The 72,089-nt window shown below is 35.9% G+C and overlaps 3 protein-coding genes across 4 annotated transcripts; all 3 read left to right on the top strand.

Annotated features, from left to right (window-relative positions):
• The first annotated feature begins 28,436 nt into the window (after positions 1-28,436).
• LOC117339766 (variant surface antigen D-like) lies at positions 28,437-28,832 on the top strand. Its single transcript, XM_033901480.1, has one exon. It carries the CDS (start codon positions 28,437-28,439, stop codon positions 28,830-28,832), a length of 396 nt encoding a protein of 131 aa, XP_033757371.1.
• Positions 28,833-38,058: 9,226 nt separating this feature from the next.
• LOC117338787 lies at positions 38,059-51,504 on the top strand. Of its 2 annotated transcripts, none has more exons than XM_033900132.1 (8): positions 38,059-38,168; positions 39,601-39,780; positions 40,961-41,289; positions 41,567-41,789; positions 45,539-45,795; positions 47,464-47,704; positions 49,368-49,586; positions 50,230-51,504. In XM_033900132.1, exons 2-8 carry the CDS (start codon positions 39,687-39,689, stop codon positions 50,385-50,387), a joined length of 1,521 nt encoding a protein of 506 aa, XP_033756023.1. In that variant the 5' UTR covers positions 38,059-38,168; positions 39,601-39,686; the 3' UTR covers positions 50,388-51,504. The 2 variants fall into 2 exon arrangements, with proteins under 2 accessions (XP_033756023.1, XP_033756024.1); XM_033900133.1 differs by having other exon boundaries at positions 38,086-38,178.
• Positions 51,505-62,530: 11,026 nt separating this feature from the next.
• On the top strand, positions 62,531-71,808 carry LOC117338788 (glutaredoxin-3-like). Its single transcript, XM_033900134.1, has 10 exons — positions 62,531-62,616; positions 63,943-64,057; positions 64,424-64,498; positions 65,358-65,477; positions 67,231-67,315; positions 68,269-68,358; positions 69,035-69,179; positions 70,028-70,138; positions 70,611-70,743; positions 71,673-71,808. Exons 1-10 carry the CDS (start codon positions 62,552-62,554, stop codon positions 71,721-71,723), a joined length of 990 nt encoding a protein of 329 aa, XP_033756025.1. The 5' UTR covers positions 62,531-62,551; the 3' UTR covers positions 71,724-71,808.
• Positions 71,809-72,089: the final 281 nt, after the last annotated feature.

Below are 72,089 nucleotides of genomic sequence, written 5' to 3'. Positions count from 1 at the left end.
TCCAATGTTACCCTGTCTATAGTCCAATGTCCTTACCCTGTCTATAGTCCAATGTTACCCTGTCTATAGTCCAATGTCCTTACCCTGTCTATAGTCCAATGTCCTTACCCTGTCTATAGTCCAATGTTACCCTATCTATAGTCCAATGTTACCCTGTCTATAGTCCAATGTTACCCTGTCTATAGTCCAATGTTACCCTGTCTATAGTCCAATGTCCTTACCCTGTCTATAGTCCAATGTTACCCTGTCTATAGTCCAATGATACCCTGTCTATAGTCCAATGTTACCCTATCTATAGTCCAATGTTACCCTGTCTATAGTCCAATGTTACCCTGTCTATAGTCCAATGTTACCCTGTCTATAGTCCAATGTTACCCTGTCTATAGTCCAATGTTACCCTGTCTATAGTCCAATGTTACCCTGTCTATAGTTCAATGTTACCCTGTCTATAGTCCAATGTTACCCCGTCTATAGTCCAATGTTACCCTGTCTATAGTCCAATGTTACCCTGTCTATTGTCCAATGTCCTTACCCTGTCTATAGTCCAATGTTACCCTGTCTATAGTCCAATGTTACCCTGTCTATAGTCCAATGTTACCCTGTCTATAGTCCAATGTTACCCTATCTATAGTCCAATGTTACCCTGTCTATAGTCCAATGTTACCCTGTCTATAGTCCAATGTTACCCTGTCTATAGTCCAATGTCCTTACCCTGTCTATAGTCCAATGTTACCCTGTCTATAGTCAAATGTTACCCTGTCTATAGTCCAATGTCCTTACCCTGTCTATAGTCCAATGTCCTTACCCTGTCTATAGTCCAATTTCCTTACCCCGTCTATAGTCCAATGTTACCTGTCTATAGTCCAACGTTACCCTGTCTATAGTCCAATGTTACCCTGTCTATAGTCCAATGTTACCCTATCTATAGTCCAATGTTACCCTGTCTATAGTCCAATGTTACCCTGTCTATAGTCCAATGTTACCCTGTCTATAGTCCAATGTTACCCTGTCTATAGTCCAATGTTACCCCGTCTATATTCCAATGTTACCCCGTCTATACTCCAATGTTACCCTGTCTATAGTCCAATGTTACCCTATCTATAGTCCAATGTTACCCTGTCTATAGTCCAATGTTACCCTGTCTATAGTCCAATGTCCTTACCCTGTCTATAGTCCAATGTCCTTACCCTGTCTATAGTCCAATGTTACCCTGTCTATAGTCCAATGTTACCCTGTCTATAGTCCAATGTTACCCTGTCTATAGTCCAATGTTACCCTGTCTATAGTCCAATGTTACCCTGTCTATAGTCCAATGTCCTTACCCTGTCTATAGTCCAATGTCCTTACCCTGTCTATAGTCCAATGATACCCTGTCTATAGTCCAATGTTACCCTGTCTATAGTCCAATGTTACCCCGTCTATAGTCCAATTTCCTTACCCTGTCTATAGTCCAATGTCCTTACCCTGTCTATAGTCCAATGTTACCCTGTCTATAGTCCAATGTTACCCTGTCTATAGTCCAATGTTACCCTTTCTACAGTCCAATGTCCTTACCCTGTCTATAGTCCAATGTTACCCTGTCTATAGTCCAATGTTACCCTGTCTATAGTCCAATGTTACCCTGTCTATAGTCCAATGTTACCCTATCTATAGTCCAATGTTACCCTGTCTATAGCCCAATGTTACCCTGTCTATAGTCCAATGTTACCCTGTCTATAGTCCAATGTCCTTACCCTGTCTATAGTCCAATGTCATTACCCTGTCTAAAGTCCAATGTTACCCTGTCTATAGTCCAATGTTACCCTGTCTATAGTCCAACGTTACCCTGTCTATAGTCCAATGTTACCCTGTCTATAGTCCAATGTTACCCTGTCTATAGTCCAATGTTACCCTGTCTATAGTCCAATGTTACCCTGTCTATAGTCCAATGTTACCCCGTCTATAGTCCAATGTCCTTACCCTGTCTATAGTCCAATGTTACCCTGTCTATAGTCCAATGTTACCCCGTCTATACTCCAATGTTACCCTGTCTATAGTCCAATGTCATTACCCTGTCTATAGTCCAATGTCCTTACCCTGTCTATAGTCCAATGTTACCCTGTCTATAGTCCAATGTTACCCTGTCTATAGTCCAATGTCCTTACCCTGTCCACATTAAGCAAAACGTTCCCCAAAAGGTTCATACGGTTTTAATTGTAGGTCTATAATCTACCTGTGACTATTTATATATATCTTTATTGATCAGAGAGAAAATAAAAACTTCAATCAGTTAACATGAAATCGGTTGTTAAACGAACCCTTAAGAACCTTCCACTACTGGGTAGACCTGTTGTCTTACGATCACGCCTCTGTTTAACGTTTAATGACGTCAGAGTTTTCTAAGTTGATGTTACAGTATTTATTTACGTTGGACGTACTTTGATCGCGGCGACGCGTTGTACGATTGTAAAGCACAGTTTGTTTTATAGAAAGACCCTCAAAATTTAATGTTCGGGTAATCTAGAGATATCTGATGTAGACACGCTGTTAGGTTCATTGTAACCCAATACATCGTACATAGCTATTTCAACTCTTCCAGTGAGGCTAGCATTATACATTTCCGGGTTCAAAAATAGAAATACTTTACTCTCAATCACAATTGATCTGATAAATAACAAGTTCATTAGGTTGATAAGTGCCGCCATGTCCTTGGTATTATCCCGCGGACTGATTGTATAACAATGAAAAGCAATAAGACCAAAATGACCAATCAAAATCATGGTTTAATTCAACACATCAAATGTAAATGCTATTTATAGTATTTATAGAAATCATATCAACACTGTGTAACAATTCGACTGTGGAACGGAAGTAGCCTATCTATATCAGAGCTGTTTTAAAACGGACAGTTTGATAAGTCGACATTTACAGGTAGTATTACAGAGCTGTCGACCAATCAGATTGCACGTTGCAAACCATAGCCTACTTCCGTTTCACAGTCGATGTATCGTCGGCTATCACGATCGCTTTAGGTCTATTTTCGCATATTTAAATCATTGTCACACGACAAAAGAATAACATGCATTGATATTGAAATAGTTTGTGTGTATTTGATATCATAGTCGGATTGAAAGTGAATCGAAGCTCGCCCCATTTCCGACTTTTCAAGTTCTACACCTTGTTGATATAGTAAGGGGCTAATATGTTTTCTATGAATACTGACTAGATGCAGATGCCTGTTGTACATGTAACAATTTAATTCATTACTGTTTTATGTTATCCTGCATTGTATATGGTAATTAAGTTTTTCAATCACAACAAACTATAATTACACGTACATTCGCATCATATCCAATGTAAGATATTTTATTCGTTATATAGGAACACGTCCTCGGTCGATATTTTTACTAAGTTAATAAAACCATCATGTATTAACCTTATCAAAAGGTTATTATTGTATATTATATAAGATCACGTGTCCTCGGTCGATATTTTTTCTAAGGTTAATAAAACCATGTATATAGACCACATCAAAAGGCTATTATTGTATATTATATAAGATCACGTGTCCTCGGTCGATATTTCTGCACATGTTGATACAACCATATATCGACCTTATCAGAAGGCTATAACTGTATATTATATAGGATGCCATCATCAGGAAGATAAGGTTTATACTTTAAGATACGATAGTATCAATGCCAATGGAACAACTACAAAAATATAAATATATCAACAAATGCATAATTCTAAATCAAAAATCGCTTAAAGAACATAAAGGCACAAATCAACAGAGAATCTCGCCATGAAAACAAAACTGCAATTCTAAAAAAATGTAACTAAATATAGATAAAGGTTGGGCAAAATACGAACAGATCTCTATGGACCGTTGGTAAAGCACAACGAGAATTAGGACGAGGCGTTAACGATCCTGAAAATTTCCAAAAGACGATTTAGCGATGGTTACCAAACGTTCATGTCGGCTTTTCTAACCTTGTATCTCCCGAAATCCTATATGTTAAGTTATTTTCTGTCATCAGTCGACATTTGTCATGGAAATGAGACATTTAAACATCGTAGTTGTGAGGAAGCAGAGAGGATAGAAATTTTGCAACATGGAAATTGAAATTATAGCGTTTATCCAATCGCTGAGTGGTATTGGTTACGTTACAAACTCAAATCAAAAGGTACAGATCTGAAGGCTGCAGTACTTGTTTTTATGGTTATACATATACAAATGGTCGAAACAGTCAATTAACGTTTGGTCCTAAAATACGTCATATCATTAATATGTTTGATGTGAAATTGAAGGACAAAAGGTAGAAAGATAGAATTGTGTATTTATCATATACTGTTCCTATTACAAAGTATTCAGTATAGTACTGTGCAATATATTGTCCCTCTTGCTGTGACTTAGCAATACATAAATAAACAAATAGACAGACAGATAAATACATTGATTAATCAATTAATACATAAATAAATATGTGAAAAATTAAAGCGAACGTGAAAATCAAAGACAATAACAATCGAAAGCAAACATGTGTTGCTACTTTCCCGTTATGGACAATACAGATCACTTGAGGCATAAGATGCTCGATTGTTTTCTACACGACAATAACCATCCAGGGTCCTTAAGTCCTTTGGTTATGACACCGAGACAAGGAATGGTGATAACTGGTCGATAGCCCTTTGTTTCCGGCCCGGAGAACGTAACCAGACGCACTTGTCCTATATCTCAGATTGAAGTGGACTCATTCAGTCGACTAAGTTCCTTATGGATGTTTTGAAGGGTAATAGGATTTGCTAGCTTAAATTGTACAGCGAAACATTGGTTTAACACTCTCTAATGGCGGCCTTTCATCTCCCAAGTATGTCTACCAACAACGCTAACATAAGGGCGCGTTCGACCTCGGTTGTGGTGATTTCAATCAATTCCTAATTGGACGGGGACTTCCTGAAGTAGTAGTTACTCCTGTGAAGGGATTTACCTCCTCATCAAAGCGTATGCTAGGTATGTCCACCGTCAATAACATAGGTAAACTACAGCAACATACACTTATATATAACACAACACGTGTTTCACTTATATATAACACAACACGTGTTACACTTATATATAACACAACACGTGTTACACTTATATATAACACAACACGTGTTACACTTATATATAACACAACACGTGTTACACTTACATATAACACAACACGTGTTACACTTATATATAACACAACACGTGTTACACTTACATATAACACAACACGTGTTATACTTATATATAACACAACACGTGTTACACTTATATATAACACAACACGTGTTACACTTATATATAACACAACACGTGTTACACTTATATATAACACAACACGTGTTTCACTTATATATAACACAACACGTGTTTCACTTATATATAACACAACACGTGTTTCACTTATATATAACACAACATGTGTAACACTTATATATAACACAACACGTGTTACACTTATATATAACACAACACGTGTTACACTTATATATAACACAACACGTGTTACACTTATATATAACAACCCGTGTTACACTTATATAACACAACACGTGATACACTTATATAACACAATACGTGTTACACTTATATAAAACACAACACGTGTTACAATCATATATAACACATGTGTTACACTCATATATAACACAACACGTGTTACACTTATATATAACACAACACGTGTTACACTTATATATAACACAACACGTGTTATACTTATATATAACACAACACATGTTACACTAATATATAACACAACACGTGTTACACTTATATATAACACAACACGTGTTTCACTTATATATAACACAACACGTGTTTCACTTATATATAACACAACACGTGTTACACTTATATATAACAACACGTGTTACACTTATATTAAACACAACACGTGTTACACTCATTATAACACAACACGTGTTACACTTATATATAACACAACATGTGTAATACTTATATATAACACAGCACGTGTTACACTTATATATAACACAACACATGTTACACTTATATATAACACAACACGTGTTACTACCCATCACTTTGTTCTATATATAGTTATATATATTACAAAACGTGTTACCACCCCTCACCGTTTGTTCTATATATAGTTATATATATTACAACACGTGTTACCACCCCTCACCGTTTGTTCTATATATAGTTATATATATTACAACACGTGTTACTACCCATCACCGTTTGTTCTATATATAGTTATATATATTACAAAACGTGTTACTACCCATCACCGTTTGTTCTATATATAGTGATATATATTACAACACGTGTTACTACCCATCACCGTTTGTTATATATATAGTTAGATATATTACAACACGTGTTACTACCCATCACCGTTTGTACTATATATAGTTATATATATTACAACACGTGTTACTACCCATCACCGTTTGTTCTATATATAGTTATATATATTACAACACGTGTTACTACCCATCACCGTTTGTTCTATATATAGTTATATATATTACAACACGTGTTACTACCCATCACCGTTTGTTCTATATATAGTTATATATATTTCAACACGTGTTACTACCCATCACCGTTTGTTCTATATATAGTTATATATATTACATCACGTGTTACTACCCATCACCGCTTGTAAAAGGTCCGATAGAGAGGCTGACGTTGTAACCTTTTCAGTTTCTTTGTCCACAGATTGTCCACTTTTCACTTATCTGTCCGACTTAATTTTTCGTCACCTATGTGATTAGACGAAAATTAAAACAGACATATCCTCGTCTTTATGATACAATGAACCCCAGTGGTGTCAGATGACGTTGCAGAGAACTCGCAACAATAGTCATAAACTTACATATCCTATTGATAATATCAATGATGCTTATTTACAAGAGATATTGACACCTCTGTGCTGCAAACGAAATCTGACGTTTGATCCTTGTTTTTTTTTTGTTTTTTTCCTTCTTAACTAGCAGGATTATAAAAATACTATGAATCCAAAACCACCTGTATAGGTCATAGGGGAACTTCCACTATCAAATAATAATGAAAGTCAATTCTTATAATTCAACATTTACATGATTCAAGATCGGGCTCTTTCTAAAAATCAAGGACATAGTTTTTTTTATTCATGGTATGTTAACGTAATTAGCCAATAAAAATGTTTGTTTCAAGTATGATAAATCAATTTTCAACCGCAGTATGAAACATCAGTTTATTTGATATATTTAAATATTCCAAACAACAGTTCTGCGATGTTCTGACGTCACATGTTAAATGGCAGATAAAGCTTTAATATAAATATGACATGATATAGAATAATCAGCCAATTAGAAAAGAGGACATACAACGAAAAGTCAATAATGATTTGTTGTAGACTTAATCGATTATCAGTATAGTCCGATCAGAATGACCTGTCGTGTTGAACTTTGATTAGCATATTGATAACAGACGAGTCTAAAGTCATTTAGGGAAAATAGGTGCTTTGTATATATACATGTATATCTATAAGTTGTTTATAATGTAACAAACCTTATCATCAGCTGCATCGTTTGTATTCATACTGGTCTACAGTTAGCGACAAAACTATTAACTTGTGAACAATTGATCACATAGTTACTTGAATATGTGTAAACCATGCATCAAAAATAAATGATACAATACCCGTGTTGTAAATATAAAATTGTAACAAAAACGAATGGTCAAAAACAGCACCCTGCTGGACACAGTAGTATTCCTAATCAATATGTTTTGTTAACAAACCTGTGCACGAATGGAACTACCCACTTTGAATATTACACGAAAAGGTCAACGCGACATGGCCTTCTAGTTTGACTTTATCGATAAGGAATACACAAACATACATTACGTCACAAACTCTGGACTGTCTATAAGAAATGAGAAAGGGTCGCCATTACGTCACAAACACTGAACTACCTATCAGAATTGAGAAAGGGGACGTCATTACGTCATAAACACTGAACTACATATCAGAATTGAGAAAGGGGACGTCATTTCGTCACAAACACTGAACTACCTATCAGAATTGAGAAAGGGGTCGTCATTACGTCACAAACACTGAACTACCTATCAGAATTGAGAAAGGGTTCGTCATTACGTCACAAACACTGAACTACCTATCAGAATGTAGAAAGGGGCCGTCACTTCGACGAAAACTCTGAACTGTCTATCTGAGTTGAGAAAATGGTAGAAATAGCATGAGATACAACGAGCAGTAAATTGGTTCTAAATTTCCACTTGTGTGTTATCTACGTGATGTTACGGGTTGTTACCTACTACAGAATTGTCTAAATCTTCTAACGGCGTCCCCTGTAAACGGTTTGGAATCCCTGAGTCATGGGTAGGAACTGAACTGAGCTGATAAAGATTTAACTTATAATCATATTAGTATTAAAACATACATGTATGGTGCCATATTAAAGCAATAAAACTATATTTTGTTCTAGATTTCTTCATGTTTACCGTGATATAGCAAACATAATGGCAATGAGCAGGAAAAAAATACCCACTTACAAGAACAGCTACTCCGCTGATTAAAACATTCAACAGAACACAGAAAGACACGAGCTCTCCAAGTGTTATCATCAGCAACCGAGCCGGTAAGGAATAATCTATATAACTAAAAGTCCTAAGGCACATGTATAATGGGGCAGACGCCATGGACCCAAGGACGCCTAAATAATCACGTGTGATATGACGTCACAATAAAGTACCACTAGAATGTACCGCAACAGTCATGTTTGGTATGACGTCAAAATAATGTAGCAACAGTCATGTTTTGGTATGACGTCACAATACAGAACTAACAATCATGTTTGGTATGACGTCACAATAAAGATGCAACAGTCATGTTTTGGTATGACGTCACAATAAAGTAGCAACAATCATGTTTGGTATGACGTCACAATAAAGTAGCAACAGTCACGTTTGACATGACGTCATGATAAATTATCACAAAAACGGACCGAATAATATCAAAACAATCATGTGTGGTATGACGTCACCATAAACCATCACCAAAAAATGGTCCGTGTGTCACCGGAACAGTCATGTTTGGTAATGACGTCATACAAGAAGAATCACACAAAAAATGACCCAATGGCATCGAAACAATCACGTGTGGTATGAAGTCAAGATAAAATACCACAGAATTGACACGTGGACAAGAAATAGACATCATCATAAAGGCACCAGATAATCCTGGGGTATGAGCGTCCATTTACCACCTCACAATAATTCAACAGTTTTATTTGACACAAAACACGAATCTTAAAAAACATCGTCCTCGCTAGGCATTTTAATGCATTCGACTTGATTACCAGTTAATCTCTATGTTACGTTTATGTGATTATTCATTTCGTGGTAAATATTGGAACATACGTGTCTGTTAAAGAAAGCATTGGCAAGAAGCTGATTTAAAACATTTTGTTAATTTATGTTAAATTTTTAGTTACTTTACAGTTAGATTTTACAAACAAAAAACAAAAACAAAAAAAACAAAAACAAAAATAAATAAATAAAAAAACAAAAGCAAAAACAAACAAAAAACAACGTGTAGCCTTGTGTGAGCACAAAAAAAAAAAAGAACAGCGTAAACAGGAATGTATAGAAAGTCGTTCATGCTTAAAACGGCACAGAACGATTATGAAAAATCACCTACTAGAAAACGAAATCACAATACGAGTCAAGTAGCCAGAGAACATTTGATTAGGTCTAAGTATAAACAGAAAGTCAGAGATGTTAAGTCGACTGAGAACTTGATAGATCCTACAACAAAAAACGAAGATTCGGGTAACTTGGAATACTTAGAGTCTTTAATTCTATGTTGCTAACAGAAACGCGGTGATTCAGACAATTTCGAATGTTTAAAATCTTAAGTGTTAAATTTCAGGGGTAAAAAATGTTGTAAAGAAAAGCTTTGATGCCTCTAGGTTGCTACAAAACAGAGAATTTAAGCCGACTGTACTTGCATAATTTCACATCACTGATGCCAATCATAAGATGAAATTACTTTTGATTTCGTCATAGTTTTTAAGAGAAATATACCTGTATATTGTCTTACTCAATGCCATATCACAGTCATATGTTATTAGTTCTGAGTCTGTCTGGTGGAGTTTACGTCAGCATGCATTAAGTATACAAATACACGTGTATATGGAATGTAGACCAGTCTTCAAGAATTCTAAAATAAACAACACCACTCGATGGAAACGTTCAACACCGTGGACTTATAAATTCCGTGTCATCGAATTTATGAATCAATCAAAATGAAGAGCTTTCGTTTTTACAAAATTCGTAATTAAATTTTGAAAACAAACCAAGTACAGTGATGTAGACTGGTAGCTGTTTTTAAGAGGGGCACTTCAGATGGTATCGCGGAAATTTACTTCAGACGAAATTTTCATTACCATATAATTGTTTTCCCGAATGTGTTCTTATGCAATCATGTTTTATCAGATAAAATTTACAATAGAAATTGAGACGTATAGTCTTAATTACATACCATCAGGAACATTTTAAAGAGGAACGAGATATTTTTAGACTTCACCAAAAAAACAAATTAAGATAATTTAACTGATTTACATATTAATTATACTCAATAGATAGGTATAAGAGTTGTTTGTAATAAAGTCAGATAGCTTATCTGCACACAGACACGCGCCATGTTTATGTGTCCTACAAATTTCTGCATTCTCAGTAAACCAGTTACTATACCACAACAAGTCATATCATACCAATACCATTGCGACATCTAAGAGGATGATGGGAAACCAAAGTTATATAGAACCTGAAACACCCTACAAAGCGATACAAACAACAGATATTATAAAAACAACCATACAAACAACAGATATCAAAAACAACCATACAAACAACAGGTATTATCAAAAACAATCATACAAACAACAGGTATAATAAAAACAACCATACAAACAATAGATATTATAAAAACAACCATACAAACAACAGATATCAAAAACAACCATACAAACAACAGGTATTATCAAAAACAACCATGCAAACAACAGGTATAATAAAAACAACCATACAAACAACAGGTATTATCAAAAACAATCATACAAACAAAAGGTATTATCAAAAACAACCATACAAACAACAGGTATAATAAAAACAACCATACAAACAACAGGTATTATCAAAAACAATCATACAAACAACAGGTATTATCAAAAACAATCATACAAACAACAGGTATAATAAAAACAACCATACAAACAACATGTATTATAAAAAACAACCATTCAAACAACATGTATTATCACAAACAACCTTTCAAACAACAGGTATTATCACAAAAACCATACAAACAACATATATTATCAAAAACAACCATTCAAACAACAGATATTATCAAAAACAACCATTCAAACAACAGGTATTATCAAAAACCACCATACAAACAACATGTATTATAAAAAACAACCATTAAAACAACAGGTATTATCACAAACAACCTTTCAAACAACAGGTATTATCACAAACAACCTTTCAAACAACAGGTATTATAAAAAACAACCATACAAACAACGGATATTATCAAAAACAACCATTCAAACAACAGGTTTATTACAAACAACCATACAAACAACAGGTATTATCAAAAATAACCACACAAACAACAGGAAGTATCAAAAACAACCATACAAACAACAGGTAGTATAGAAAACAACCATACAAACAACAGGTATTATCAAAAAGAAGGATAAACAACAGGTTTTATAAAGAACCATACAAACAACAGGTATTATCAAAAACAATCATACAAACAACAGGTATTATCAAAAACAAACATACAAACAACAGGTATTATCAAAAAAAAACATACAAACAACATGTATTATAAAAAAACAACCATACAAACAACAGGTATTATCAAAAATAACCATTCAAACAACAGGTATAATAAAAACAACCATACAAACAACATGTATTATAAAAAACAATCATACAAACAACAGGTATTATCAAAAACAATCATACAAACACCAGGTATAATAAAAACATACAAACAACAGATATTATAAAAACAACCATACAAACAACAGGTATTATCAAAAACAACCATACAAACAACAGGTATAATAAAAACAACCATACAAACAACAGGTAATATCAAAAACAATCATACAAACAACAGGTATTATCAAAAACAATCATACAAACAACAGGTATAATAAAAACAACCATACAAACAACATGTATTATAAAAAACAACCATTCAAACAACAGGTATTATCACAAACAACCTTTCAAACAACAGGTATTATCACAAAAACCATACAAACAACATATATTATCAAAAACAACCATTCAAACAACAGATATTATCAAAAACAACCATTCAAACAACAGGTATTATCAAAAACCACCATACAAACAACATGTATTATAAAAAACAACCATTAAAACAACAGGTATTATCACAAACAACCTTTCAAACAACAGGTATCATCACAAACAACCTTTCAAACAACAGGTATTATCAAAAACAACCATACAAACAACAGATATTATCGAAAACAACCATTCAAACAACAGGTTTATTACAAACAACCATACAAACAACAGGTATTATCAAAAATAACCACACAAACAACAGGAAGTATCAAAAACAACCATACAAACAACAGGTAGTATAGAAAACAACCATACAAACAACAGGTATTATCAAAAAGAAGGATAAACAACAGGTTTTATAAAGAACCATACAAACAACAGGTATTATCAAAAACAATTATACAAACAACAGGTATTATCAAAAACAATCATACAAACAACAGGTATTATCAAAAAAACATACAAACAACATGTATTATAAAAAAACAACCATACAAACAACAGGTATTATCAAAAATAACCATTCAAACAACAGGTATTATCAAAAACCACCATACAAACAACAGGTATTATAAAAAACAACCATTCAAACAACAGGTATTATCACAAACAACCTTTCAAACAACAGGTATTATCACAAACAACCTTTCAAACAACAGGTATTATCAAAAACAACCATACAAACAACAGATATTATCAAAAACAACCATTCAAACAACAGGTTTATTACAAACAACCATACAAACAACAGGTATTATCAAAAATAACCACACAAACAACAGGAAGTATCAAAAACAACCATACAAACAACAGGCATTATAAAAAATAACCATACAAACAACATGTATTATAAAAAAACAACCATACAAACAACAGTTATTATCAATAATAACCATACAAACAGCAGGTATTATCAAAAATCACCATACAAACAACAGGTAATAATAAAAACAACTATACAATATAACAGGTATTATAAAAAACAACAACATAGAAACAACAGGTATTATCAACAACAACCATACAAACAACAGGTATTATCGAAAATAACCATACAAACAACAGGTTATATAAAAACAATCATACAAACAACAGGTATTATTACAAACAACAATACAAACAACAGGTGTTATAAAAACAACCATACAAACAACAGGTATTATCAAAAACAACCATACAAACAACAGGTATTATCAAAAACAACCTTTCAAACAACAGGTATTATCACAAACAACCTTTCAAACAACAGGTTTATCAAAAACAACCATTCAAACAACAGATATTATCAAAAACAACCATTCAAACAACAGGTATTATTACAAACAACCATACAAACAACAGATATTATCAAAAATAACCACACAAACAACAGGAAGTATCAAAAACAACCATACAAACAACAGGTTTTATCAAAAAGAAGGATAAATAACAGGTTTGATAAAGAACCATACAAACAACAGATATTATCAAAAACAATCATACAAACAACAGATATTATCAAAAACATTCATACAAACAACAGGTATTATCAAAAATAACCATACAAACAACCGGTATTATAAAAAAACAACCATACAAACAACAGTTAGTATCAATAATAACCATACAAACAGCAGGTATTATCAAAAATAACCATACAAACAGCAGGTATTATCAAAAATCACCATACAAACAACAGGTAATAACAAAAACAACCATACAATATAACAGGTATTATAAAAACAATCATACAAACAACAGGTGTTATCAAAAACAACCATACAAACAACAGGTATTATAAAAAAAAACAACCATTCAAACAACAGGTATTATCAAAAACAACCATACAAACAACCGGTATTATCGAAAACAACCATACAAACAACAGGTTATATAAAAACAATCATACAAACAACAGGTATTATTACAAACAACCATACAAACAACAGATGTTATAAAAACAACCATACAAACAACAGGTATTATAAAAACAACCATACAAACAACAGGTATTGTCAAAAACAACCATACAAACAACAGGTATTATCGAAAACAACCTTACAAACAACAGGTTATATAAAAACAGCCATACAAACAACAGGTATTATTACAAACACCCATACAAACAACAGGTGTTATAAAAACAACCATACAAACAACAGGTATTATAAAAACCACCATACAAACAACAGGTGTTATCAAAAACAACCATACAAACAACAGGTATTATAAAAAAACAACCATACAAACAACAGGTATAATCAAAAACATCCATACATGATAATGTATAAACAACAGGTATTATCATAAAGAACCATTGTGTATCCTATTCTAACTTCGCTGTTCTTAAAATTTCACGAACTGATGTTAGGGAAGTGTAATAACTTAGTAAAGTGTGGACTGAAGAAATAAATATATATAGCCATTTAATGGACTACCAAATTGTGTTGTGGTCGTATATATCACGAATATGTACAGAAGGATCAACAAATGGTGCTATAGTCTTATAACACATACTGTTATAGTCCAATAACACATACTGTTATAGTCCAATAACACATACTGTTATAGTCCAATAACACATACTGTTATAGTCCAATAACACATACTGCTATAGTCCAATAACACATACTGTTATAGTCCAATAACACATACTGTTATAGTCCAATAACACATACTGTTATAGTCCAATAACACACACTGCTATAGTCCAATAACACACACTGTTATAGTCCAATAACACATACTATTATAGTCCAATAACACACACTGTTATAGTCCAATAACACACACTGTTATAGTCCAATAACACATACTGTTATAGTCCCATAACACATACTGTTATAATCCAATAACACATACTGTTATAGTCCAATAACACATACTGTTATAGTCCAATAACACATACTGTTATAGTCCAATAACACATACTGTTATAGTCCAATAACACATACTGTTATAGTCCAATAACACATACTGTTATAGTCCAATAACACATACTGTTATAGTCCAATAACACACACTGTTATAGCTGTTAAACGTCCATGTTTGTCAACTTTATATAGCAATGCGCGTCATAGGGTCATAACACCATTTGCTAATCTTCCCATAGCAAGGTAGGGACAACACCATTTGATCACGTGATTAATACTCCATTGTCAAAGGTCAAACCAGTCATTACATGAATATTGACTTTCCTGTCCAAAACTTAAAATGACGAAAAGTCAGTGTTATATCTAAATACAGTACTAAATTACTATATGATGCGATGGTCCTAAAACTCTCATTGCTGGGTCAGGGTTCCAAGTGTGTCTGGAGTACCAATTCATGTAACAACATCATCACAACGCTAAAACGTTCATTTTTTAATTAATCAATCCCGTATTCGTCAAGTAAAGAGAATAAAAAATATGTTACTAGATCAACACCATTTAGTCATGTGACCGTTATTATGACGTCATCGATCTCATTGTGATATTCCGTGAGCTTCACAAATACCACATGGAGAGCAAAATAGCTTGTCCTATATATAGTTATTACTATCGGATTAAAATGTTAATATGCGAAATGAATGTTTTAACCGATGACGTCATCGTCCTACACCACGCATTGGAGTTGCTGTCAACCCATCAACATTTATCATTTTTGTCAGCAACAGCAATGCGTGCTAAAGAACCATAATACCATTTGTTGACGGGTTCGTTACACTGAATCTTCCCTCCATAATTCATTGATACTCTATAACTAACCATATATACCTGTAATCTGCTACACACTATTAACAGATTAAATATCACAAGATAGTCCCCACTCCCCTTTATTTTACGATCGTGTTACATAAAAATATAGTTCACCATCAGATTATCTAATTTGAATCGGTCTAAAATAATTTCTTTGAAATAACCTTTTATCGTTAAACTTCTATATATCTGTAGTATCTAAGACGGTAAATATGTGAGCATGGCTTTCGATCGTCTTTCCTCTCCCGACTACATATAGAACGTGGCAACTCTCACCACGCCTTTCTTTTGAGTAAAATTAATTTTCAGATTTCATCAAAAATCTTCAACTGCACTGTAGATTTCATTTATGATAATTTTTCACGTGTGGAATGTGGACACCGATAGCACGCGACTGTGCCTTCCCTAGCGGTCCTGGCCAATCAGCCGAGAGGATGGGGTCTAATCTCTCAGCGGCTGAATCAATTAGATCTCCCTCACAATTTCACTGCAATGGCAGGATTATCAGATTAAACCAGGATAAATATTTAAAAAATGGAGACGTCGGTTGCAAATTCAATATGAAAGATATATACCGCGCGAGGATTGCGGTATTTGGTCCAAGATGGCGTCCTGGAGGCACGGCTTTTTGTTGCACAGAGTTAAATTGACGTCACATTGTCGGCGATAGCAATGCTTAGCCGATTGTACATGTGGTTATACCTATATATATATTAGTGTGAAAAATGTAGGTGAAGTGTTTTGTTTCTCCTTCAAACGTGATTTTTTTTTTTTTTTTACTGTGTCTTGTCGCAGAATTTCTTTATTCAGTTAACAGAAATGCTTCAAATTATAACCTGTTGACTATATTCCGGATCGTTTGTCGTATTCGTCCTGTTAATTAGTATCGATGGTAGCGACAATGCGTGTGCAGACAACAGTTAAGTAGCTTCATTTTAAAACAGTCAATTCTGTGTAAGAAATATTTTGGATATTTATTTCACAGACGGCGCTGATTACCATTCTAGACTGTTATTATATTGTCTTAATTATATCAACCCATTACGGATACGGTATATCTTTATATAATTACCCAACATTACTTCAAATTGTCATTTCTCTAAGAAAACAATCATGTGTTTTATAAACATAGCAGAACCATATGTCTCATATGAAAGTGCATGTTGTCAATCACGGCTAATTGTGTGTATCCTTAATTAATGTAGCTCCAGACAATGCCGGGAGATTTACATGGGCGCCCATATAGACCCTGAACGAACCACAACACACGCGAGCGGATGTTCATCTCGTCTTTAAAGAAATCCTTGATTACATCGCGAATATTTCTTGATTAAGACTTAAAATAATGACGATAACTAGAGCGTAGTGATTTGTCCTATTAGGCCAATTTGTCAGCGGAGATCCAAGGTTTATGGGGGATTACGTGCATATTCCCTTGCCAAGTCAAACCATCAAGCTAATTCAAAACAAGTCAACTTAATCATTTGAGCCCATAATAAACGCGATATGAATTATCATTATTTAGTTTTCATCAGATTACCGCTAACTATAGATAAAAGATTAAATGACGTAATGCTAAGTAAAGCTCCTGTTTAGACCCCCCACGTTACTCTTCCTCGCGGCACCTTGTTAGCACAAAGTACCTTCCCATAACAAAGGCGGACATCAAAGACCACGTAACATACGTATTTCCTTAATTTCCTCTCGGGTTGTGATACTCTGCCGTACTTGTAGGTGTCCTATATTTTTTTCGTTACGATGGACATGTACGCGCGTGATTGGTCTAATTTCAACATCGTAAAAAACCTAAAACGAACATTATGAGAAAAGATTGTAAATCAATGTTAATTGAAAAAATATGGTCTTCATGTCAATAACCTTATCTGATTCCCAAGTGCTGTAAATAATATGCCATAAAAATGTATCTTTTTTAACATAAGGCAATGGGTTGTGTTAAAACATTCGGTAACGTACTTTAGACTCTGGCGTGTATTGGCTTCCCGTGTGAGATATCGGTATGTCTCAAGGTTCTACAGAAACAAAGCTGATTCAATTTTTCAAATCAAAGATCGCCAGACTATAAGTGCGCATGCCCTATACAGGCGGGTGAGTGTCGGCTTCGGTGACAGAACTGTCCATCATCTGACCTTGTAGCTAAAGAAAGGTCACGACTTTTTATCCGACCTTCACACGTTATCCCCGTTTTGTTTGAACAAAATTAAATTTCTTTTACATCTGATATTACAAATAACACACTTCAAGGCCGTAATCTTCCCCGTGACCCGTTTTAAGACTACATATGTACCGTTAGTGGCGAGGCTCATTCACAAGTCGACGATATACGTATCTGTGTTGTGTTTTCTCTGTCTCGAGATTTGATAAGGAACGTTTAGTTAACCAATCAAATTACAGTTAAAGGGCGCCTTACCCGCGCTGCTATTTCCGCGAAACAACTCTTCTAGAGCCTGAACACTGCAATAAACATTAGCATTCACTTAGAATCATTTGTGGAAAAGAGAAAAATTACTTTCAAATACCACGCTCAAACCTTGGCACCATTTCACCCATTAAAACATACGATAGGCACAGACGCGCAATGACACTAGACATACAAGATGTCTGCGCCAAAAGGACACGGATCAAATTCCGCGTCGAAAAGTAGTCCATGTCATTTATCTCGGCAAAATTCGAAAGCTCGATGTTAAACTGCGATTAAGATATTTTATCAAGTTGCCTTAAAGACGTATGTTTCTAAATGTCGCGTGTATGATCTTAGTCAGTTGAAGGTTTACTTCTGGTTTAGATGGCGGAACTTGTCTGAAATGTTCTAGTGATATTTGCATTCCAAAAAGAAATGCTATCTTTGTGTATCCTGATCTTGTCTGTGATAAAATCACAGTAAATCCTGTTATGAAGTTGGCTGTACTTTGCCCCGAGCATAGACACACATGTCGGAGAAAACAACATTGAACACTTCACTTTAAATACTCAGTAAGGTTCCATTAAAAGTTTGGCTTCCAATTGGTGGTACTTGTGAATTAGTGTCAAGTCTAAATCAAATTTTTATCACGTGGTTATAAAGATAGTATCTTCACGAGATTGAGCGCAGGGATACCGTATCGATGCCCTTGAGTGTAGGTAGGGGGCGCTACTCCGCCTGATAATTTACTTTTTGAAGCGAAAAATGAAAACTGAGAGTTAAACATAAATTTTAAAAAATCTTTGATAAAACTTTCTCACTAAATAACTAAATTTAGACTGAGATATCAAAGATTTTTTTAAAGTTATGTTTAACTCTGCGTTTTAATTTTTCGCTTCAAAAGTAAATTACCAGGCGGAGTTTTGCTACTGATGTTTCTATGAACGCTGTCAGAAAATAATTCCGTTCTTGAACTCACTTTCATCAATTCAAACTCGTCCTACCAAGGACGGTTTGTAGTTTATAAGATATGATTTAAGATAGGAAAAAACTATACGTACAATTGTACTTTCGTCTTCATTCCCACTAATCCGTCTCCGGATGTCATATTCCCGTCTCCAACTCTCGTCTCTAAACCACCATCTCTTACGTTCGCATCCTATATACATGTATTTACAACTCTCGTCTCCAACTCTCGCCTCCAATTCTCGTCTCTAGCCATCATGTCAGTACTATCGTCTCCTATGTCTCCTACATAGATACATGTTCTCTCGTCTCTAAATCTCGTCTTAATCTCTCGTCTCTCAATCTCGTCCTAATCTCTGGTCTCTAACTCTCGTTTCTAAATCTCGTCTTAATCTCTGGTCTCTAACTCTCGTCTCTTCTCGTCTCTAACTCTCGTCTCTAAATCTCGTCTAAATCTCTGGTCTCTTACTCTCGTCTCTTCTTGTCTCTAACTCTCGTCTCTAAATCTCCTCTTTATCTCTCGTCTCTAACTCTCGTCTCTTCTCGTCTCTAACCGTCGTCTCTAAATCTCGTCATAATCTCTCGTCTCTAACTCTCGTCTCAATCTTTCGTCTCTTCTCGTCTCTAACTCTCGTCTCAAACTCTCGTCTCGAACTCTCGTCTCAAACTCTCGTCTCGAACTCTCGTCTCTTAATCTCGTCTCAAACTCTCGTCTCAAACTCTAGTCTCTTACTCTCGTCTCTTCTCGTCTCAAACCCTCGTCTCTAACCATCTACTACGTATACGTCTCTAACATATGATGACCATATTATCAAATGGACATGTACAGACATAATTATCCGCTCCGCAATCGTTACTGCTATCTACAGTAGCAGTTAATTCTTAACTGACCATATATTACTTACATGTATTTCGGTTTGATATAAAGGTCATGGTCAGAGGCTATATTTTAAATATTCCTTTATAATATGGTATGATAAGCATAATCAGAGACATATCTATATATGTCTCTGGCATAATGATACGCAATTATATAATTATCATAGCATAATGATAAAACAGATTAAATAGAATCGTGATGTATTATATTTAAAGTTTCCCTGTGTCCATGATAAAATAATCTTTATGTGGAGTTCAAACAAGATTTAGCTACGACATTTATTCAAGTTCGATTTGCAGTCTCCATTGAAGTGGGATAATGTGTAGTTTTGTTAATTGTGTAAAACACGGGTCGTCCTTTCCAGAAACAACCAGAACCCAGCAACCGAGACCATTGTTCTGCAGTGCCACCTTCAAGCTGAGTCATTCCAAACTAGGCCATTTATTTACACATGTAACATTTAATAGCGAGTTACGTAGGTAGGCAATGGAGGAACAGGTCTACCAAGGTGTAAACAAGTAAACAACGACACTAGCGCCACCATCACGCCACGTTTCCGTCACCCTGACGATCACGCCACGCTCGCGCCAGACGGATCAGTGTTTCCCGCCAAAATCTCCCTGTGATTCAGGTGTTTGTTAGATTAAAATCCTGGAAATAGCTATGGTTTCAAAACACTGCAGTTGTTGTCAGCAGACGTGCACTGAACGTGCTCACATCGCTACACTTCTCGTCGCATTTTAGACGACAACACGACATTTGTTATCGTAGATATATCAGAATACTTGTACACATTTTTATCACATGTTGTCTCTGAGAATATTAACTTGGCGATAACGCGACATTTGTTACAGGAGACTTAAACGTATATATTAACATTCTGTATTGTATTTGCCTAGACTCATCCGACCAGTGCTCGAACACAAAACATAGTTTTTTGTTGTTTTATTTCCAATACCTATTGAAAAGTTAAAGTTTAATTGTGATTATACAGGACAGACTTACCGTTAGTAATTTCAAGCCTATCACCGTGACTTTTGCACGTTGGTTTATTTTTGGCAGCAGGTCACATGACACCTGTGCAATGGCGGGTATTTACGTAAGTACAGACCAGTGCTCGAACACCCCTATAAAACTTTTGTTTTCAGGTTTTTTTTGTGGTAAAGTCGGTTATATTGTAATATACATACATCCTTTCTTAAAAAAATATTGTTCAGATTATCAAACATCCCGTGTGATAAAAATAGATCGGAACACAGCGGAAGCTGACATTTTGGACCAGTGCGCATATCTTCCGATTCAGATCATAGTAGCATTGGCGAGTAAAGATGTCCCATACCTATTATATATTGCTAGAAATGTCAAAACTTATTCCTCTTGTCTACATCTGGTACACAACCATTGGTACTCGTCCACAATCAAGCTAAGGTCAACCTTTGTTGGGACAAGTGACGGTAGACAACCGTAGTGGTACCACCTGTCGCACCCAACTCAGAAACCGTCTTCGTCCGTCATTTTGATATTTTTTTCAAAACTGTGTCAGATCTACATTTGAATCATTACTTTTCTTTTAAATTATGTATTTTGCTATAATTCTTTCAAAATATAGATTTTTCCATGAATGCTAACCTTTCCGGAAACGATGTTTGTTTGATGATATTTTATTGTACACTATATGATGACCATTGTCGTCTGCTCAAATTTGGATTATCGTCCTTGATAGAGAGCTATCGCTACCGGAGGTAAGAAAGTGCTGTTACACCCCATAATACTCATGTGGAAAGAACGGACGGAAAGTACGATTTAGGAAATGAGAAGCAAAAATAAACAAAGTGTTCGAGCACTGGTCCTGTTCGAGCACTGGTCAGTATAGTCTATATGTCGTTAGTAAACATACTACAATTTACAGTGATTCGGTCAGTGTAGGAATACAGCTCCAGGTGTTGTAGATTAAAACAACGGTCGTCATTTATTTTCGGCCTGAATAGCTTTCGAATGCTAGCATTTACTTGCATAAGCCAGCACAAAAAAATAAAGCAATTCTACAAGTTATGAGAGTAAAATTTTATAATAAAAAAATGAACTCGACACAATATTATTAAAAGCGCTATTCTTGATCTATACGAAATTATCAAATTGTCAATGTCGTCACACTCACAAGGGCTAAAATTGTTTCCGAATTTTTTGAAATGCTACCCACGACAAAATTAAAAGTCCAGCATTTACAAAAAAAAAAAAAAAAAAAAAATGTGAAAAATCTGAAGTATTGACATGGTTTCCGGTTGCGTATGTATACTGGAATTTAGTTTTGAGTTTTTCATTGATGTCAAAGGCCTACCTACATTTTGTAACTCCAAAATCGAGCCCCTGTGAAGTTGAACATCGTCTGCTAAGTTAGCGACATTGATGTGACGTCGACCGGTTAGACTGGAATCTGTTTTGGACTAAATGTCCTTGGAATTGTTTTCACCTACTGTCAAGACGATTTTCATTAAGAATTTAAGAGCTGATATTCTTCTGAAAATAGCGTTAATCCAGTCGATAAAAACATCAGAGTTTCCGAGGAATCGAGTCTTACTAGTGATACCGGTACCCGTTTAACGCCGCATCACTTCTAAATGGTAACCGTATATCATTGCGCAGAAAAACGGCCTAGATTTTAAACAAGCAGAAATTATGCAATTGTGAACAATTTTACGATATATACAAACGTATATGAAATATGAAATAAAGCCAAATTTGTGCAAAAACCATTTTAGGTGTTTGCTATTGATAACGACATGAGGGACTATATTATTCCTTCTGGAAATTTCGGCTGTTCCGGTATTTGAACTTGATGACGTCAGTGATAGGGTAAGAGGCAAATTTAAACGCGTCTAAATAAAAAAAACTTTATGAATGTAAATATAAGCATAACGAGCGAAATTATATTTATCTGTCACCCAAATTGTATTCATATCGACTTTATACTACCATTAGAAATAAATGACACTAATACAATTTCACAAATATCAATTATGGGATCTCGCATTGAAAGAAACTGTTAGAAAACTGGCATTGTAACAGACCAATTGGAAGATCATCAAAGGAGAAAATGGAGTACTCTGCGATTAACACGTGTGTACTGTCGAGTGTGTGTGTGTGTGTGTGTGTGGGGGGGGGGGGGGGGGGGGCATATAGATGTTTATGTACAGGCGAATGGAGAACAAAGGGAACCTGTATTTGTACCAGAGGGACGTGACGTTACGTGGATACACGTGACCTGTATTTATACCAGAGGGACGTCACGTCACTTGGATACACGTGACCTGTATGTGTACCAGGGGGACTGTTTTCTGTCCTTTATTCAGTCGGTCATGGCCATTACGTGCCTTTACACCAGCTCTCCTCACCACCACATATGCAGGTGTTAACACGCAAATTACCAACATGTATGGAACATGCCCACACACGACAATGGCACGTGCATCACGTCCCCAGACAAAACATGCGGGCTTCTCTAGCTGTTGGTGTGTACAGAACTCTATGTAACAACCCTTTATGCCACCATACGATTTTCAACCTTAACAGTTAAGATTTATATTTAGATCAATTATCATAAAAAGAAATATTTTTGATATAGAATTCACCAAGTCACCTATTAAATGACTTTGGTAATTAAACATTTAAGTTTATATATATATCATTATAAGTGAGTATACAGTAAACCTTCGGAACACGTGTTGACGGCTGTTGCCGTTATTTCCACGGCTCTATAACTATCACTGATATAAGTTTCGGCAGTAAATTTTTGATTTTGGGTTTTTTGTCGACGTCATTTGTAATTATGCTTACTTGTTTGTTTAGTTTAAACATATTTTTATTGAAAAATTCAATAGGAATTGGACACAAGTTATTCAACTTATATATCGTCCTTTTCCATATACAAGTATGAGATGATATATACAATGGCAGCAATTATAATGAATGATGATGACATGTATACGTATATATAAAAGAAACACAACATTAATTATTATAGGTGACAAGAAATAATACACTTAACATACCAGTACCCATAATTTATATAGAAAGTAAGTTTTCCATTACATGGCGTTTTGTATACATATTATAAGATATATACTATAATTATGTAGCTTAAGATATAAATACACTGTACTATAAGTCATGAAAATTAAACCACTACAGAAAACGTTCAGTATTTTTTATGTATTCTTGGACTATTAAATGTATATTTTCATTTTCTTTTTCGCTTAGGTCATCAGATCCATTAAGTATCAACTTCAAACCAATGTTAACATTGTGTACTTGTTTGTATATAAATGATATAGACATCTTTGCCATTTACTATCAAAACCTCTTCGAAGTTCAAGGTTCCGCTCCTTGACCCTTGGACTTTGTGGAATACAGGTTATTATTACGGGTTATTATTACGGGTTATTATTACAGATTATTATTTTATTACCTGTGAACCTCCTCTAGATTTGCAACCTTGCCAATCCACCTGCACATTGCTTATAACTAAATTTCAAACTTGATTTTATCATGGACGTGCATGTCCCCTAGCTTGTTTTTTTTCTTTCTGTTTTACCTTGCCATGGACAACTGTAAAATAAAGGTCTCACACGAGTTATTTACCGGAGATTCGTGACCTTCATCCAAAATAACGATGACCTTGTTCTTCATGGTAAACGTGAGGAAAATTGCGCCATTTGAGCAATGAAATTTGAAAGCCATCTTGCTCATAAAACGAGACTTGAGAAACGTCGTTACATGGTATTGTACCAGTGGGTAGGTGTGTAATGGCGGTTTTGAGTGAAGTTTATAACCATACAGACACCAATCTAAAGACGGTGACATTTTACAACTCAGGTTTAGTAAAGCTCTCTTACCCCGGAGTAGTAAAAGAAATGGTGCCGCATTCATTTAAATGATCATCGACATGGCGATAACGGGGTGCTGCATTTCACGGTATCTGGCGCTCGGTATCACAAGTGACATTTTAACACAGAGAATTCCTATAGCTTACCTCAACCTGCCATTTCCTCGTGGTCAGATACTCGGAACTGACGTTTCTAGTGACGGGTTTACAGCTCCCAGTTAAGTGTGTTGAGTGGACCCTAGGATTACAAGTAGTTACCCTCAAATGACAATAAAACATTAGAAACCTCTTAAAAAAGACTGATGCATTTTGAATTGCCTATATGGCATATATAATATACATTTCTTTTCTTCCGATAAAACGTATTGGGTTACCTCCCCTGTCTGTATCGTTACGTAAGGCACAGGTGGCGCTGTGTAATCGTACCGATAGTGTTTCCTGCAGAGCCTGCATTACACGTTGTCCTGTGGGGTCTACGTTTCACATCTAAGATGGGGTTGAATTCCTTTCTGACTTTTAAAGCCCTTAACGGGTAAAAAGAAAAAAGATTTATCAGAGGGTTATATTTGATTATCGTAATTTGAATTTTACATCCTTTTTCCTTTTGAACTTGATCCGTTCCTACGATTTGTAAATGAATTGTCTTCACCCTCCGTTGTAACTGATGCCCCCGGAAAGCTGTGTTTAGTATTGTGCTGTGTTCACATGACCGCCTCTAGATAGCGATGTAGCCCTCCGACGTTGCTCTCTTTCGATATAGAAAAAAAGAAAAGTCGACCTTTATCTGGCTCTTACGTATGAAGTTACAAATTATTCCTAATAATGCTGAGATTTGTAAAAACACGGAATACCATTCGTCTGCCCATCTTTATGGTTTTGCCGGATGGTGACGAAATGGTCTACAAATTGTTCACCAAACTCTTGATATCGCAAACCTGCGAACAAATCTGTGGCAATTATAAAGATTTGATATCTTTTAAATCGAGCCCTGTCCGGCGATAATTGTAGGCTGCTGTACACGCGCTTATAGAATATAAAACTTCAATCAAAGACGTAGATAACAGGTTTGTGAATAAAATAAAATATTAGCATTCCAATCGTCTGGTATGGTTATCACCTAAATTCACATTGGGTTTGATTTTAACACAAGCAGACATCTGGATTCCCATTCCACCTTTATTTCTAAATTATTTAATACATGTAGTTATAAATATGTAATTTTTTCAACAGGAATCGATATCTGAATTCATAAATAATGACGGGACATACATTCAAAGCCCAATGGATATGCACTTGATATATTTCTTTGCGAAGATGGAAATCATATGAAATAAATCTAAGCGATATTCTATAAGCAGACTGTGAAGGCTGATGACAAATATATCTGGAAAAAAATCCTACGTTAGATATGACAACATAGATGTAACAGAACCGCCGATCAGCCTCGTTTGAATCTCGTGTAAGGCTGGCAGCCCGACAAACTTTCGCGAGAGTTACATTCACTCGGTAGAGCAGCGCCATCTATCAATACTCCAATTTCATGGGTTGGCAAACATTGGTAATAAATCCAACGTAAATGATCCGTGGAGTATGGTTTCGTATATGTGTGTGCAGCAATGCTGCAAAAATACTCCTATACATTTTAAAAGCATTAAAATGTAAACAAGCACCGAGTAGGGATAACGGCGGTCACGTGACTGTCATTTTAACCGACACCATTTGTTATATCACTTATATACGAGACATTTTAAAACCTAAAATGTCCACGTGATCATTCCTTATCTCTAGTGTTGTTATAGACACATATCATCGTTTTCTATGATGATGATTTCGATCGGGTCGTGGATAGTTTTAATTCGACGATGACTAGGGACGGAGACTAGGCTTTCTGTAATAATAATTCTTGACGAAGATCAGAGTAAAATGGACATTGTAATAAAAATGATACTCGTCTTCAATTTCTTCTAAATAACACCAAGCGCACAATCTGTTAGCCCTTAGAACATTATGTTTTCTGCCATACTCTGTATTCAGGTTGTTTGACGAAAGTCTTATTTTTGATAAACATTTTATAAACACTATCAATAGGTTTAATTAGATAACATTGTATACAAAAAATATCAATTAAATGTTGATATTCTACTCTTCCAGTAAAGTACCATTAATCATATTAATGATTTCCTACTGACACACATCCTTAATTCTATTTTCTATTATACTATAAGTATTACAATAAACTACAGTTTCATGCCAGAGATAAGTTTGTCCTATTTTATCTAATTCATCTTAATGTCGTTTATAGCCTCAGCAAGGAATTGGATAGAAGGGTTCGGGCTGGGGTGGGTGGTGTGGGATGGAGGTGAGGGGTTCGGGCTGGGGTGGGTGGGGTGGGATGGAAGTAGAAGGGTTCGGGCTGGGTGGGTGGGAGGAGGAGGGGTGTTCGGGCAGGGGTGGGTGGGGGGGGGAGGAGAAGGGTTCGGGCTGGGGGGGGGGGGGGGGGGGGGGGGGGGAAGGAGAAGGGTTCGGGCTGGGTGAAGTGGGTGGGGGGGAGGAGGAGGGGTGTTCGGGCAGGGGTGGGTGGGGGGGAGGAGAAGGGTTCGGGCTGGGGTGGGTGGGTGGGTGGGAGGAGGAGGGGTGTTCGGGCAGGGGTGGGTGGGGGGGAGGAGAAGGGTTCGGGCTGGGGGGGGTGGGAGGGAAGGAGAAGGGTTCGGGCTGGGGTGGGTGGGTTGGGAGGGAGGGGGGGTTCGGGCAGGGGTGGGTGGGGTGGGGGGGAAGGGTTCGGGCTGGGTGAAGTGGGGGGGGAAGGAGAAGGGTTCGGGCTGGGGTGGGTGGGTTGGGAGGGAGGGGGGTTCGGGCAGGGGTGGGGGGGTGGGGGGGGAAGGGTTCGGGCTGGGTGAAGTGGGGGGGGAAGGAGAAGGGTTCGGGCTGGGGTGGGTGGGTTGGGAGGGAGGAGGGGGGTTCGGGCAGGAGTGGGTGGGTGGGTGGGGGGGGGGGGGGAGGGTTCGGGCTGGGTGAAGTGGGTGGGGTGGGAGGGAAGGAGAAGGGTTCGGGCTGGGGTGGGTGGTGTGGCAGGGAAGGAGAAGGGTTCGGGCTGGGGTGGGTGGGGTGGGAGGGAGTGAGAGGGGTTCGGGATGGGGTGGAAGGGGAGGGGGGTGGAAGGTGCGAAGTGCATTAAATACATAACCATGGACAGTGGAAACTCCGATACCTCGGACATAACCACGGACAGTGGAAACTCCGATACCTCGGACATAACCATTGACAGTGAAAACTCCGGTACCTCGGACATAACCATGGACAGTAGAAACTCCGGTACCTCGGACATAACCATGGACAGTAGAAACTCCGGTACCTCGGACATAACCATGGACAGTGAAAACTCCGGTACCTCGGACATAACCATGGACAGTAGAAACTCAGATACCTCGGACATAACCATGGACAGTGGAAACTCAGATACCTCGGACATAACCATGGACAGTGGAAACTCCGGTACCTCGGACAAGACTGAGACGCCAAACGGGTATTTTTTTCTCTACCCGTGTGTTCTGTACCGTTGTAATGGCAGCTGTCAAATGTAGTGAAGCAAGCCAACGACGATATCGATAATTCATAAACTTTATACAGTTTATATTTTAAGATGTGTAAGATGGCCCCTTATAGACGTAGGTACTTCACCCAGTCAATGGCCTTAACGTCTCTGATCCACATCAACTTAACAGACCGTAATGATGACACGTACGCGAGCCTAATTTTACAAACCTATGAATAATGTCGAGCTTCAAACGCTGGAATCTATTTTGACCACTTGGCGCAGATCACCTTATCGGTACGTCATGGGAATCTGGAATAAGTGTTTACATACTTATGATAGATATAGTTGATGTAATCTTCAAACGAACACAGACTATTTATTTCTTTTTGAAGCCAAATCCATCAATCAAAAATAAGGCATCCTCACTACTACATCCTCCCTCCCCTTTCTCTCCATCTCTCCACTGCCATTTATCCCCTCTTTTATTGCTCCTTGACCTTCCACCGACCACTTCCGGTCAACTTCTCTCCCATTTCTGTCGTTCTTCATTCTTCCTAGACTGGCCACCAGACCCTAAGCTTTCTGTTTTAATACTAGATTATCTGCCCCTAGTTTGAAACTTAGGCCAGTACGGGGAGAGAGTGGGCGTAGTAGTGTCCTCAGATAAGACACTGACCAATGGTGTTAATGAGTGGCGTAATGTTCTTATGGCCGAGACTAATTCTCCTGCTGAGTTTGTGGTTTTATAGACAACCAGACCTGAGTATCAATTTACGAACCTAATCCGCATTTGACCAATCTCTAGAATTAGACATATCCGAGGGAACAAAATCATAAAAGCTCAATTTTATTTATAATTTTTAATTAATTTTAATATTCTAGAGACAGGGGGCCAGTCTATAGTCTACCCCGCGATTGTACTCTCATTGTCCATCATTTCTCTATCTTTTTCGTCGGTTCCCTCGTGTTTCCTCTCTTGTCCCTACATTATTTCCCTCGCCCTGTCCCTACATTATTTCCCTCGCCCTGTCCCTACATTATTTCCCTCGCCCTGTCCATGCATTATTTCCCTCGCCCTGTCCCTACATTATTTCCCTCGCCCTGTCCATACATTATTTCCCTCGCCCTGTCTAAGCATTATTTCCCTCGCCCTGTCCATATATTATTTCCCTCGCCCTAACATTTCCTTCCCCAGCCAACTCTCACCTCTCCACTCTCCCATGACATAGATAGTATCGATAGTACTAAAGATTACAGTCGATTCAGAGTAACGCGGGGGACACGCGCAGGGTCGTAATCAGGGTCACGTGCACCGACGTGTTTATAATGATATGTAACAGTCCCCTAATACATTTATGGAATGGCAATTTCTGGAAACAACGCTATCTGAAATTCGTCCCTTTTTGAGTGTTCTGATGCCTTTTGTCTTTTGTTGAGTCTCTCCCCCCCCCCCCCCCCCCCCCACACACACACACACACACACACACACACACACACACACACACACACAGACAATTACTTCGTTTGTAACCCAGTGTCTTTATGAATGTGCCATTAAATAGTTGATGGAACCATTTAAGGCAGTGTGAGATATAAACATGTACGTTTTTATTGTTCATAGAAAATTAACAGTAACATTTTATGATGGACAATATTTCAGAGATCTCATGGAATATGCATTCCGGAACCTTACACTCACCGACGTCCTACTTTTTGTTGATGGGGTGAAATTCTCGTTTTCTTGTTGGACTGATCTCTGACTTCTGTTATAAATAGGCCCCATATTTTAACAACAATTGTCTTGATTTATGATTTGTTACGGCGCGATATGTGACACGTGAGCTGGTTCTACACACACTGAACATGCTTGAGAGCTCATCCATCATTTGTTTCTGGCCGGGTAACAACTACAGCGGTAGGTGATAACTTCGAGTGCTCGTGAAGAACTTCCTCACGGACAAAGCGCGCGCTATCATGACCCCTAACCAAATGGGTTTTACCAGTGATGAAAACCCCATATTTCAGAGAGACGGAATGCGTTTGTTAAAATTAGTCGGATCCGTTGAATTCGGAGCTGGGTGTTGTTTGCATTTTATCTATAATGAATATAGGTTTTTCGTCTCGACTAGGAATTTCAGCCCCGCGACATCAACACTGTGATATTGTACATAATTCATAATTAACATTTTACGACCATATCTAATTATTTCCCCCCATTTTAAGTTTTCACATGGAAAGAAATCTAATAATACGGATAGTGAGAATTTCCTGGGAAACTGATACAGAGTATGACAAATAGCGCCTGTTCACAACCCGTTGTGGTTGAATAAAGTACCCGTTCACAGTTTTTAATTTTATGAAATAAATTTAACCCTGCCATGTGGGACGATACTAGGGGCGATAACTCCGTCTGACATTCCCCTGATAGCCTTTATATGTGTCAAACGCCGGTCACAAAAAAACGTCCTTAAATGTAATTGATAAATTAAATTTTATACTGTTGGCAAGAACAATGCATCTGCCATTGTCTCGGGTTTCAGTGCACTAAAACAGGTCGATGTGGAGGGAGATGGATGAAGCGGCATTCTGCAGAAATCCGGGTCGGCCGAGAGAGACCGGCACCGTATGATATAACAGATGGTACCGTTATTACAATTAGTGTGACGAGTTGGTGATTATAAGGAAACTGTTTATTTAAGTATCAACTTAATATCATTTAGGTCACCGTCCTAGAAATACAGAAATTCTAGATTGTTTTTTGTTTTTTGTGTTGTTTTTTTGTTAAGTCGTGTGACTTAAGACACTTCCTTATGTCATAGGATATATAATAATAATGACACTAAGTCTAATACTTGATTAGAGGTTAATTAGCCTTTATGTTCGTCTTCTTTTTCTTGATAGCGTTTTTCTTTTACTTGCCATCAGGTGAATGTTGTCACAGGAACTTGGTACGAATTCCCAACGCATGGCTCATATAACATGTATATGCATAATATGATACATATAATATGGACCGTGGGTTGGGAAATCGTGTCAGGTCCTTGTGACTGTTGTATATGATCTTAAATCTGTCTTACGGGAGAAGTCTATGATTAATCGGTAAAACAATGATAAATTAGTAAAACAATGATAAATCAGTAAAAACAATGATATATTAGTAAAAACAATGATAAATTAGTAAAAACAATGATAAATCAGTAAAAACAATGATACATTAGTAAAAACAATGATAAATTATTAAAACAATGATAAATTATTAAAACAATGATATATAAGTAAAAACAATGATAAATTAGTAAAAACAATGATAAATCAGTAGTAAAAACAATGATAAATTAGTAAAAACAATGATAAATCAGTAAAAACAATGATACATTAGTAAAAACAATGATAAATTATTAAAACTTACCCCTTACTAATCCCTTGTATGTTTGAACTTTATCAAACCATGATTAGCAATTGACTGTAAAACTCTCGAAAATTGAATGCTTAATAGTAAGTAAGAAATGTTAGATATTATTACGAAATCCCAGGTAAACAAGAATGATCTTAAACGATCCCTTGAAGTTTAAATCACTACACCCGAAAACAAAGTGTCGATTCTTATGTAAATATAAATCTATACGAGATGCCATGTACTTGGGGGACTCTACTAATGTTATATGAATATCACGGCTTTGACAGATTTGAAACAAGGATTTCGATTGGCTAAAATGTCCATGTCATATGACGTTCTTCTTTGTTTTGTTTCATTTCTATCCCTCTCCCATTTTGCTTTTGAATAATTATTAGACAAAATATTTAGTGTACATTCGGGATTTCTTGTGTTTTTGATCCAAAACGTACAAATCAATTCGAGTTCATCCTTAAATAACACTTAGAAAGCATAGATAAGAATTATAAAGAAAAAACATAAGGTGTAGTGATGGACACATGTGGGAGTTCTCAGCTCTGGTCTGATCAAGTTTCAAGTTTTATTCAAAACTTTAAGCCATTGGTCCATCAGTATAATAGAGCAAACATACAGTAGAGATGCAATGCAGAATAATGTATAGAGAACGAATCCCTTATGACATAGATATACAATTGTATCAGATCAAAACATATTCAAGCAGTTCTTAACTTATTATATTCGAAAATATATTTACCTCGTGCACACATTAATACTTTGCGAATTTAGAAGCTGGATAGCCTTAAAAACTGAAGCATGTTCGAGTAATAACTTTTTTTATATATATTTAGCTTTAAGAGGATGAAATTTGTTACAAATTAGTAACAAGTAAAATTCAACTTCCACATCAAGGGAGTTACATTGATTACAAATGCTTTCTTCTCTCGGAATATTTCTGTATCTTCCTGTCTCAATTTCTGGTGAATGAGCCGAAATACGTAATTTAGTAAGATCTATTCTATATTTAACAGGTATATACGTGTATTTTGATAGATAGAATTAGAACTATAAGATATGTATAAAAAAGTCATTTAGCTGAAGTATCTAAAGTAGCTCAAATGGAATGGCCGCCACGAGATGGTTTGTTATGAGGAATACATATATTTCCTTTCAATAAAATTACATAATATAAACCAGTATGTAAAATCAAGTCCAAAAGTGGCTCAATGTGCAGCTGTCCTAAAATAGTCAGACCAGATCTGTATTACAGGTAAGGTTTTATAAAGGTTAACTTCACCACGTGACGAGCTCGCGACAATCACGTGTATAAATACCGAGAGTTAGAAGCTTTAAGGTTAGATGATTTCTAAAAATGAAATTGTCAAACCCACACAGGATTCATAAACAAACATAAACTACTCGAATGTTTCATGATGTGAAGGAAACAAGGACAATGTCTATATGTTTTCTTCATGTCTTTTTAATTGCTTGTTATGGCGTGTTTATTGTTCTTTGGAGAGAAGGGGATACACAGATATTTAATAGAGAGCTGGACTTTCCTCTGTCGTAGCCATTACGCCCTGTACAATGTGTGCGTGAAAGGTGTGTTATGTAACGAAAACTACATTTCTGGGTATTAAACTGTCTGTATGGTACTCTCTGTTCAATTTTAAACATACTTGTTAAAGTATTTATCTACAACTAAATCCGATTTGTCGCCATTGGCATTCTAAACGTTAAGGAATTATTATCTTATGTGTGAACCTAGAGATTTTTTTTTTTTTTTTTTTTTGTATTTGTTTTATTTTTCAGAAGTTTTTATACAGTATAAAGTACATAGTATACAATTGTATTCAGAAATAATAATCATTATTACAGTATCATAAAATTGTAGAAGATTTAACACACATACACACACACCTTACTCCACATTCATAGAATCATTGATTATCTTTTGATGAATTTTCCAAATATTACTTTTACATTGTATTCAGAGAAAGGAAGAAAGCAGAAAAGAACATTTGAAACAAAGAGAAAAACCATAACGATACCCAGAGATTTTTGGCGGTTGAATAATTTCGCTGAGTCGATAATAGTTCCTGCACATGTAGTTAAGCCACGTGGGTAAAGAGAGACAACTCCGATATAAGTGAGAACTATCTCCTTCGCTGAGCTGACGTTTGAGTTTGTTGTTACGCCCTTTGTAATCTATCACTGCAAGAAAGGTTATAAGATTTCATTCATGACAAAAAATAAATAAAATCTAATAACCATATTCTTTTGGAATAAAAAAAAGCAGCCCCCCCCCCCCCCCCCCCCACCACACGCACACAAATAGATGAATAAACAAATAAATGAACAAATAAAATACAAATGAATACAATTCTTACTTGTCGGTAAATAAGTTTCTCATTATTTACAGAGAGTTGTGGCATTATTTTAAAATCTTGGTATTGAAATAATGTTGATCCATCTAAACGACGCATCATCATCATCGTCGTCGTCATTATCATCATCATCCATCATCCACACCTTGATCACAGTGCGAGCATTATATTATAACTCTCGGTATTATAATATCTCTTCCTTACTTCTGAGTGTCTAGTTTATGTAAACAGAAAATGAATTGATCTTCAATCTCATTTTGAACACAGGACTTTATTACATTATTATATCAGGCCGATCGTTTTTTACAGAAATATTATTAAAGATAAGTAGAATTCTGTAATCATGTTTTACATATTAATTAAAATAAGTAATATTACAAACTAATCTTATCCATATATGTCGCATATTCTTGAAAAAGTCGTCGAATCAAACACGGTTAACTTTGTTCGTATTTATAGCTGTTTAATCAGAGGTAAACGGACGAGAAGGAGTCCGGTCCATTACGTTACATAACAGCTGTGTGCTTTAATAAACTGATGAATCGACATCAAAGAATGAACCGCCAATTAAACAATTTATTTCAAACATAGAAAAATCTGTGGAAAATAACAAAAAATACCATGCTTATATTTAATATCTTCATTGTTTTACTCAATAACCAATAAAAAAAAACCATTTAATTCTGTCTTATATAATGTATCAGTCTTAATTATCAATCAATACACAAATCTGCAAGAACACTTCTTCATTAACAAAATGAAAATCTCCATTTAATAAAAACGAAAAATTAAATATGACAATATCTATTTTTGTTAAACATCGGTTATCATCAACGTCTGTGCAAAGAGAGACAACTCCAATATTGACGGGAATTGTGGGAATTTGTTATGCTCTTGGAACCCGAATAATGACAGATTATTTTTTTCTTTTTTTTTTATTTGTTTGTTTGATATGGAGTCTTTATATTGATCTATTTTGTTGTTTATGTGTTTGTTTTTGTTGTTGTTTTTCTTTGTTTTATATTCAATGTATTTGGACATGTTGCTTCTTGTTATTTATTTATTCATTTTTTTTTTATTATTTCATTTATTTATTTGTTTTTAATGTTACTGTCTATACACGCGCAAGTTTGATAAAGTATTTGGTTTATTTATAGAATATATCCCGAATTGGTATAAGAAATGGCAAGTTAGATAGCTCGGAATTTTTTTAAACATCTTCACAAGTTAGTGTTTGCTCCTGTAATACATAGTTTAGGCCACGTGTCAATTACCTCCCCTGATTTTACCACGGATTGATAATGTTATGCTCATTTTATTCAAATACTGTCTTATTATTATCAAAATACTTAATTTAGAATATCTAAATTACTTAGAAATGTAGTAGTAATTATAATAACAGACTTATTGTGAGTATTTTGCAGATATAAATGCAAATAAAAAAAGCAGAATCCAATTAAAATCTTAATAATACTATAAAACAAATTGTCCTTTCTCACAAACTTCAGTATAATGTGACTTATTTGGAAATTGTGTTAGCTATGTGCTGACATTTAAAAATTATGCTCCATCCAAGAGGGCAAACTGGTATCCGATCTGTTTCTATTATAATTACATCGATGGTTTTGTGCTTTATTTATTTACTTAAAATGGGTTTTTTTTTAAGGAGTTATGTATTGATAATAATTACAATGTTCATTCCATATTACTTTCCAATTATTGAATGACTTTTTTATCTGTAAATATTGAATAAAATTTTATGAAACTTAATAAAAAAAAAAGCTGACATTTCAAAATTAATGCTCCATCCAAGAGGGTAAACTGGTATCCGATCTGTTTCTTTTATAATTACATCGATGGTTTTGTGCTTTATTTATTTATTTAAAATGTTCTTTTTAAAGGAGTTATGTATTGATAATAATTACAATGTCCATTCCATATTACTTTCCAATTATTGAATGACGTTTTTATCTGTAAATATTGAATAAAATTTTATGAAACTTCAAAAAGCTGACATTTAAAAATTGAATAGACAGTTATAATGAATTGATATTGCACTATGCCGGAGCTACCGGCTGGCCAGTGAAACAAGGCGTCTTGGGAGAATGTAACATGACGTTTTTATCTGTAAATATTGAATAAAATTTTATGAAACTTAAAAAAAAAAGCTGACATTTAACAACAGATATTAATTTCGGTTGAAACAGTATTTCAGGGCTCTTTTACTATTTTGTTAGATGCGTAAATATTGATAATTGGAGATATGAGGTGAATTGAATGAAGACTTCAGATAAGACTGAAAGATGTTAAAAAGCTAAAAACCAATCTTAGTTTCATTTCATTCACTAAAGGGTAAAGTTAGCGTGGTAAGAAATATTAAAGACCCAAATAAATAATGATCAAAAATACAGAAAGAGGCATCGTATCAAGATTGTACAGAGGAATCCAGGAACAGCGAGAGAGCTAGGGGTCTAAAACATTTGTTCATAGAGTGAGAGGGTCTTCATGGAAAAGAACAATCTTAAAAATCGAAAGAAAAACTATTGAATGATCACTGAACAATTTGATTGATTTTCTGAAATTAAAATTTTTATTCAAATGATATTGTAATATCCCGGAGTAAAGATAGGTATCACCTGACATGTAGAAGGGATTCTGGTTTTAACTGTTTAATGGGTTTTTTTTTATGTGGATAGAGGCCACTGACCCGTGTCCATCAGTAATCCTATTACATTTGATCTTCTTTGTTAATAATTAGAATAGCTACATCGTTGTACTTTATCGATTGGAATTGTAACAATTTAATACTTTATAAAAAATGGAATAAAGTATTTTTTCATGTTTTTTTTTTTATATATTTTATATTTTTTAATTCTTAGTGAAGTCTATTAAGGAACTACGGCATTTTCGGAAATCCGTCCAGATTATTTATTATGGGACTACAGCATCTTCGGGTCTCCATCCAGATTATTTCAAGTTTCCTCTGTCACCTCCTACGTGTCAAAACACGAGTCCTTGAAGGACGGAACAGCTGTATGACGTCCCTAGATCACTAACAAGTCCTAGAAGGACGGAACAGCTGTATGACGTCCCTAACATCACTGACGAGTCCTAGAAGGACGGAACAGCTGTATGATGTCCCCAGCATCACTGACGAGTCCGTATAAGTCATGTAATATACTCTAGTATTACCATGTACATCTACTCTATAATTACCCGACCGCTAGTCGACAGATTTCTTTATTCTTTTTCTGCTTTTATAATTTTATACAGAGACCTATATACTAGTATATAGGTCTCTGTTTTATACTAGGATCTAGATTTTTTTTATATAAGAATCAATAATTTCGCACATCAGAATAAGTAGGAAACGGCAAGGTCATTAGAGGAAAAATAAATCTATAATTTCTCTATTTATTATGCATTGACAGATTGAGAAGGGTAACCGATAGGCTGAAAAATACCATTCCTGAAATGTTTATCGAATCCGGCTCATAATTTAGAACTAAAGTGCGTTTTCCGGTTTCTTTTCTGAGCACCTGCTTTTTTTAGTGCATTTTTTCTTAACAGTACACGGATATAGACACAGGAACAAATTATGGAAGTAAGTAAATGTATGTACAGAAGATATATAGATGCAATCCATCCGCTGCCAAGCTTAAAGTAATCCAAACTCCGGTAGAGGTAACTGGTAGACCAGACTCATAGGTAAAATCTTAGAAAGAATATACCCTGCCTACACTGCTCTCCCATCTGTCAGAAATTGTCCGTCCGTCGTCCAGAGCTACATTATCGCAGCTAGTAAAATCTGGACACCAAAAATCCAATATCTTCGATATGTACTTTGTACTATGCATGACAATATCCTTGATATTTACTACTGTGTAGTGTGTTTAGTACAGGATAATGAATTTTGACTCCTGGTATTTTCTAGCTGTTCTGTACTTTTTAACAGGTTGAAGAAAACCAAAAAGTTACATGTACATGGACTATCGGTTTTCCCGACCAGTTTATATAAATAAGAACTCTTTCTAATCACTTAAAACTCTAAAACAAAAAACACATTCATGTACATGGACCATTGGTTTTCCTGACCAGTTTAAGAACTCTTTCTAATGACTTTCAAAACTCTAAAACAAAAAAAAAGTGTTGCCTTTGGGACTATAACGAAATTTGTGTGGATACCCCTGTCCAATTTTTTTAGGAGGCCTGAACATAGCACATTGGGGAATCCAGATTGAAGTTAAGTGTCATTGGATCATAGATTTTTTATAAGTAGTACTAGTTGGTACATTGTAAATACACAAGTGTGTACAATATTCACTTAAAATTCTTCTGGGATCACATTTCCATTGCTTGTATGGCTTATTTCTTTCAATTATTGAATGTACACAAATATTTTTCACACTGGCTAATAAAAAGTCAATCTGTTGGATATGTTGCAATCAAGGCCATACAATCATTTGTACAATCACGGGAGGTGGGAGATCCAACGTCCGTGTAAACAGTTCGGTATGGTTCTGTGTTACCTAGCCGACAGATTCCACAAGGAATACAAGAGTCCGGCCGTGAAGTTGAGTAGTGATATGGTAAAGATGACCATAACAACATCGTGCTGGGTGGATCAGCTTTCATCAAGTAGTCGACTAGTTTCGACACTTAGGCGTGTCGTCATCAGAACAAATTAAAATACAAACATTCGGGTATAAGGTATAAAATGCGGTGCCTGGTCTAGTGACAATAATAATAAGTTGTTATGAGTGACGTAATGCATAGTACACAATAAGATTATGTCATCATTAACAGTGAGAGCGGGAAAATTATATCAAGATGTTCCGTATATGTTACACAAAGTCTATACTTAACATCTTGATATAATTTTCCCACTCTCACTGTTATTGATGTCATCATTTTATTATGCATTACCTCACTCATAACAACTTGTTGTTATATATTGTCACTAGACAAGGCACCGCATTTATACCTTACTTTTATACCTTACTTTACACTTGTATCTTGTTATTTTACTGTTTCAGATGAAAGATCAAATTCATATTTCTCCTTTCCTGATGATCAGCCAACACAAAAGGCAACACAGACCGCTGTTACACTGAATATGTAGATGGATTATGTTGGACAAGACACAGCCATGTTTTACTGGCCTGGGAAATTAATGTTTGGTGTTTTCTTCACTATTTTGAAAACATCCATAACAAGTAGGTAGCATTATGTAAAATAAAGCCTACAAACCAAACTTTATTTTTGACCAGGTATTGAATTTGGTTAAATTTCACACAAGAGATAAAACATGTACTAACAGTAGAGAGTATACAATGGTAGGAAATTTAAGCTACATCACTCTTAAGACCTCTTGTTGACAAACTTATAACTACTAAATAAAAAATTGCTCTTCCTGCGGGACAATTGGATATCTAAAATTATGAAAAAATCTCTAAAATGATTTCTGAAACAAATTTTTAACAGATTATTTATCCTGAATTTAGGGTCCAAAATTACCTCCCCTTGATGTTTGTTTAATACCTCTCATTCATCACTAAAATACTTCTTATTGATTAATCTTGATCATTTTCCCTTGATCTAGATTATCTCCCCTTGATCTTTGTTTGATCACATCTCACTGGTCTCTTTTGATTACCTCCCCTTGATCTTTGTTCAATTAAATTTTACTGGTCTTCCTTAATTACCTCCCCTTGATCTTTGTTCAATTAAATTTTACTTGTCTTCTTAATTACCTCCCCATGATCTTTGTTAAATCAAATGTTACTGGTGTCTTTTGATTGCCTCCCCTTGATCTTAGTTTGATTAAATTTTACTGGTCTCTTTCAATTACCTCCCCTTAATTTCACTTTATTGACTATTTCCCTGGAATCCAGTCCCTGCAGGTAGGCTGTAAGAATTGTATCTGCTGCCGCCATTATACATGAACGTAGGAGGCGATAAAACTGGGGTTATTTTATTTTCTCGTATTTAGACTTAAACAGCTTTCTTCTCTATGTCTCCTTCAACACTGTCTCACTTTTTAAAATGTAAACTTTTATCTATTTTACAACAATTGCTAAACAAATTATAACAAATTGTATTAATCATGCTTGAAGTTGATGGCCTGGATGGAAGGTGAAAATCAAGTATACATGTGCTCCCAGCCTCCCACTGTACTACCCAACCATCTTAACTGCCTTACTTTTGACTTTAGTTCAGCATTTGCCCCCGTGAGGAAGGATTTGGGTTTCCCTGCTGTGATATACCAAAGTCTATAACAGTGGTAGTTGTTACTTTCAGTTTATTATTCAGCATAATAAGATAATTATTTTAAAATAATCCTGAGGGTTACAAAAGTAAAGTCATGACTAAACTTGATAAATATTGATTTTGCAGGTGATCATCATGATGAGTGGATTTTCCCAGAAGTCTGCTTTGGTCATCATTCAGACTTTATACCTTTAAACAATAACGAGGTTGTACATTTTACAGTCGCCCAACATATTCCAATATGGATGAGTATGTTTAACACCTTCATTGACCAACAGGACTGTAACAGAAAACCGTGCCAAACCAGCATTGCCTGCCAAAAATCATTTGATCTGTCTGGATTGTTAAGAAAAAATTTTAAGATCTACGTCAAAGTGAAAGTGGATCACCAGATTTACTATTTTTGTCCTTTTACGTTCTTGTTATATTCGGGAGACAGTGTACAACCCATTCAGGTATGTACAACAAACTCGGTATGAGAGATAACATGTCACCTTAAATACAATGTGTCATTTAGATATTTTGGTGAATGTGTTATCACACCAAATCTTGAAATGTTTAATTTTTTGTGATTTTTTTTTTTTTACTGCTGTACCATAAGTTTTACTGTTGATTCATATAGACATGAAGGTGTGTTAGAAAATGGAAGATTTTTGTTATCCCTTTAGCCATACATCATGCTATAAAACTCTAAATTGTTAGATTTGTTATTATTATTATTCTATTTTACAGGAAATCCCATGTTGGATATTGTTTCACAAGACGTTCCATTGGCCTGATACTAATTTAACATTAGCTGTTAAGTTCAACCCCAAAAAGGCCAGCAGCTTTGATATCCGCAATGACACAAAAATATCAATACAAGTGGGCACCTGTCGAAACTGCTTCAAGATGAGAGCTGCTTCAAAACAAGTCCATTTTAAATCACCATATGTGGAGGAAAAGACGTGGCAAGGTAAACATCTACAGTATTACATTTCCATTTTAAAGTTCTTCAGGATCATAAGGCTTCTTGTTTCATTCTCTGATTCAACTATATAGAGAATTCATTAGATAGAAATTGATTTGAAGCACATGGCTTTCTTTTTGCACTGCTAGTGCAGTTTTATTACAATGACTTTTTTAGGTCATCTGACCCAAAGGGTCAGGATGACCTATAGCCATTGTGCTTAATGCATCGTTGTCCGCCGTCCGCCATCCGTAAATTTTTCACATTTCAAACTTCTCAAGTTCCACCAGTGGGATCGAGCTGAAACTTACCAGAAAGGATCCTGATATAACCCGACCAAGTGTTGTTATTTCTATGGCCGTTCTGAAATCCAAGATGGCCGCCATAGCTGCCATCTTGAAAAACACCTATTTTAAACTTCTTCTCAAGTTCCACCTGGGGTGTTCAGCTGAAACTTGCCAGAAATGATCCTGAGATGATCCCGACCAAGTGTTGTTATTTTTCAAATCGGTCTCAAATCCAAGATGGCCGCCATGACTGCCATCTTGAAAAACACATTTTAAACGTCTTCTCCAATTCCACTGGTGCCATTGAACTGGAAATTGGTGAGGATGCATGTTAAGGAAGGGGAGCCAACAAAGTGTTGTTATTTTTTGGCCTCATAAAAACTTTGATATGGCAGCCACAGCAGCCATTTTGTAACATGATTGCTCAATCATGGTTTTCCTGAACAACACCTTTTTCAAACTTCTTCTCAATTTCCCACTGTGGGACTCGGCTCTAACTTACCTGAAATAATCCTGAGATGATCCTTACCAAGTATTGTTTATTTTCTGCTCGGTCCAAAATCCACAATGGCCGCCATGGCCACTACAGTGCCACTATACTTGCTACTGCATGAGTATGTATGCTACAATAGTACAAGGGTCTTTAGAGTGAGGTGACAGTTAAGACCCTTGGGCCTCTTGTTATACAGTTGTAAGTCCCCTACCAGTGAAACCATGGGGACTAAAGGTCTGTCTGTCAGTCCATCGGTCTGCCAATCTGTCTGTCTGTCAGTCCATCGGTCTGTCTGTCTGTCTGTTAGTCCATCGGTCTGTCTGTCTGTCTGTCAGTCCATCGGTCTGTCAATCTGTCTGTCTGTCAGTCCATCGGTCTGTGTCTGTCTGTCTGTCAGTCCATCGGTCTGTCTGTCTGTCAGTCCATCTGTCTGTCTGTCTGTCCATCGGTCTATCTGTCTGTCTGTCTGTCCATCGGTCTGTCTGTCTGTCTGTCAGTCCATCGGTCTGTCAATCTGTCTGTCTGTCAGTCCATCGGTCTGTGTCTGTCTGTCTGTCAGTCCATCTGTCTGTCTGTCTGTCCATCGGTCTATCTGTCTGTCTGTCTGTCCATCGGTCTGTCTGTCTGTCAGTCAGTCCATCGGTCTGTTGATCGGTCTGTCAGTCCTTCAGTCAGTTTTCGGCACTTTTCTCAGCCATGCTTGAAGGTATGTTGGTGAAAGTTGGTATGTAACTTCAGTAAGTGTCGCTTCATATCAAATTTAGGTTTCAGGGTTTTTGGGTCAAGGTCAAGGTCGCTTACTATTTTTAGCGGGGGCCGGTAGGGGACATATATTGCTTTAGCATGCCCAGTATGCCTGTTCATCATATTTTTAGGTCATCTGACCCGAAGGGTCAGGATGACCTATAGCCATCATGCTTCGTCCGTCGTCGTCCGTCGTCCGCCGTGCGCCGTGCGTCGTGCGCCGTCCGCCGTCCGTAAACTTTTCACATTTCAATCTTCTTCTCAAGTTCCACCAGTGGGATTAAGCTGAAACTTGCCTGAAATGATCCTGAGATGGTCCTGACCAAGTGTTGTTATTTTTCGGGTCAGTCCGAAATCCAAGATGGCCGCCATAGCCGCCATTTTGAAAACACATTTTAAACTTCTTCTCAAGTTCCACCAGTGCTGTTGAGCTGAAACTTGCCTGAAATGATCCTGACATGATCCCGACCAAGTGTTGTTATTTTTCGGGTCGGTCCGAAATCCAAGATGGCCGCCATAGCCGCCATCTTGAAAAACACATTTTAAACTTCTTCTCAAGTTCCACTGGTGCTATTGAGATGAAACTTGCCTGAAATGATCCTGATATGATCCCGACCAAGTGTTGTTATTTTTCGGGTCGGTCCAAAATCCAAGATGGCCACCATAGCCGCCATCTTGAACAACACATTTTAAACTTCTTCTCAAGTTCCACCAGTGCTTTTGAGCTGAAACTTGCCTGAAATGATCCTGAGATGATCCCGACCAAGTGTTTTTATTTTTCGGGTCGGTCCAAAATCCAAGATGGCCGCCATAGCCGCCATCTTGAAAAACACATTTTAAACTTCTTTTCAGGTTCCACCAGTGCTATTGAGCTGAAACTGGCCTGAAATGATCCTGATATGATCCCGACCAAGTGTTGTTATTTTTTGGGTCCGTCCGAAATCCAAGATGGCCGCCATAGCCGCCATCTTGAAAAAACACATTTTAAACTTCTTCTCAAGTTCCAGCAGTGCTATTGAGCTGAAACTTGCCTGAAATGATCCTGATATGATCCCGACCAAGTGTTGTTATTTTTCGGGTCGGTCCAAAATCCAAGATGGCCGCCATAGCCGCCATCTTGTAAAAAACATTTTAAACTTCTTCTCAGGTTCCACCAGTGCTATTGAGCTGAAACTGGCCTGAAATGATCCTGAGATGATCACGACCAAGTGTTGTTATTTTTCGGGTCCGTCCGAAATCCAAGATGGCCGCCATAGCCGCCATCTTGAAAAACTTATTTTTAACTTCTTCTCAAGTTCCACCAGGGCTGTTGGGCTGAAACTTGCCAGAAATGATCCTGAGATGATCCCGACCAAGTGTTGTTATTTTTCGGGTCGGTCCGAAATCCAAGATGGCCGCCATAGGCGCCATCTTGAAAAACACATTTTAAACTTCTTCCCAAGTTCCAGCAGTGCTATTGAGCTGAAACTTGCCTGAAATGATCCTGATATGATCCCGACCAAGTGTTGTTATTTTTCGGGTCGGTCCGAAATCCAAGATGGCCCCCATAGCTGCCATTTTGAAAACACATTTTAAACTTCTTCTCAAGTTCCACCAGTGCTGTTGGGCTGAAACTTGCCTGAAATGTTCCTGAGATGATCACGACCAAGTGTTGTTATTTTTTAGATTGGTCTGAAATGCAAGATGGCCGCCATATCCGCCATCTTAAAAAACACATTTTAAACTTCTTCTCCAGTTCCACTGGTGCCATTGAGCTTGAAATTGGTGAGGATGTTAAGGAAGGAGTGCCAACAAAGTGTTGCTATTTTTTCGGCCTTGTAAAAACTTTGGCATGGCAGCAATGGCGGCCATTTTGTAACATGATTGCGCAATCATGGTTTTCCTGAACAACACCTATTTCAAACTTCTTCTCAAATTCCACTGGTGGGATTCAGCTCTAACTTACCAGAAATGATCCTTAGATGGTCCAGACCAAGTGTTATTATTGATTGGGTCGGTCAGATATCCAAGATGGCCACCATGGCCAACAGTGCCACTATATACTTGCTACAGAGAATGCATACTACAATAATATAAGGGTTTTAATTTAGAGTCAGATGACCGTTAAGGCCCCTGGGCCTCTTGTATGTATTATATTCATTTATTTGACATATGCAGTGTTTCACTTAGAGAAAGAAGTATTATAAATCTACATATTGATCTGATGTCGAGTGATGATTTGAATGTTTCAGGACAGTTACCTTGGGACTGTACTACGAGGATTTGCCTTGAGTATCGACCCTTCACCTATACCGTCTCAGCCTACAGCTGTTCCGGCACCAAGAACAAAAGGTCCCAGGCTCCTTGTTACATCACATTCGATCTTAAAGATGAAACGCGAACGTCCAGGTTAACAATATGTCTGCAATTGTCTTGGAGGAAATATGGTGTTCTTCAATATGATAATAAACTGCTGTTAGTGCTGAGAATCGATGGTGTGACTTACATGGTAGGCAGTTATTGTGATGTCGATGTTTTGTATGGTGTGACGTACATGGTAGGCAGTTATTGTGATGTTTATGTTTTGTATACTGTATACCTGGTAATTTTTGACCCTGTTTAATTTTCGCCCTTTGAAGATAGGGCGAAATTAAGAAGAAGTGAAAATTTCAAGCTGAATTCAAGGGTTTATAAGTACATGGGCCAAGTGTAGTCGGATCACAAACATACCCTCTTACTTAAATCACATACTAGGCTTAGCATTTTCTATTAAAAAAACGATACATACTTAGTTATCTTAAAAATTAAGTCTTTTTTTTTTAATTATCTGTTCCAGTACAGAGTGGCTTCGAATTCCTGCCATGGAAAAGACTAATTTTAATAGTTCATCATCGCTTAATTGTTGTTTCCATTCATGTACATGTGAACAAGAGAAAACACTGGTCAGTCATTTATAGTCACGGCATGGTGGTCTTACAATTGATCATAAAAGAAAATTTGAACACAGGTAAATGTTCTTTATTGATTACATTTCACATCTCATGCTTGTAAACAATTTGGAACTCGATAAGTCCCGAGTGTTCCGAGTGCAACTGTATTGAGAATTCTGAATGGAATTTTTCGATTTTACAAACGAGGAAAAGGACATTTCTCAAAAACCATTTAGGGCGAATTTAAAACAGGGCGAATATGTTTTGTGTTACTCAAGGGTGAAAATAAGCTGGGGCAAAAATTACCAGGTATACAGTATTATGCACTGAGAGTTAAAACAGAATAAATATGATTTGAAGGTTTTTCCAGCCAATATTCATGAAAACGTAGGCTGTTTAAACCCCCATTCATCTGTGATCCATCCGATGTTCCTTGTTATCACTTTTTCTTGGAAGTCTGATCGTGAAAAAAAGGCCAACAGGTGGCCATATTGGATTTTGACAATTGAAGATTGTCATCATTATGTCTTGAAATGCACGGGAGGGATATTTGTCAAACCTGACATATAAGTCCTTTATGGTCACTAGTTGTTCCCATTTGTTTTGATTCTGATCAGGAAAACAAAATGGCTGGCAGGACTTTTAGAATGGTGGATTTTCAGTCGATTAGTGTTTCTCAGGAGAAGCTGGCCAGTCCGTTCTGTTGTAGTTGTATCCTTTGGCCAGACACTTTACCGTAATTGCTCTAGATAGCAACAAAAACAATAAAACCCAGCACTAGGGGAGGGGGCTTATTTTAGGATAAATATGGTACTAAACACTAGGGGAGGGGCCTGATTTTAGGATAGATATGGTACTATACAGTAGGGGAGGGGGCTTATTTTAGGATAGATATGGTACTAAACACTAGAGGAGGGGCTTATTTTAGGATAAATAAGGTACTAAACACTAGGGGAGGGGCTTATTTTAGGATAAATAAGGTACTAAACACTAGGGGAGGGGCTTATTTTAGGATAGATATGGTACTACCCTGTAGGGGAGAGGCTTATCTGAGGATGGGTATGGTACTTAAACATTCGAGGATAAATGCAGTAACCATTCTCTATCAATTCCTGTAGAATGTAGTTATAAATTAACTACCTAGATATGTATTTTTGAAAAGTTCAGAAACATTTTAATATTGATTTAATATTAATTATTAACATTTCAAATTGATGACTATGTAGTTTGTTGTATGTTGGTTGCAGGAATTCCGTACCAGCTTGTTGGACGAGTTTTGGTGTTTACCGTATAGCTGGCTGAGACAGAAATCCATTCTGACCTTACAGTGGAATGGATGTCAGCACAAATGCTGTGTGAAGGAGCCGTGGAAACTCATCGTAAAGTCCAACTTCTCACAAAGCCTGCCTTATTATTCATTGTGTAATCGGGATCCCTATCGGGAAAAAAATGTCTCGTTCTCGTTCACTAAAACAAATTCTGGACCAGGTAGGTTTAAGTTAACTTTCTTTATATCTGATTGGGACAAGTTTTATCTCTTTAGAGCAGTAGGGATTTATTCTACCCTAAGAACGTTTTATAGGCCTTTTAAAGCAGTATTCCTTCGTTCTCACATGAGAAACATGCACAATTTTATTGAGGAAATCTATATCAGAACAATGATTATACGAGTGTTTGTGACTACAAATGCAGAAATGTACAGGGAAAAGGCGTATCGTATACAAATACCATATGTTTTTGTGGTAATTAAGTAGTGATACTTCGGGTCGAATTAAGAATTTTCAGGAGTATTCGGTTAAAATTATCAGCATGGGATGACAGTTTGATGGTATGCACATGTTGGCCCTGACTGAACCTCAGGAACTGATGGGTGGGGCCTGAAAGTGTCAAATTGACTGAAATTTCAAAAATCTTCTTCTCAAGACCCAAATAAGGTAGAATCAAATACTTTTCATAGATGGAAGGATCTTAAGGTGCCTTACCAAAATTGAGAATTTCATGACCCAGGGGTCATACATTTGGAGGAAACTTAACTATAGTTTATATAGGGAAATCACAATTTTGACTATCATTTGTTTGATTTCCATTGGAATTCATTCTAACTTTGTTAACATTATCAGCAAGGGATGACAGCTTGATAGTATGCACATGTTGGCCCTGACTGACCCCCCTGATGGGCGGGGCTAAAAAGGGTCAATTAAATTGACTTTAAATACTTCAAAACTCGGGTGACCATTAAGGTCCATGGGCCTCTTTTAATATGTTATTAAAAGTTGAAAACACACACTGAAGTGCTGACCCGAGTGCGGCTCGACTTTTCCTCCCCGCTTCTCACTATGGAAGGAGTCCTGATGTTATAGTTGGCCAATGTCAGATTTTTAAAAGGCCAATAAAATATCACAAATCTTTGGATTAGGCTATATTTTACCTCCTAGAGGCTGCAATAGCACTGACGGTTGGTGCACCGGCCGCATAACCTTAAGTGAGGATCCAAGGTACATAGTTCAATGCTCCCTGCCTTTGTCGGTTTTTGTTTCTCCGGAAGCTGAGAAATGGGCTGCTCTGTGCATTTGTGGTTGTGTCCTTCTGTAAGACACTTTACCCTTATTGCTCTGGATGCAGTTCAACTGGCTTCCTGTATGTTGTTCAGTGAGGTTGTCACCAGCTACTACAATGAGTCCCTGCCTAAAAATGACCCTGACTGTTTACAGGGTGCTAAACCTAGCAAACAAATATTGTTCCTGCCACTCACTAAAGAGTTGGTATATACATGTGTAGTAATCAGGTTTGCTGTGTATGAGTGTGTCCGTCTGTCCGCCCGTCCGTCTGTCCGTCCCGCCGTCTGTCCAGGCTTGATGACTGTATGTGTCTGTGCAAATCTTGCAAACCAGATATCTCATGAGCCTAAACTGTAGAGATTTATTTGTATTCACCATAACATCACACTAGGAGTTTCTGCTCTTGATTAGATTTTGGTGATTCATCAGTCAACATTCATTTAAGGTCTCATTTGACCAGATTTAAAAGTGGTCATTTGACCAGATTTAAAAGGGGTCATTTGACCAGATTTAAAAGGGGTCATTTGACCAGATTTAAGGGGTGGTGGGGTGAATGTGGCAGCCCTGCTGACTTTGTTTGTATTTTCCACCAGATCCACATAATGTGACTATGTCAGTGAAGCGTTATAACGATGTGTTGGAGTGGACGATACTGTCAGCAGCTCTGTGTACTGCCTTTGTGACAATCATTAGTATACTAGTTGTTTGTGTGATACGACGGAGAAGGTCCAGGACACCAACCAGTCGGAATGTACCCCAAAGGCCTCAGCGTAGATCGGTCCCCAACAGGACTGAAAACAACCCCACATACGGTAAGATCTAGTTCTGGGGACTAACTACCCTTGGTACATTTATAAGTATGATCCCTTCGGATGAAGTAATACATAAAGAAAAAAGAAAAACTGGAGAACACATCTTCAGTACTTCAGTTACATCTTGGCAATTCTTCAAACAACATGTTTTTAGTACTTCCGTCACACCTTGTCGATTCAAGTTGAAGAGTCACCAAGATGCAACAAAAATACTTAAGACTTGTTTGGAATATATATATATATATATATATAATTGTCAAATAGTAATAACGACAGTACAGACAAATAAATTGTCAAATTATCGAGGCAATCTGCCCCTTTTTCAAGACACACGTAAATTACATACGATCACATATAGACATAGAACATGGAACAGTTACACAAATCTATATATATATACACTGTACAATGTGATTATATTTATTTATTTATATTCATCGAGTACAACTATGACAGGAAATTCAAATATTTATCTTCAGATCACCAACACAAAGTGTATATGATACATTGTGCTAATTATTTGATATATAACATAGAAACACAAATGACGAAGGAAGACAACTTTATGACTAGTGTCAAGAATTTGCCATTAACTGTCGTGTAATATACTCTCTCATTCTGTATGTTTTCCTCTGTTGGATAGGTCTCACAGAACTTGAAGAGTTGACCTCAGTAATCCCTGCGGAACCAAACCCTGATAACCAGCTGCCAAACAACCTTGACCCTCCTCCACCTTACCAAGGCAATGATACAGCTCCCCCTAGCTATGAAGAGGTGTGTCAGTTTCTGCCTGTACGGTAACAAAGAGTATACAAATGAGGCCATGGACTTCGACAGATTACAGTTAGTCAAGTGAGGATTCTCAGTATCTTAACTCTTTCAGTACCATTGTCGACACAAAAATGTGTCCCTCTTCCCTGTTGTCGATATAGTCGACAGGCTTAGTTGACATTATTAAAGTGTTGATTTGTTGAAACTATCACCCGGCATATACGTATACACAATCATCAGATGCAAGGACAAATAAAAGGTGGTCAAAACTTTTGAAACAAACATTTTTGATGACAAATTCGTTTTTATTTCGTTTGGGTTATGTGTTTTTCCGTTAGAGCAATAGGTGATATTTTCTCTATGTTGTTAATGTAAACAATATGGCGGCTTGTACATTTGCATGTTAGATATCATTGTCTAAGACGTTTCAGAGTGTTCAATCTGACATCTAGATGTTATTGAGCTAAATAATTCTTAATTATGTACAAAGATCACACTAACCTTTGTGTTTCTATGTGAAAAAACAACACACCAAAAACGCACATGTGTAGTGAACTAGGAAATAGACAAGTTTTATATGTTATGTGTTCAAAGTTACCTAGAGCAGTTAAAGCTATACGCTATAGTCAGCCAAATCTATTCGAGTTGCTTCCCTTAGATCAGTAGTTAATTAACCCGTTTTAGGTTTACACCCTTCATTCTATATCAAGGTAAAATATAACCAAACGGTAGCACCTGAAAGTCAGTCGTTATTAGGTAGCACACGGTCCGTGGGACTAGTGGTCAGTGCCTAGGGCTGTAATTAGAAATGACGTTATGGGGTGTAGATACGCCCATATTTCGGGGTAAAGGTCATGATTGGTCAATTGACCACATCGTCAATTCATACATATTAATTAACCCTTAGGGGATATAAAAAGACTTGCGCGTTTTATATAAGGAGTTCTCCAGCAGCTTTCAGTCTAAACGTTAACGGACTTAGTGCCGTTTGGATGTACATATTTAGGATGTAAATATGTAGACTTAGATTTGTTTAAATGTGTGTGAACTGTTAAGTGTGAATGCGCCGGCGATAGTGTGGAAGATGGATGAAACTTCATTGGATTGTATTGTACCTTCGGGATTTTCCTGTGGATTAATAAATATAAGTAAACTTTATATCCAGTGTTGAATTATGTTTATCACACCACAACCATCCCAAAAAGAACTTTCACGTCCCGTGTTCATGGAGAGCGGACGTTACACATGTAGTCTGCCATTTTTTTTTAAACTTCTGGGGGCGAGGCTAATAACTACTTCTGGTACGGACTCCAGAAAGAACACAAAGTACGGAAAGAGTTAATCAGAGCCAGAGATTGATAATCCTCAAAATTTCATTACAACATTGGTCATCAGTGATTTACTCAGGGTTCATGGCGGATATGATGTTTGTGTGAAAATTGTAATGTTAACTTTGTACTTTCACTGGAATTTTTCTGATGAAGAAGTCCCCAAATCACTAGAATCATGATCTGTTTGATGAGCGATTCCCTTTAAGGCAGAATCTGTGGAGGAGACACCACGTCCAAGACAGTAGATAGTTGTAGCAATCCAGACCGAATCTGCCGTGGATACATATGTATACACGAGGTCTCACCAAAAATCCAGGTAATGTGTCCGTAAAAATGGTGAGCCCAATACGAAGATTTATTCAATCGTCAGATTTACTGGATAAATCAGACCATGGATTGAATCTCCGTGTTGGGCTCACCATTTTTAAGCACACAAAATGGCTGACAGTTGTTTTGAATGGTTAATGTTTAAATTTGTTATCACCATTTCTTGAAAAGACTTGGAAAGATAAATCCCAAACTTCATATTAAGGTTTCCTTTGTTCCCTAGTTGATTGAGGTTTCCTTTGTTCCCTAGTTGATTGAGGTTTCCTTTGTTCCCTAGTTGTTAAAGTTTGAGTCTGATAAGGGCCATCTTGAATTTTGACATTTGAAGATTGTTATCACAAATACTTGAGAAGTACATGTATTAGGATATTTTTGAAACTTTAAATGTCAGTTCCCCTCCTTATGGTTAAAGTTTGTTTAACATATTACTTTTTCTCAAAAAAGTTTGTGATGGATCCCTTCTCAGATTTTATGTATAGGTTTCCTACAATGTCTAGTTGTGTATGCTTAATTTTGAGACAGAGTGGGAAAACAATGGCCAATATGTAGCCATCTTGGATTTTAACAGCTGTTGAAGTTTGTTATCTCGGAAAGGTCTTAAATCTAGATTTCATATGTAGATTCCCTTCTAGTTTGTAGGAAAATGTAGAGAAAAGATCTGTCTTACTTAGAATCTATTAAAATTTTCAATGGTGAGTGCCAAGATCCCTTTTAGGATCTCTTGTTTAAGGAAATGATTGACATTTATGTTTTCAGAGGGATGAATCTCAGTAGAGTGCTTTCAGCAGTTTTAATTTAAATTATTTTTTTTACTATATTTATAATTGACTTGTTTTCTTGCCTGACTATTCACATGTACATGTTAGTTACATCATTGATAAAAATCAGGTGCTGGTTCTTTCTTTCTTTCAAGCTACAGCATTTAGATCTTTTAGAGGTATAAATCATGAACATTTTTGTAGTGCGAGAATATACTGAATTTGATGAATTTGTGGAAGGACCCATAAAAACCACAAATGTTGATACAATTAACATGTTAAATAGTATTGTACACACTTTAGAATCTTTGTTTAATTTGGGATGTTGCAATATCTACCTCTGTATATACTTTACTGTCAACTAAAATAGAAATGTAAAAAGTGATTTCCCTGTTTATCCAATAATGAGCCGTCGACACTTAAACTTTGACCCGGATTAGTTTGATGGGCTTGTAACAGGGCAATGATATACATAATACAAATTATGATTATTTTACTGATTTCGAGACAAGCTCACTAAGTTTGGGGATATTGATTTTACCCCAGCTGTTCTATGTTAGTATTATTGTTCTTTCTTCTTCTTCTACATGTACTGCCGTTAACTTAAAAATTGGCTGACACTTTTCTCAAAAACTATAAGTCATACATTTATAACATTATGAGGTATTAACAATGAGTGTTTGGAGGTGTGCACACAGGGGCTTGGCACGATTTTCCAAATGATGGTCCACATATATATGTATAATACATATATATATGGGCCATCATTTTGAAAATTGTGCCAAGGCCCTGTGGGTGTGCATGCAGTATTTTATTTCTTTATACAACATATTTTTTGGGTTGAAAACCTCCAATTTTGTGTATTTTGAGAAATGGCTATAAAATATATGCAGTTTAAATTGTCTAAGTGACTGCAAAATTGGCTTATAGTTATATGGAAGCAATTCCTTTAACATAAAAGACAGGTTTTTAGTACGACTTTTTGAGAAGTGTGACAGTTTTAGGGGTCAGAAATGTCATATTTTGGTGAACTTTGAGAAATCTAATGAGGATGTCCAATCTACTTCAACTCTTGCATTAATGTTATTTAGTGTTTTTATACATTTAATCGACCTTTTATATCCCCTCAATATTACCTTTCTGATGGCCACTGCAGCTGTTTATAAAACAAAGCTATTTGTGTTTATTTTTAGATGCCATTCCTATATATAGAATGGACCGGTGGGGCGGTGGTAGAGCAGCTTTAAATTTCGGACTGAAAGGTCCAGCGTTCAATTCCTCTAGGTAGCATTTTTTAATTTTTTTTTTACGTTATTTTTTGAAAAAAAAAATTTGAAAAAAAAATTAAATCAGTAGATTTTGCACTTTATATTGAAATAAGCTTCTGTTTACCATATAAATATTTTTTCACTAAATTGAAAATCTACAGGCCTTTTCTAACTGCATTTGACACTACCTAGCATTAGATAGATAAGTATACATATAGTGTCTTTAACATTGAAATAAATAATGTTGTATAAAAAATTAACAAATAACACATGTATGCCATGCCTTTTGTTGGATTTCAAATTGTCATTCTGTACCGATTCAAAAATGATTATTGATAATCATCTTTCTATAACGGGGTTTGGGGGGACTTTTTTGTAACATCATCCCGTTACAATCAGTGCTTGTTGTCATGGTTATTGCTGGATAATGATCATAGAGAAAGTGTGGTGAAAAAGAGGCTTGCTGCTAAATGTAAACTTTATTTATTTATTTTACAACAATTGTGAAACAAGTATCATCTTACATTAATCACGCTTGTTGGACTGGATTAAAGTGCACAAGGGGTGGGAGGAAACCGGAGAACCCGGGGAAAACCCACGTTTTTATGTCGGATCAGGGAATCAAACCCTGGCTGCCAACTGACAACCCATGTTGTATGTTCCTAGAAAGCAAGTTCATAAAGAACATCTACATGTACTTCTTTAATTTGTTATTGTTAATGAAATGTTGTAATAAAATGTGTATTGAATTGAATAATGTTTAAATACATAGAAATGTTACTTTAATTTATATAATTATGATTTCTTTGTTTTAGAGAAAATTAAGATTAAATATGTCTTATCAAATAAGCCAGATCGTGTTGTTTCTCAAAAACAGATGTGTCCATTCAAGTATGCCCTCTGTTGTGCATTCAATGTACCGTACATCAAACAGGGTTGTGTTTTCTAATATTGTGCATTTTGTATCAAATAAATGTGATTTTTATTCCTGTGTTATGCTGTCATTTATATCATTATACAGTTGATCTTTGTGTTACATGATTAGGTAAAGTTTGTGTTCTCACTCTAAGGTTTTTATGTACACAGCCACGGTACCAGAGTGGTTAAGGTGTCCCGACGCTTTATCACCAGCTCTCCACCTCTGGGTTGCAAGTTCGAAACCCACATGGGTCAGTTGCCAGGTACATAGGGCGGTGTGTTTTTTCTCGGGTATTCCTGCTTGCCTCCACCTCCAAAAAACCAGGCATGTTCTTAAATGACCCTGACTGTTAATAGGACGTTTAACTAAAAGGGTCAAAAATATTTTGTGTGAAAAGATTATCCTTGTCTGGATTCTGAATCAGACTAGTTATAAGGCTAAATCTCATTATGGAATAAGAACATTTTGTATGGCTCAATTCAAATATACGTAGACCAAACAAATGAGAACTAGTCAAATAGCAGATCCCCTTTATCATCCAATTTTGTTGGTATATACAGAGCAAAATCTCTGCAGCACAAAATCCCCAAAGCTCCAAATCTATGTTGTGCTAGATGTCATATACATGTATAGAGAAAAAATGTCTGTAGCTCAGAATCTCATTGGAGAAAAAATGGCTACAATTAGTAAGTCCCGTGTAGAGTCACATCCCATAGAGAGTAAAATCTATAATCAATAGCTTAGAATTGTAACGTGTGAAGAGTCGAAACCCTTAGAGTAAGATCTATAGCTCAAAAAAGTAACTCGTATGGAATCATATTTCATACAAAGTGAAATTTATAGCTCAAAAAAGTAACTCGTATGAAATCATATTTCATACAAAGTGAAATTTATAGCTCAAAAAAGTAACTCGTATGAAATCATATTTCATACAAAGTAAAATCTATAGCTCAAAAAAGTAACTCGTATGGAATCATATTCAGACAAAGTAAAATCTATAGCTCAAAAAAGTAACTCGTATGGAATCATATTTCATACAAAGTAAAATCTATAGCTCAAAAAAGTAACTCGTATGGAATCATATTTCATACAAAGTTAAATCTATAGCTCAAAAAAGTAACTCGTATGGAATCATATTTCATACAAAGTAAAATCTATAGTTCAAAAAAGTAACTCGTATGGAATCATATTTCATACAAAGTAAAATCTATAGCTCAAAAAAGTAACTTGTATGGAATCATATTTCAGACAAAGTAAAATCTATAGCTCAAAAAAGTAACTCGTATGGAATCATATTTCATACAAAGTAAAATCTATAGCTCAAAAAAGTAACTCGTATGGAATCATATTTCATACAAAGTAAAATCTATAGCTCAAAAAAGTAACTTGTATGGAATCATATTTCAGACAAAGTAAAATCTATAGCTCAAAAAAGTAACTTGTATGGAATCATATTTCATGCAAAGTAAAATCTATAGCTCAAAAAAGTAACTCGTATGGAATCATATTTCATACAAAGTAAAATCTATAGCTCAAAAAAGTAACTCGTATGGAATCATATTTCATACAGAGTAAAATCTATAGCTCAAAAAAGTAACTTGTATGGAATCATATTTCATACAAAGTAAAATCTATAGCTCAAAAAAGTAACTTGTATGGAATCATATTTCAGACAAAGTAAGATCTATAGTTCAAAAAAGTAACTTGTATGGAATCATATTTCAGACAAAGTAAAATCTATAGCTCAAAAAAGTAACTTGTATGGAATCATATTTCATACAAAGTAAGATCTATAGTTCAAAAAAGTAACTCGTATGGAATCCTATTCCATACAGAGTAAAATCTATAGCTCAAAAAAGTAACTTGTATGGAATCATATTTCAGACAAAGTAAAATCTATAGCTCAAAAAAGTAACTTGTATGGAATCATATTTCATACAAAGTAAGATCTATAGCTCAAAAAAGTAACTCGTATGGAATCCTATTCCATACAGAGTAAAATCTATAGCTCAAAATATTAACTCATATGGAGTCAAATTCTATACAGAGTATAATCTATAGCTCAAAATATTAACTCATAACTATACCTCCCTTAGGCCAGACATTGTGGTGTGGTCTAAGGGAGAGAGGAAGCTACTACTAGTAGAGCTGGCCGTGCCATGGGAAGAGAGATGTGCAGGCAAACGAGAGGAAGCATGCCAAGGACCTGTTGGCTGAGTGTTGGGAGCATGCAGGTATAGCAAACGTTGAACTTCCCTGTGGAGGTTGGGTGCAGGGGCTTTCCTGAACAGTCGGTATAAAGGATGCTCGCACACATCCAGGGAGTGTTCCGAGCTAGGGACAAAGGATGGATTCGGCTGACGACTCCAACGGATCAGCAGTGCCACACACCATCAATGGCATCCGTATTATGTAAGTGTGGAATCAAATTCTGTAAGAACAAAATCTCTGTATCTCAAATTCTCAGCAGGACAAAGTCTATAGCTCCTAGTAGTTAATATCATGTGCCATTAGACTCAGATCTCTATATAGAGAGAGCTGTAGCTCCTAGTAGTTAATATCATGTGCCATTAGACTCAGATCTCTATATAGAGAGAGCAATAGCTCCTAGTAGTTAATATCATGTGCCGTTAGACTCAGATCTCTATATAGAGAGAGCAATAGCTCCTAGTAGTTAATATCATGTGCCGTTAGACTCAGATCTCTATATAGAGAGAGCAATAGCTCCTAGTAGTTAATATCATGTGCCGTTAGACTCAGATCTCTATATAGAGAGAGCAATAGCTCCTAGTAGTTAATATCATGTGCCATTAGACTCAGATCTCTATATAGAGAGATCAAACTATCTGTAGCTCCAAATCTCTACAGAATCTAGCCTGCCAAAAATATCTAGCGATAAATCTTTCTAGCTCCAAATTTCAACAGAGTAAAACCTTTTGCTCCAAATAATGAATCTCATGTTGTCAAATCTTGTCTATAGCTACATCGCGGCAGTGCGAAATCTATAGCTTCAAATAGCAAATCTCATGTGGAGTTATGTCCCATATCCTGATCTCTGTAGCTTAAAATCTCAGTAGAGTAAAGTCTACAGATCCAAACAGTAGATCGCATATAGAGACAATTTTTATCTAGAGAACTCTTCGTAGCACAAAATATCTAGCTCCAAATAGTAAATCCTGTGTATAGTCAAAATCTCATCAATAGCATTTGCAGCCCAATATTTCAGCTGAGCAAAAACCTCTAGAGCTCTAAATAGTGAATTCCTTAAAGAGTCGTATATAATTTATAGCAAACTTTCTTCTGATCCAAATCTCAGAATCCCTGTAGAGCTCGAACTGAATATTTTGTCGCCAGATCTCCTGTATTGCCAAAGAACTATAAAGAGCAAAATATATTGTAAAGGCAAGTCTCTGAAGCTCAAACTATTGAGTCAAATCTCTGAAGCTCAAACTATGGAATCAAGTCTCTCTAGCTCAAACTATGGAATCAAGTCTCTCTAGCTCAAACTGTGGAGATAAGTCTCTCTAGCTCAAACTATGGAGACAAGTCTCTCTAGCTCAAACTATGGAGACAAGTCTCTCTAGCTCAAACTATGGAGACAAGTCTAGCTCAAACTATGGAATCAAGTCTGTAGCTCAACCTATGGAGTCAAATCTCTGGCTCAAACTTAAGAGTCAAATCTATGTGGCTCAAACTAAAGAGTCAAATCTCTGTAGCTCAAACTATGGAGTCAAGTCTGTAGCTCAAACTAAGGAGTCAAATTTCTGTAGCTCAAACTGTGGAATCAAGTCTCTGTAGCTCAAACTATGGAGATAAGTCTCTCTAGCTCAAACTATGGAGACAAGTCTCTCTAGCTCAAACTATGGAGATAAGTCTCTCTAGCTCAAACTGGAGACAAGTCTCTCTAGCTCAAACTATGGAGTCCAGTCTCTCTAGCTCAAACTAAGGAGTCAAATCTCTGTAGCTCAAACTAAGGAGTCAAATCTCTGTAGCTCAAACTATGGAGTCAAATCTCTGTAGCTCAAACTATTGAGTCAAGTCTCTGAAGCTCAAGCTATGGAGTCAAGTCTAGCTCAACTATGGAGTCAAGTCTCTAGCTCAAACTATGGAGTCAAATCTCTGTAGCTCAAACTATTGAGTCAAATCTCTGTAGCTCAAACTATTGAGTCAAGTATCTCTAGCTCAAACTATGGTGTCGAGTCTCTGAAGCTCAAACTATTGAGTCAAGTCTATGTAGCTCAAACTATGGAGTCAAATCATTGTAGCTCAAACTATGGAGTCAAATCTCTTTGGCTCAAACTAAAGAGTCAAATCTCTCTAGCTCAAACTATGGAGTCAAGTCTCTCTAGCTCAAACTATGGAGTCCAGTCTCTCTAGCTCAAACTATGGAGTCCAGTCTGTAGCTCAAACTATGGAATCAAGTCTGTAGCTCAAACTATGGAGTCAAGTCTCTGTAGCTCAAACTATGGAGTCCAGTCTGTAGCTCAAACTATGGAGTCCAGTCTCTGTAGCTCAAACTATGGAGTCAAATCTCTGTAGCTCAAACTATGGAGTCAAGTCTCTAGCTCAAACTGTGGAATCAAGTCTCTCTAGCTCAAACTAAGGAGTCAAATCTCTGTAGCTCAAACTAAGGAGTCAAATCTCTGTAGCTCAAACTATTGAGTCAAATCTCTGTAGCTCAAACTATGGAGTCAAATCTCTGTAGCTCAAACTATGGAGTCAAGTCTCTAGCTCAAACTGTGGAATCAAGTCTCTCTAGCTCAAACTAAGGAGTCAAATCTCTGTAGCTCAAACTATGGAGTCAAATCTCTGTAGCTCAAACTATGGAGTTAAGTCTGTAGCTCAAACTATGGAGTCAAGTCTCTGTAGCTCAAACTATGGAGTCAAGTCTAGCTCAAACTATGGAGTCAAATCTAGCTCAAACTATGGAGACAAGTCTCTGTAGCTCAAACTAAAGAGTCAAATCTCTGTAGCTCAAACTATGGAGTCAAATCTCTGTAGCTCAAACTATGGAGTTAAGTCTGTAGCTCAAACTATGGAGTCAAGTCTCTGTAGCTCAAACTATGGAGTCAAGTCTAGCTCAAACTATGGAGTCAAATCTAGCTCAAACTATGGAGACAAGTCTCTGTAGCTCAAACTAAAGAGTCAAATCTCTGTAGCTCAAACTATGGAGTCAAGTCTAGCTCAAACTATGGAGTCAAGTCTCTAGCTCAAACTATGGAGTCAAATATCTGTAGAAAAAATCGCTCTTAGAGTCAAATCTTGCATAAATCCAGATAGTTTATACAGTTATATATTGTATAGAACTGGATGTCCGGTTATATAATTATCATTAAACTGGATTTCTCGTATAGCTTAATTTCTAGGGCTAGATATATATCGCGTGCAAAAATTTCTTGAGGCATGTCAAAATTGTATAACAAATCTTGCAGAATCAGATGTACAAAAAAAATGTAGCTAGAGTTCCAGAAAAAAATGAAATCTGACAGATATGTCATCTGCTTTGTCTCGTCGTAGCTTTGTGCTCTTTCTTATGTGTTTGCTTGTTTACGATATTGGGACTCCTAAGGTATACAGAACCTACACTTGCCATTCATGGTGAAGTGTCAAGCTGAAACATATTCAACATTTCCATCAGACGATTTCTCATATCTGAGAATCCCAAAACTTCTCCTGGTCCGAGTTTGATGGGTGGGCGTAACAAATCGCGGGAGGAAAGGTCAAATGTCCTCAGTTGTAGTAGAATATAAGAGTTTCAAACAATACAATATGACTCAACAGAATCCATCATTCCATCGCGCTATAATGACATGTTTACTCCTAACCTCAAAAATGTTTACCTGTATATGCCAGGGAAGCGGGAGACATACATTCCTTCAATTTGCTTGTTTCTTTTTCAACATCGTCGATCGACCATGACAGTTATCCAGTGAACCCATCCATTAAATATTTTATAGTTTAATAACCTTGTGTTTAATTGGCTTTGTCAGTCAAAAACTGTGGTGTCATAATTTATGGGCTACAAAATGACTTCATCTGTCGCCAAATTTTGACTTCAAAACCTGTCATAATGGAAGTTTTATGAGTTATGTGATAAAATATAATTACATGTGTTTTAAGTTTTCATTTCAAACGATAGTGTACGAGACTCGTTTCGAAGCCACAGTTTTTGCTCATCAAAGCTCGAACTAATAAAAAGTATTTAACACGTTTCATAAAATCTCATGAAATTAAAACATTTTAAGATCATGTATAACCAACTCATTTTGCTCCAGTGTTGGCCCTCGTGGGAGCACTGCGTCGGGTTGTTAAATTGACATACCCCCATATTGAACATCTGCTATCCGAAATATATAACATATCCCAAAGCAGGTTGTTATTGTTGATCGCCAATAAAAAGATAAATACAATATGTGTTGTTTGTATGTGTGTTTGTGTTTACGGCCCATCGACAACTATGGTCATTTAGGGCCAAACAATATACTATCGTTTTTATTTTTTACGTTAAAATCAGATAAAATTGGTCATTTTTAAAAGCATTCGTATACGAATAGATTATGTGAACTTTGTGATATATATAGAACGTCAAAGAGAGCAAGGTAAAAGACATCAAAGTCTATAGAATAGATCGATTTCTTTCGAGTAGCTAAACATTGTTTTCGAATCCACGGAACTGGATAGTATCCGGGACTCGAAAAGTATTTATCATGAATATGCTTTAAAGAAATCGGAACGTACATTAGATATCAAAAATTGTTTCACTGTGAATTGAACGTCACATGCATGACATATTGGTGGATATTCCCGTTTTAAAAGGAGCGAATGGGTTGTCGTGTGGCACCGATCGAAGTGATCGGACTAGGGTAACCCATGCCCACCAACGTGGTTTTGTCGCCGGGTTCTCCGCTTTCCTTACACAGAAAGACCTCGCGCGCGTCCATCTGAGCGAGTATCAAGAGTGATTAATGTTGTTTCGCAATTGTTGAAGAATATATAAAACTTACAAATTGAATATTAATATCCTCTGACTTCAATTTTCTCTTAAAATAGTGTAATACCGATAATGGTCTTCTTTAAATTTCGTTGATATGGGTGGCCTTTTTTTCATCTGATTATGAACGATTCAAATGTTAAATAGGTAATACCAGAGACCTATATACTAGTATATAGGTCTCTGGTAATACTATGGCGCGGGAAGGATGTCATAATTAAAAAATTATTTCTGCCAAGGCAATATTCGATTTATGCCTAGGCAAAAATCGAATTTTACCTAGGCTGAATTATCGAATTTTGCCTAGACAATATTATTTTTGCCTAGGCAAAATGACATCCTTCCCGCCCCATATTATACATGTATCTATATATGTCTCTGATACATGTAACTATATTCATTTTAAATTTCTACATTATTTCGCTCAATGGCTTATTCGAGTCCCTGCTTCGGAGTCCGAAGTAAAGAAATAGTTTATAAATTGTTTTAAGATACTTTACATGTGCACACGTATAAAATACGCGGGAAAGATTTTACCGAATTTTGCTTTAAGAGTTACTTCCCCTGTAAGAAATCTTTTCATCGTATACAATTATTGCAATGGCTGCTGTACGCGAAATTGCCGATGTGAAATCATTTGAAGAAGTTTTAAACAGTTCGGGAAGGTTTGTTATTTTAATACACCCTTCCAAATCCACGTATTGGATTTGTTTTTACAAACCCGTGCATACAAAATATGTCTTAATTCCTGTCAAAACTCTATACGAATAACATTGCGTCATAGTTCATACAAAAAAGGGTCATGACCATATTCCTTCAAATCATGGTCGCGTATTCATCATCAGATTATCATTGTTTGTATTCGTTGGAAGCTTAAGTTACCATTCATCTGGTTTTTTTCCGCTGCTGAGTAACTTATACAGGAGACGTCTGTCATAAAAATCTAATTAATCTACCAGTATAATCTACTAAAATGAACTATACAAAGATAATACGTATATTTTTATTCCAAAAGATTGACCGAAAGATAAACTATCATGCTACATAGTACAGTGTATATAAACCATTAGATATGCCTTTGTAAAAGGAACGGGTCGGTGTGGCTTGTAAACACTATAATGTTAAATACGATCCCTATCACTCAGCTGATCCACAGGTACTTGTGGACATGATTATGATATTTCTAATTCAAATGTTTCATTATAGACGAGTAAATTATTGTATTACAATCGCATGCTTAATTTGAAAAAAAAATATTGTACCTCTGCCTTATAAATTTCTTGCCCCAAGTACCTGCATGTGATCGAGTAGGGTTCTTTAGCTCCGGAGGTAATATATATATAAAGTCATGGCTTATTACATGGGAGACCCTGGTTCCATTCGCGTCGGGACAGTCGGTAGGAATGAGTTTCTCTGTTCTTTCACACCTATAATCATTGAAATGTTTCATTGCATTGACTGGCTCATATATATATACATATGCTAAGTATCATGACATGTTTCAATTCTGAAAAGCAGACCTTAAATCTTTATTTTATTATTAGATCACAAATATAAGGACATCTGTAGGACATTGTTAAAGATTGCCCAAATCTTGCTAATATGAGTCCTGTGTAGCAGAAAAGAAAGAGTAAGGCTTCCAGTGATGATCAAACCTGCGATCCTCTGCTTGCTAGGCTGCCACTCTACCGACTGAGAAAGGGAACTTAAAATTCCCTCTAGCACAAAGCTAGATGACCATATATATCTTTATGTACATCATTTACAATTAAAACCTACCAAACTTCACCCCACCCCATATATGTTCACCCTAGAAAACACCACATGAACCCAAGTTCTATCTTCATTGAAGCATTAATTTGATATCTCCATTATCTGTCACTTGGACTGGTCAACAACTGTAAAAGGAAAGCATGTGTATGGTGTGCCTCAAACGGGATAACAATAAATTAATAACAAAAAACTTATTATATTTATTCTATTTATTATAGCCAACTGGTGGTAGCACATTTCTCAGCCGCATGGGCCCCCCAATGTCAACAAATGAACGAGGTCTTGGAAGAGCTAAGTAAAGATACACAAATAGCCAAGTGTCACTTCCTAAAGGTATATTGTTATTTGTAATTTGCCTCATTCTTAGTATGTAAATAATATTTGATTTTTAAGATCCAATCAATTAATTTTCTAATTAATTTGAAGGTTGATTACACCGGTACATGTACAAGTGAGTTATAATGAGAAAGTCTGACTTGAATTGGCTGTACAAGCTATATGGACTAATAAAACAGATCTACACTTGTAGAGTAAACACATTTTGGAATCAAAAGTTTTGTTGATACTTTTAGAGAGATAAAAAAAAAAGAATTGTTGATAAAAATTAAGGAAGGGATTTTGATTAGGTTGGGTTTGCAGTAAGTGAGTTGATGAATTGGTGGTAAATGTTTTACTGAAGTTTAACCAATGTTTTTTTAGTTAGAAGCAGAGGACCTTCCAGAGCTGTCAGAAAAATATGAAATAGCGGCTGTACCTACATTTATATTTTTCAAGGTAAAAAATAATGACAATTGATTGAAACCCATATCAGTTTAAATTTCTATTTTATATCCAAATTGACATCACCTCTCTTCTTCCCCTGAAATCAATTCATATCAAAATTTTACACTAAAATTAAAACATGTGATCTCTTTGCAAGGATAAACTATACTCGTTAATATAATGTTGCAGAGCTGACTGGACTGAAAGGCAGTGGCCTGGTAGCTCAAAGGGCTAGATTATCTCTCTAAGGTTCGGAGATTACAAATTTGAGTCCCGTTCTGGTCGCTGCATTTTACCTCCTGGAACATTTATGTCTAACAATACGCTCTGTGTTTTCAAGACATGGAGTGAATTTGTAACAGAACAATGAATATTCATTTGATCTTAATTTTACTAAACATGCAGATTACTGAGTTTACTGTAGGATACATATATAATGTAAAATAACCATAAATGTTTTGTTATTGTCACAATGTTGATGAGATTCAATCTCATTCGTGTGAAGATTTAGAATTACCTGATTTACAGAAGATGTTGACCCATTTAATCAATTAGGCCAAGTTCACCTGTAGAAACAGGGACCATAGTTAAAGAGTATCGGGCCCTCTAGAAACGGGTCAGTTTACGGTTTGAAATGGATACAAAATAGATGTGTAAGGTAACAATTACATGCGTGGAGGTTCGAGTGGATTTGGTTGTACAAGCGTGACGGTAGCCATCTAATGGTGGCGGGCCGCAACACTAAAACCACTGCATTTACACAGTACTGAAGTTTTGTTTTTAGTGATCAAAGTTAAAAAAAAATGCTGACAGGGGACAAGTTTTGCAGTTCCTATGATAAATGTATATACATACTGCGTTTTTATTTCAGAACAAGTCAAAGTTGGACCGGCTTGATGGAGCTAATGCAGCAGAGTTAACTAAGAAAGTGAAAACATTATCATCATTATCAAATGTCCCCGTACCAACCCAACAACCTATCAAAAAACAGGTAATAATGTAAAAACATTATCATCATTACCAAATGTCACTGTACCTACCCAACAACTTATCAAAAAACAGGTAATAATGTAAAAACATTATCATCATTACCAAATGTCCCGTTACCTACCCAACAACCTGTCAAAAAACAGGTAATAATGTAAAAACATTATCATCATTACCAAATGTCACTGTACCTACCCAACAACTTATCAAAAAACAAGTAATAATGTAAAAACATTATCATTATCATAATCAAATGTCAATATTTCAATGCATTTATATCTTAACTTGATTACAATGTATTCAACATGTGGTACATTAATGTACATCACATTACAATGTATATATATGGTACATTAATGTACATCACATTACAATGTATATATATATGGTACATTAATATACATCACATTACAATGTATATATATGGTACATTAATGTACATCACATTACAATGTATATATATATGGTACATTAATGTACATCACATTACAATGTATATATATATGGTACTTTAATGTACATCACATTACAATGTTTATATATATGGTACATTAATGTACATCACATTACAATGTATATATATATGGTACATTAATATACATCACATTACTATGTATATATATATGGTACATTAATATACATCACATTACAATGTATATATATGGTACATTAATGTACATCACATTACAATGTTTATATATGGTACATTAATGTACATCACATTACAATGTATATATATATGGTACATTAATAAACATCACATTACAATGTATATATATGGTACATTAATGTACATCACATTACAATGTATATATATGGTACATTAATGTACATCACATTACAATGTATATATATATGGTACATTAATGTACATCACATTACAATGTTTATATATGGTACATTAATAAACATCACATTACAATGTATATATATGGTACATTAATGTACATCACATTACAATGTATATATATATATGGTACATTAATGTACATCACATTACAATGTATATATATATGGTACATTAATGTACATCACATTACAATGTTTATATATGGTACATTAATAAACATCAAATTACAATGTATATATATGGTACATTAATGTACATCACATTACAATGTATATATATGGTACATTAATGTACATCACATTACAATGTATATATATGGTACATTAATGTACATCACATTACAATGTATATATATGGTACATTAATGTACATCACATTACAATGTATATATATGGTACATTAATGTACATCACATTACAATGTATATATATGGTACATTAATAAACATCACATTACAATGTATATATATATGGTACATTAATGTACATCACATTACAATGTATATATATATGGTACATTAATGTACATCACATTACAATGTATATATATATGGTACATTAATATACATCACATTAAAATGTATGGTACATTAATATACATCACATTACAATGTATATATATATGGTACATTAATGTACATCACATTACAATGTATATATATGGCACTTTAATGTACATCACATTACAATGTATATATATATGGTACTTTAATGTACATCACATTACAATGTATATATATATGGTACATTAATGTATATATATCATGTTACAATGTATATATATGGTACATTAATGTACATCACATTACAATGTATATATATATGGTACATTAATGTACATCATATTACAACATATGGTACAATAGATTGTATGAGAAGGCTGTATACAGTTGTTTTTGGATTTGTAGGACATCAATGAGAGACTGAAGATGTTGGTTAACTCGGCTCCTGTGATGGTCTTCATGAAAGGTGTACCAGAAGAGCCCAAATGTGGTAGGTCTGAGATTATCTGTAATCTTAAGAAACGTTTCTTTAAATTTTTATATTAGATATATCTTAAAAGAGTTAGGTAAAAAAAAAATATTTAAAAAATACAAATATAAGTATCACAGTGCATGTGGGGTAATCATTAATTTTTTTTTTTTTGTTTGTTTGTTTGTTTGTTGAAAATTAGATAAGAAGCTCATGAAAGGTAAACGATTAGGGTCAGTAACATATAAACTATATGAAACATTTATTTTAGAGTTAGTGTATAAACTGGAGAAGGTGAAAAGAAAGGACATATATGACAGTCACAGAGAGACCAACAAAAAATCATGATTGCTAATGTACAAGTTTAATAAGCAATTAATTTCTATGAAAACTTCCTAGGGTGGTGCATAATTATGTATTCAAATTGGATTTAAAACAATTACTGGTTGTGATATATGAAAGTCTATTCATGTGAAATTATTTGACTTAATTTATGAACATTTACACAAATAAGCCCTCGATCTCCAAACTTTATAAACATTTACACAAATAATTATAAGCTGTCTCCAAACTTTTTAAACATTTACACAACCTCAAAGGAAGGGGGCTTATTTGAGGATATATACAGTACTGTTCAAAACATTGAAAAGATAATTGATATAAACAAAGAAATTTTGTATTACAAATAGGATCCATTCCTTCCAGACCTTCATCCATGGAATATGATTTGTTACATACACGAACTTCATTTATGGAATAGAATTTGCCTCATATGTGAACTGTAAGAAGTTGCCCCATAGGACCAATTGGAAACCTTAAAACATGTTACATTGACAAAATTACAACATGTTCTAAATGTTGGTGATATCTTACAGTTAAATAAAAACACTTACCACCATGTATATGTAAGATATGATTGTGTGAATCTTATACATGTAGTATTATAATTGCTGTGTGTTAATTCACTATTCCAGGATTCAGTCGACAGCTAATGCAAATTCTGAATGAGCGGAATGTTAAATTTAGTTCGTTTAACATCCTTGAGGATGAGGAAGTGCGGCAAGGTAAGTCATGCATACAGTAGTTGGTTGTCATAGAGACACATCTTTGTAGATGTATGACAAGGTCAGTCATACATACAGTAGTTGGTTGTCATAGAGATACGTCTTTGTAGATGTATGACAAGGTCAGTCATACATACAGTAGTTGTAGAGATACGTTAATTCTTCATAGATATATGACATTATTACTGGTATTCATTCTGTTGAAAAAAATAATTTAGATTTGAATGGTACTGTTACAGTAAAAGTTCAAAAATATGAATTTAAATATAACAATATACCTTTAAAATGCTGTTTCTATGTCATACACCACGTGTGTATTGTTACACTATTGTATTGTTTTATGAGTCATCGACAGCTTGGGTCATTTAGGGCCAACATATATACCAGCAAGGCTTTTTCTTGGGGCCTTTTTGGGACCGTTAATGGGCCCAATTGCCAATTGAAATTATTTCATATTGAAGCCAAATTTCCAAATTTTCAGTTTAAAAAAAATCTTTCCCCATTTATCAGTTTCCTTCCCAAAATGAGACATAAAGGCCCTTTCCCAAAACAGAGAGAAAAAGCCCTGACCAGGTAGTCTTTGTATAATGTTAATGTACCTTACAGTATAAGTTCTTTGAGAGTAGGTACTTTTAGGTTGTTTACGTAGTGTTGATGTATCCCACTCTCTTTTCAGGTTTAAAGAAGTTTTCTAACTGGCCGACATACCCACAGCTCTATGCCAATGGAGATCTACTCGGAGGACTTGATATTATCAAGGAACTCATTGAGTCGGGCGAGTTCGAGTCTCAACTTCCAGAACAAGTAAAACTTGAAGACAGGTAGAGTCATATATCTCTCTATAAATGTGGGTTAACAAAGGTAGAGTCATATATCTCTCTATAAATGTGGGTTAACAAAGGTAGAGTCATATATCTCTCTATAAATGTGGGTTAACAAATATAAGATCAACATGGAATCTTGATGGTTAAGATTGTCCGTGAATTTGTTGTTTGGCAAAGTCATCTGATGATGGCATATTTCAAATAACTGGAGATGCTGTCATTTTTAGCTCACCTAGTTCGAAGGACCAAGGTGAGCTTATGTCATACCATGGCCTCCGTTTTCCATCCGTCCATCAACAACTAAACAAAAACGACTTCTTCTTAACTACTGATTGGAATTAATCCAAATTTGACTGGAAACAGTTGTAAGTGGTGGGGATTCAAAAAGCTACACCAGCCACATAGCCTCAGGTCAGAACGAGGTGCATGGTTCAAGGCTCCCTACCTTTGGTGGTTTTTGTATTTCTTGAAGCTGAGAAATAGGCCAGTCTATGCTGTCATTGTTCAGGTTGCATCCTTTGGCAGGACACTTTACCCTAATTGCTCTGGATGGCATGTGACAGGCCTCCCATATGTTGTTCTTTGAGGTAGTCACCAACTACTACAAGGATACCACTTCTCAAAGTGACCCTGGCTGTTCATGAGACAATAAACTCAGCCAACAAACAATCAAAAGAGACTGTATATCAGGCTGTTAAATCAAACTGTTTTCATTATCATTATACCATGACCCATGTCATTTTGTATATCGTGTTCCCAAACCAAGACCACACCCCTGAGATTTTCTATATCGTGTACCATAACCATGACCACACCCCTGAGATTTTCTATACCGTGTCCTTCAGATTGAAGTCCCTGATCAACAAAGCTCCTGTGATGTTGTTTATGAAAGGTGATCGCCAGACTCCAAGATGTGGATTTAGTCGGCAGGTGACAGCGTTGCTAGTGGAAACAGGGTAGGTAACTCTTTAAGTTGTTTTTCCTTAGATATAAAGGAAATACATATTAAACCATGGTTAGGGTATATATATGTATATGTATTATAATTAAACTGCTAATTGCTAAATAAATTCACTTTCTTGCAGAATAATTGAAAATTATCTGTTAACTTTTCTCCTTTTCTCTAAATTCTATGGATGTCTCCAATCTTAATTAAACGTCCACTCATTGACTTGTTACTTGATGTTGGTTCTAATCACTGTTTTATTAAATTTTACAAACAAAAATGATTACCCCGTACCAATGTTTATGATTACAGAGTTCAGTACTCGTACCATTGTTTATGATTACAGAGTTCAGTACTCGTACCATTGTTTATGATTACAGAGTTCAGTACTCGTACCATTGTTTATGTTTACAGAGTTCAGTACTCGTACCATTGTTTATGATTACAGAGTTCAGTACTCGTACCATTGTTTATGTTTACAGAGTTCAGTACGAGACCTTTGATATACTGACCGATGATGAGGTGCGACAAGGATTAAAGAAATTCTCTAACTGGCCGACATATCCACAACTATACGTAAACGGGGAGTTAGTCGGTGGGCTTGATATCATCCAGGTACGTCTTTGTAGTCATAATTATACATTAACAGGGAGTTAGTCAGCGAGCTTGATATCATCCAGGTACGTCGTTGTCGTCATAATTATACATTAACAGGGAGTTAGTCGGCGATAACTATACATTAACGGGGAGTTAGTCGGCCGGCTTGATATCATCCAGGTACGTCTTTGTAGTCATAATTATAAATTAACGGGGAGTTAGTCGGCGATAACTATACATTAATGGGGAGTTAGTCGGCGGGCTTGATATCATCCAGGTACGTCTTCGTAGTCATAATTATACATTAATGGGGAGTTAGTCGGCGAGCTTGATATCATCCAGGTACGTCTTTGTAGTCATAATTATACATTAATGGGGAGTTAGTCGGCGAGCTTGATATCATCCAGATATGTCTTTGTAGTCATAATTATACATAAATGGGGAGTTAGTCAGCGATAACTATACATTAACGGGGAGTTAGTCGGGGCTTGATATCATCCAGGTACGTCTTTGTAGTCATAATTATACATTAATGGGGAGTTAGTCGGCGGGCTTGATATTATCCAGGTATGCTTTATAGTCATAATTATACATTAACATCGGTCCTCCAGGTAAAGGCTTAAATTAGTAGTCACAAATGTACATAAACCGGGGGACAAGTGGGCAGACTCGATATCATCTAGATATTATCTCCATTCCAGAATATATTGTACATGATATCAAATAAGTATTTTCGTATATGATATGAAATAAATATTGTACATTATATAAAGTAAAAATACTTCTGAATCATAGAAAATCCTGTATTAGTTATGTAAGCGAATCAATCCTGCAGGATAGTCTATATTGTGATTTCAAGATTTCATAAAAAAAATTGAAGTATAAAACCTTTTTCTCAAAAGTTATTTGAAGGTCTGTTTCAGATAATTTTCTTTTTGTATTTACAGCAATTAAAAGAATCGGGAGAACTGGAGAATATATTAAAGGAAGGACAATAGATTATTCATCATTAACAATGCAACTGCAGTGGTGTGACTGTGGACAGCTTGATCAAAACTCTCAAGTTGAGACGGTGCCGTGGGGGTGGGGAGGGGGGAGAGGTGGGATGGGGGTGGGTAGGGGGAGAGGTGGGATGGGGGTGGGGAGGGGAAAGGTGGGGTGGGGGTGGGCAGGTTGGGGTGCTGCTGGGAGGGGGGGGGGGGAGAAATTTGACATAGTTTGATACCTGTCTTTGTGTCTACTGTCCGTGTGAATCAGGGACTCTTTACTGCTGTCAGACAGTAGTTACAATAATCAGATCTGGTTTACATTTCAACTTTGTTTAAGGCTTTTCTCTCCAACTGCTTTTTTTCCCGAAGCCATTA

Source organism: Pecten maximus, chromosome 12 (genome assembly GCF_902652985.1).
Source record: "Pecten maximus chromosome 12, xPecMax1.1, whole genome shotgun sequence".
Lineage (NCBI taxonomy): Eukaryota > Metazoa > Mollusca > Bivalvia > Pectinida > Pectinidae > Pecten > Pecten maximus.
This window is presented reverse-complemented; position numbering and strand designations above follow the sequence as displayed.

Excerpts from the sequence above, each read along its gene's own strand:
- LOC117338788 (XM_033900134.1), top strand. The coding sequence starts at position 62,552 with ATGGCTGCTGTACGCGAAATTGCCGATGTGAAATCATTTGAAGAAGTT. Across the intron at positions 64,499-65,357 it reads CTACATTTATATTTTTCAAG|AACAAGTCAAAGTTGGACCG; the intron begins GTAAAAAATAAT and ends TTTTTATTTCAG. Across the intron at positions 67,316-68,268 it reads ACCAGAAGAGCCCAAATGTG|GATTCAGTCGACAGCTAATG; the intron begins GTAGGTCTGAGA and ends TCACTATTCCAG.
- LOC117338787 (XM_033900132.1), top strand. The coding sequence starts at position 39,687 with ATGGATTATGTTGGACAAGACACAGCCATGTTTTACTGGCCTGGGAAA. Across the intron at positions 39,781-40,960 it reads TTTGAAAACATCCATAACAA|GTGATCATCATGATGAGTGG; the intron begins GTAGGTAGCATT and ends TTGATTTTGCAG. Across the intron at positions 47,705-49,367 it reads TAAAACAAATTCTGGACCAG|ATCCACATAATGTGACTATG; the intron begins GTAGGTTTAAGT and ends ATTTTCCACCAG.
- LOC117339766 (XM_033901480.1), top strand. The coding sequence starts at position 28,437 with ATGGACAGTGGAAACTCCGATACCTCGGACATAACCACGGACAGTGGA.